At 50.9% G+C, this 67,529-nt stretch overlaps 5 protein-coding genes and 1 non-coding gene across 7 annotated transcripts; 3 read left to right on the top strand and 3 right to left on the bottom strand.

The window, feature by feature from the left end:
* Positions 1-17,816: 17,816 nt before the first annotated feature.
* LOC133221805 (prolactin-releasing peptide receptor-like) lies at positions 17,817-19,688 on the bottom strand. The gene has a single exon (XM_061370982.1). It carries the CDS (start codon positions 19,483-19,485, stop codon positions 18,394-18,396), a length of 1,092 nt encoding a protein of 363 aa, XP_061226966.1. The 5' UTR covers positions 19,486-19,688; the 3' UTR covers positions 17,817-18,393.
* A 3,727-nt stretch (positions 19,689-23,415) lies between these two features.
* CCDC32 (coiled-coil domain containing 32) lies at positions 23,416-28,336 on the bottom strand. The gene is made up of 3 exons (XM_061370984.1): positions 27,894-28,336; positions 26,331-26,487; positions 23,416-23,954 (listed from the first exon to the last, which is right to left on the bottom strand). The coding sequence occupies exons 1-3, from the start codon at positions 28,180-28,182 to the stop codon at positions 23,816-23,818; spliced, it is 585 nt and encodes a 194-aa protein (XP_061226968.1). The 5' UTR covers positions 28,183-28,336; the 3' UTR covers positions 23,416-23,815.
* A 427-nt stretch (positions 28,337-28,763) lies between these two features.
* LOC133221803 (protein-L-isoaspartate(D-aspartate) O-methyltransferase-like) lies at positions 28,764-33,877 on the top strand. The gene is made up of 9 exons (XM_061370978.1): positions 28,764-28,772; positions 29,237-29,370; positions 29,992-30,096; positions 30,390-30,421; positions 30,914-31,018; positions 31,949-32,069; positions 32,672-32,757; positions 32,972-33,141; positions 33,431-33,877. Exons 2-9 carry the CDS (start codon positions 29,256-29,258, stop codon positions 33,441-33,443), a joined length of 747 nt encoding a protein of 248 aa, XP_061226962.1. The 5' UTR covers positions 28,764-28,772; positions 29,237-29,255; the 3' UTR covers positions 33,444-33,877.
* A 394-nt stretch (positions 33,878-34,271) lies between these two features.
* Positions 34,272-38,154, top strand: RPUSD2 (RNA pseudouridine synthase domain containing 2). Its single transcript, XM_061370977.1, has 3 exons — positions 34,272-34,697; positions 35,145-35,441; positions 36,572-38,154. Exons 1-3 carry the CDS (start codon positions 34,311-34,313, stop codon positions 37,379-37,381), a joined length of 1,494 nt encoding a protein of 497 aa, XP_061226961.1. The 5' UTR covers positions 34,272-34,310; the 3' UTR covers positions 37,382-38,154.
* Positions 38,155-40,865: 2,711 nt separating this feature from the next.
* On the bottom strand, positions 40,866-40,947 carry TRNAS-GCU (transfer RNA serine (anticodon GCU)). Its single transcript has one exon. It is a non-coding gene; the product is annotated as a tRNA-Ser (tRNA).
* Positions 40,948-41,365: 418 nt separating this feature from the next.
* On the top strand, positions 41,366-66,997 carry KNL1 (kinetochore scaffold 1). Of its 2 annotated transcripts, XM_061370976.1 has the most exons (26): positions 41,366-41,384; positions 44,073-44,124; positions 44,542-44,581; positions 44,824-44,883; positions 46,424-46,485; positions 46,947-47,002; positions 47,618-47,654; positions 48,831-48,868; positions 49,201-49,253; positions 49,743-54,866; positions 55,567-55,711; positions 56,790-56,857; positions 56,981-57,079; positions 58,572-58,687; positions 59,505-59,595; positions 60,530-60,646; positions 61,256-61,343; positions 61,585-61,659; positions 62,057-62,096; positions 62,213-62,314; positions 63,030-63,130; positions 63,424-63,492; positions 63,617-63,726; positions 64,281-64,399; positions 65,658-65,780; positions 65,889-66,997. In XM_061370976.1, exons 2-26 carry the CDS (start codon positions 44,090-44,092, stop codon positions 66,043-66,045), a joined length of 7,125 nt encoding a protein of 2,374 aa, XP_061226960.1. In that variant the 5' UTR covers positions 41,366-41,384; positions 44,073-44,089; the 3' UTR covers positions 66,046-66,997. The 2 variants fall into 2 exon arrangements, with proteins under 2 accessions (XP_061226960.1, XP_061226958.1); XM_061370974.1 differs by lacking the exons at positions 41,366-41,384; positions 44,073-44,124; positions 44,542-44,581; ... (2 more) ...; positions 46,947-47,002; positions 47,618-47,654 and having other exon boundaries at positions 48,343-48,868; positions 56,709-56,857.
* The last annotated feature ends 532 nt before the right edge of the window (positions 66,998-67,529 follow it).

Below are 67,529 nucleotides of genomic sequence, written 5' to 3'. Positions count from 1 at the left end.
CCCCTTATTGCACACAAAAGGTTTTTGGTTTTCTTTGCCTGCCTCTTACCCCTTTCCTGGGTATCTCTGATCACTTTGTTTCTCCTTAAATAAAAGCAAACGGCTCCCACTTCCTTGTGCCTTCCCAAAAGGAGGGGTTTCATGCAGGGAAACCCCACAAAACCTCATAGCTTGGGCTGCAGTTTGTCCCATACCGGGCAAAGATGGGATAGGGTGGAAAAGTCTCCCAAAGGCTGGAGTGGGGGCATCTTGTCCGGTACCTCTAAACCTTATTTCTCCTACTTGATCAAGGTTACGGACTAGGTTTGATTTTCTTACCTCCCTGCTGCAATGGGATGGCAAATACAAAAATCAGTGTGGTTTCCATTACTGGTGCTATGATTGATGATGGCCAATAATACAGATGCCTGGGAAGCTTTTGGCCCGGTAAGCAGGAGAAGTCGTGTCGCTCAGCAGCTCTGTGGTGTCCTTCTTTTCCCAGGTGTGTATCCGGTGTGGAATAAATCAGGAGTGGATTCCAGAGCTGACAGCAACCGCTGGAGGCAGGAGAGGCCGAGCGGGATGCAGCTCGCTCCGCAGGGACCTGGCCAGGTAATGTCTATGGAAGCAGGGAGGAGAGGGTTTCACAGCAGCTCAAGCACGAACAAGGAGGAAACCTCCAAGGTATGAACTGGTTTGGTTTGGTCAGTCTGATTTACACTGCTGCTTCCTGACTGCTCTGGTTCGGCAGCTCCTTTCCCACCTCTCCATCTCCACCCCTGCGGTCACCCAGTGGCATTAAAGGTGATCTCTTCTCTTTTGAATGACTGCATTTTGTTAGCCCTCAACATCACTGAATGCCCCAGGTGGGTAACAGGAGGGTTTAGCACTGGGGTTTTGTCACTGCATTGCCCTCCTTCTGCCAGAGCATCCGCAGGGATTGAAGGCAGCCTGGGTTATTCTGCTCTGGACCAGGTCTGTCCCAGGGAGGCCATGGGGAGGCACCGGTTACAACACCCTGATTCACCCGTGCTCTGTAAGCCCAGGGCTGCCTCTGCTGCAGCAGAGCTCAATGGGCTGCTGATGGACCTTAGCTTGCCAGGGAGCTTGTTTCAGACCCACAGTGATGGATTTGGTCCCACTTTAGCAATGCCCATCGGGAAAATTAAGGGATGTGTGCACAAAAGGGTGATGCCTGCCAAGCGTTGGAGGTGGCTCCTGGGGAGATTCCAGGGTGTGGAATTAGAGCTGGCTGGCTCAGGGAAAAGTACATGGGGGAGATTCTAGGGTTTGGAAATGGAAAAAAAACCCTTTATGTTGTGCTGTTGTGTCACATCTGGGCAAAAGGCTCTGGCGAAAAGCATCGTAAGAGTGTCCCAAGTGGTATTTTGCCCTCCAAGATGGTGCAAATGGTGTTTCCAGGGAAGTCCCATCTCATGCTTTTCATTTCCCTTCCTATCCAGGGAAATCCCATCTCAGGTTTAGGTGGGAGTCTCCAGCCTCAGTTCTATCCAACCTCCTTCTCCATGCCAGGGAGTTTTCCAGGTCTGGTTTGTTCTTCCCTATCAGATGGGGTGCTTTCCTTTTTGCCTGGGAAAGCACCTTTGGATTTTAAAACTTCCCAGCACCTTTCCCCTTTGCTGACCCAAACCATGTGTTTATAAACCCTGTTTGCTTTGAGCACAGCTTGATGTGATTTAGAGCCAAGAAGCTGGATGGATTCGCTTCAAACCTCTCTGAAGTGCTAATGGGAGCAGCGGAATGCTGGTGGTGCTGCAGGAGAGGCTCAAAGCTAAGCACTGGTGGGTTTATCCAGGAGCTGCAGAGCTCTTCCACAAGGACCAGCGTGGGACAAGCACCACTCAGTGGCTCTCAGGAGCTGGATCACTTTGGTGAGCAATAGTTGCGGATGGGAGCTTGGGCAGTGAAAGGGGAAAAAGGGGACCCTTGGGGCTTCAGTGCATCCTTCTGCGCTCCTGAAAGTGCTTGTTGGGGTATTTCCCCCTTATCCAATGGAGCTGGTGCAGGGCCTGGAGCCCAAGTGTGATGGGGAAGGGCTGAGGGACCTGGGGGGTTCAGTGTGGAGAAGAGAAGGCTCAGGGGGGACCTGATGGCTGCCTCCAACTGCCTGACAGGAGGATGGAGCCAGGAGGGGCTGGGCTCTGCTCCCAAGGAACAAGGGATGGGACAAGAGGAACCGGCCTCAAGCTGCACCAGGGCAGGGTTAGATGGAGCTGAGGAACAATTCCTGCCCCAGAGGGTGCTCAGGCATTGGAACAGGCTGCCCAGAGCAGGGCTGCAGGCACTGGCCCTGCAAGTGCTCACACCCCGTGCAGACGAGGCCTCAGTCCCATGGGTCAGTGGTGGCCTTGGCAGTGCTGGGGTAGGGGTTGGACTGGATGAGCTGGAAGGGTTTTCCCAGCCTTTTTGATTCTGATCCTATGGGGTTGGTGGGTTGGAGTTAAGCTCCCAGCAGCCAGCAGAATCCTGTTTATTGCTGTGTCTCCCCAGCCGGCTCCATGGACTCGCTCCAACAGCTCCACTTTTCTCCACACATTTCCCCCGCATATTCTCTTTTCCCTCCTCACCGCAGGTTTCCCCAACCCACTGCAGCTTTTCCCAGCTTTATGCCTCTTTCCCAGGCCGTTTCCCACGGATGCTGCACACCCCGTCCCTACAGCCCCCATCCCTACAACCCCTCCTTTCAGCTCGGCCCCTCCTGGCTGCAGCCCTGTTTAAAGCGAACACCATCCCCTCCCATCCCATCTCCCAGCATCCTTCTTCCCCAGCCTCGGCGCTCCAGCTGCTCCCTCCACGCACGCATCCCCAGCATCTCCCCACGGGCAGGGCTCGCTGGCAGGCAGCAGGCTGGAGGAGACGGATGGCTCGGAGCCCCTGAACCATTTCAGTGCCAGTAAATGCAGCCCACGTGTAAAGGGTGATGGAGACCCCAAGGCCGCGCTGGCTTCGGTGGGAGGAAGGAGCTGGAGGCCTGAAGCTCCCCCTGGCAAGCGTGGAAATGAACGTTCCTTGTTCCTGCAGGAGGAAGGAGCAGCAGGAAACCTGCCTGGATGCCTCCCGCAGTCACACTCAGGGTGAGCTCCCTGCCAGGGTAAGAAGTGCCTTTGGCTGGGTTTGGGGGTAAACCTTCAAATCTCATCATCCATTTTCCAGCTTAAGCTTCACCCAGGTCCTTGTTGCAGCCTGGTGTTACCATTGCAGTGCCCCTCATTGCTGTGGTTTGGGGGGATAAAGAGCTGGAAGGGTCTTAGTCCAAAACTTAGGACCTTCATCAGCGTCATGTATGTGCTGGCAGCAAACAGACCTCCCCTTCAGAGCCCTGATGAAACCTGCAGCAGCTCTTCATCCCCCACCGACACACTGATGTCTCCCTCGCCTTGTTCTCTTGTGCTGCTCTCTTAAATCCTCCTTTCTCAGGACCTTTAAGAGAGCACTGCCAGTGCTGGGCTCACTGGTGAGCTGACCCCACTGCCTGCCTCAGCAGTGCTGCTCTTGTGTCAATCGTACCCATCTTTTAGGTTACATTTGCCCTGTTTGGGGCTAGCTGCAAGCAAACAACCTCAGTTTGGGCAAGTTTGGCGACTGGCTGCTTTTTGGCCTTGTCTGTGTAACAGGATAGGACTATAAGTGTGGACTCTGTTGTGTGCCCGCATCACCATGTGCAAGACCAGCCTTGTGCACCCCATGGTGTCTACATCCTCGCTCTGGAGGGTGGTTTCATCAGACCTTCACACCCCAAAACCCACCAGGGCTGGGCTGTTCCCTATTTGAGGCATCTTCTCATGTGCTCGAGCCCACATGCCTCAGATTTTCATCGTTTCTCTGAAGTGCATCCCTCCAGCCCATTGATTCCTGATTTCAGGCACACCAGTGCTTAGGAGGGATATTTGCAGCTGGATTATGTGGGGTTTGATCATCAGCAGTGGGAATTTGCAGAGCTGCCCAATCTCATCCAGGTTTTAGCCTCGGATCCAGGGTCTGTGTGGCAGGAGGGCTCTGTGCCCCACATTTTGACCTGATCTTGTCTTTCCCTGATCCATCGCAGGTATCCAGATGCTCCAGTGTGAGACGGTGGAGGTTTTCCCAACCCGTGCACTGGGGTAAGGTGGGATGTTGGCTCCATTGCTGAGCAGAACATTCGCACTCATTGGAATCTCTGGGGCTTCCCAGGGCTCCTGGTCCCTGGGGGTGTTTGCAGGAGCAGGCTCTGCATCAGTGGGATGGGGATGGGGATGGTGCCACGTTTGCAGCAGCACAGCTCTCACCCATGTGAATACATCCCATGGGTGGGACCGAGCTCTGAACACACACAGTCTTTGTATTTCCTGGAACATCGGGATTTCTGTAAAGGTTTCCCTGTAAAGCAGCTTTGTGCTTCATGAGTTTAATTTCAGGTGGGTGTGTGATGATGCAGAGCTGTTTGTCATTAGCCACATCACCCTCGTCTCCTCCCTTAGGCTTTGACCTCCTTTATCACACAGCTTCAGTTTCCTTTTGTTCTGGCTCTGGAGCTCCCAGGAAGGTGCTGGCACCTTGCCGGCTGCAAAGCAGCCAGTGAGGAGGCACCAGCCACCAAATTCACCCTCGGACCCGTCTGTGTGCAGAAGGTGAGTGCTGCATTATACACGTGCTGAAAGCACCCCAAGAAACACACTGGCTTCTTACTGCTCCAGCATCATGTCCATGGAGTGGGGCTTAACAAGCAGTCTGCAGCAGGTTGGTGGGATAACGTGGTCCATGGAAGGGGTCCCTGCCGGTGGCAAAGGGTTGGAATTGGATGAGCTTTAAGGTCCCTTCAACCCAAACCACTCTGGGATCCTCTGAACCCCCGCTGATGCCCCCGACAGAGCCGCCTCGGGCCGGCGATCCGGCTTTTCCATGCGGGGTGCGATGGGTTCCTATGGCAACCGCGGCGCTTCCCGCTGCTTTTGCCTTTATGGCAATCCAAGAGCTGGGGCTCAGTTTGTGCAGCGGGTGCCCATCACCCACGGTGCTGCCTGCGGGTCCTCAGCGGGGTCACATCGAGCATCACCCCCTGCCTCATGGGTGCTGCTGTAGGAGCAACCCAAGTTCATCCTGGCCACAGGCAGCAAATCTCAGGGGGCTCAGGGCCTCGGCTCAGAGGCCTGGGACGGCTCTGGGGTATCCAGGGACAATGGGGTAAGAGGAAGGAGGCAGAGATGGGATAGAGCACCCTGAGGAGCTGGACTTGGGGGGCTGGGTGAGGAGCAGCTCCCAGGACCCAGCTTCAGGGAGTGCTTGAGCCCAGAACCCCCCCGTGTGCTGGGTGCACCCCCAGAGTGTGAGCAGCAGCTCCGGGAGGGGATCCTGCCCCTCTGCTGTGGGAAGGGGAGACCTGAGAGCAGCTCCAGTGCCTAAAGGGGCTGCAGGGAACCTGGAGAGGGGCTTGGGACAAGGGCCTGTAGGGACAGGCCAAGGGGAATGGCTTGAACCTGCCCGAGGGGAGACTGAGCTGAGCTCTTAGGCAGAAGCTCTTCCCTGTGAGGGTGCTGAGGCGCTGGCACAGGGTGCCCAGAGAAGCTGTGGCTGCCCCATCCCTGGCAGTGCTCAAGGCCAGGCTGGACACAGGGGCTTGGAGCAAGCTGCTCCAGTGGAAGGGGTCCCTGCCTGTGGCAGGGGTTGGAGCTGGAGGAGCTTTAAGGTCCCTTCAACCCAAACCAGGCTGGGATTCTATAACCCTTATCACCCCCACAGAGGTGGATATTAAAGCACAGAAAAGCGATGCTTTGCTTGTGGGATATTTTGCAGGGAGCCTCCCAGCCCTGCTCCATCCTTAGCTTGTGGGAGAGCCCTGGGCAGTGGTACCAGTCCAGGAGTGCTTTGGATGATGTGGCTGTAGGTACCAGACACCCTGCCTCTCCCCTCCAGCCTGGGGAGCACCATAGCATTAACATGGCAAATGCTGGGTTTCTCTCTGGAAGGACGTGGTGACCAGTCAGTGTAATGAAGGAGCTTCTCTGCATCTCTTACAGGAGCCCAATGCAGCATCAAGTAATGAATGAAAAGTAACCTGGGGTTTAAGAAATCACCATTAATTTCACTCCAAGGAATTAGGATGTGAGTATAGGGGGCCTATAGGGATGCTGGGGATGGACTCTTCATTAGGGACTGCAGTGACAGGACAAGGGGTAACGGGTTCAAACTGAAACAGGGGAAGTTTAGATTGGATCTAAGGAGGAAATTCTTTCCTGTGAGGGTGCTGAGGCACTGGAATGGGTGCCCAGGGAGGTTGTGAATGCTCCATCCCTGGCAGTGTTCAAGGCCAGGTTGGACAGAGCCTTGGGTGCCATGGGTTAGTGTGAGGTGTCCCTGCCCATGGCAGGGGGTTGGAACTGGACGGTGTTAAGGTCCTTTCCAACCCTGACTGTTCTGTGATTCCATGATTCTATGAAAATGGCCTTATAGCCAGCCGAGGAGGAGGAGGAGATACCAGGGGATGTGGAAGGGGATGGAAACAGGCACATCTGTGAATCGCCTTTGGTGCTTCCCTTAATTCAGCACTGCTGAAGGATGCTGCAGTTCATGGGGGGGTGAGCTGTGTGTGGAGACGCTTGGGTTGCCCGATCCAGGGCATCTCCCCACTGCCCATGTGGTGTGGAGGGCAGTGCTGTTGGAAAGGGCACTAATTCACCTTGCTCTGCTCTTTGTCCCCTCTTACCTCTCATCGTGTTTAAAGGGAGCCTGTTCCTGCTGTGGGGCTACCGCTGGCTCCGCTGTGTCCTTTGCCAGCGCTGGAGGAAGAGGATGGGGCTGAAGGGCTGTGGAGGTGAGCACGGGGCCTTGTGTAGCAGCAAGAAAAGCAATTGCAGCTTTAATGCAGCTGGGGAACGCTCTGCCTGAGCCAGCTTTTGGGCAGGGATTTGTTCCGCTCCTGAAGCCCCAGTTTGCCCCAGCACCAGGTTTGGTGCTGCAGGAAGCAGTGAGGAGCAGGGCCCGTGTGAGAGCTGCTGGGATGCTGCAGGAAAGACCCCAGGGGAACAGGAAAAGGGCATTTAATGACATGCCTGGGCTCCCCCTGGAGACAGGATCCTCTTTCGGGATAGCAGCTCCCTGGAGGAACCTGCGCTGTCAGGGGATGGGTGCTGAGGTGGAAGACACCAAGGGCTTGGCTGATGTGAGCGTTACAAAGGAGGTCTCTGCTCCACATCCCTTTGTCTGGAAGCACCAAGTCCGTCCTTAACGGCTGTCACTGGAGCATCCGGTGATGCTGTGCTGGCAGGTGGGTGCCGCGGGGTGCAGTGAGGCTGCCATCGTGTGCTGTGCAGTAACCTCGGTGGGCTGAGGTAAGTGTGAGGATTCCTGCTCTTGGGAAAGCCAGGCTGCTTTGGGTGGATGGGATGTGCTCTATGTGCCTGTACTCCTTAGCAAAGCCGTTCTCTGGCGTTATTCAGACCCCATCAGGAGGTTTAATTGCTATGAAGGCTTTTTTTAGGTATAAAAAGTGGCCACTGGTACAGAGGTGCCTCCTCTTAAAAGTTTCATAGAATCCCAGCCTGGTTTGGGTTAAAGGGAGCTTAAAGCTCCTCCAGCTCCAACCCCTGCCATGGGCAGGGACCCCTTCCACTGGAGCAGCTTGCTCCAAGCCCCTGTGTCCAACCTGGCCTTGAGCACTGCCAGGGATGGGGCAGCCACAGCTTCTCTGGGCACCCTGTGCCAGCGCCTCAGCACCCTCACAGGGAAGAGCTTCTGCCTAAGAGCTCAGCTCAGTCTCCCCTCGGGCAGGTTCAAGCCATTCCCCTTGGCCTGTCCCTACAGGCCCTTGTCCCAAGCCCCTCTCCAGGTTCCCTGCAGCCCCTTTAGGCACTGGAGCTGCTCTCAGGTCTCTCCTTCAGGAGCCTTCTCTTCCCCAGGCTGCCCCAGCCCAGCTCTCTCAGCCTGGCTCCAGAGCAGAGCTGCTCCATTGCAGCATCCCCATGGCCTCCTTTGGCCTCGCTCCAGCAGCTCCACATTCCCACTCATGCAGTGAGGAACATCCATACGATGCTAAACCCTTTGTGCCAGCAGCACCAGCACCGGTGCCCAGAGGGTTTTATGAACCTCCTGCACCAGCCCCATCCCAGAGCTCCAGCGAGGCTGCAGCAAGCCCCAGGCTGGGTGACTCAGCTGCCTTGGTTAATAGGTGACGGAATAAGGAGCCTGCAGTCCCTGTTTGTTTTGCACAAAGCAAACCCTCAGCCAGGACTGAAATAGCAGCACTTCATGAGAGCAGCTCCCAGTGCTGCTCCTCGGCCTGGCGTGCGCAGCTCCTGCAGCCAGGCCCCCGTGGCTGTGCTGGGAAGAGGCTCCCCATGGTTTGCAGTAGCACAAAAGGAGCAAGAAGTGGTGGTGGTACAGTGAAACCTCTGCCCCCTATGGAATGGGGAGGAAGGAATAAGCCTGGGAACTCCCACACTGAGGTTGCCCAGGTGGGAAACAGCCGTTCTCTTGCCTCTGTCAGATGGGCTTCAGAGTCAGGAACTGGGGCAAACCAGGACATCCCCTCATATTTGTTATTTCCCCTCTCTCTGGTGGGTGCTTTGGCCAAACTCTTCTTCCTCAGTGGCTCCATGCCGAGGCCCCTGCGCATCACCGCTCCCAGCTGCATCCCCATGGCTGCCCCCCTGCAGGAGGACCAACGGGGCACTGGGAGCTTCTCCAAAGCACCAATCCTCAACGCTCCCAATGCCTCACCAGGCACCCGCCTCCATCCACCCCCTGCAGCAGCCTCTCGGGTGAGCTCCTGCTCCCAGTGCTCCCCGCTGCCACCACGTCTCCCACCAGCCTTCACCCAGCCCCCTAAGTCACCACCCAGCCCCAGCCCCAACCCCTCCATCCCTCCCCTGGTGCCTGGAGCACCCAGGAAGACTCAGCTCTTGTTGCCCAGAAATAGGCATCTTCTAAAGCTGTTGGAATAGCTCAAGCTCTTCTCTCTGCCCCCCAGGGCCATGGGGGGTGGTCTCTCCACTACGAGGAGATGCCCCATTGCCTTCTTGCAGTCCTGGGGCCAGCCGTTTTGCACACCCCCTCCTGGTCCTTGGCGCTGGGCAGTGATGGGGTCGCATCTCCCCTCTCTCAGTGGATCTCCGTTAACTGATTCTGGAGGTGGTTTGGTTTTCTCTTCCTGAGCTCCTGGCAGTGTGAGATCCTTTCAGCCGAGCCCCAGTAGGGCTCTGTTCTCTGCGGCTCAGCCACTGGTGCATTATTAACCCAGTGAGGGATAAAGCACTTACTCTGTGTAGTTTCAGCGTGAAGCCTTTTTGTGTGTGAATGGTGCAAACCACGTGCAAACCCAGAGGAAGGAACTATTTCTTCCTACAAATTCCATTGAATCAGTCCCAGCCTCGTTTGGGTTGGAAGGGACCTGAGAGCTCCTCCAGCTCCAACCCCAACCCCTTCCACTGGAGCAGCTTGCTCCAAGCCCCTGTGTCCAACCTGGCCTTGAGCACTGCCAGGGATGGGGCAGCCACAGCTTCTCTGGGCACCCTGTGCCAGCGCCTCAGCACCCTCACAGGGAAGAGCTTCTGCCTTATCTCCAACCTGAACTTCCCTGTTTCAGTCTGAACCCGTCACCCCTTGTCCTATCGCTGCAGTCCCTGATGAGGAGCCCGTCTCCAGCATCCTTGTAGCCCCCTTCAGACACTGGAAGCTGCTCTGAGGTCTCCACGCAGCTTCTCTTCCCCAGTGTCCTCAGGCTGTCAGATGGGACCAGCTGGCTTCTTTAGGGGTGATCTCCAGCCCTTTTACCACCTGCATCTCCCCTCAGAAACTGGGGACTGTAAAGAGAATGGGGGGGAAGGAGAATTGGTTTTCATGGAATCATCATAGAACAGTTTGGGTTGGAAAGGACCTTAAGATCATCCAGTTCCAACCCCCTGCCATGGGCAGGGACACCTCACACTAAACCATGGCACCCAAGGCTCTGTCCAACCTGGCCTTGAACACTGCCAGGGATGGAGCATTCACAACCTCCCTGGGCACCCATTCCAGTGCCTCAGCACCCTCACAGGAAAGAACTTCTTCCTTAGATCCAATCTAAACTCCCCCTGTTTCAGTTTGAACCCGTTACCCCTTGTCCTGTCACTGCAGTCCCTGATGCTCATGAGGCCTTTAAATACCCCCTGTCACAGAAATCCACTGTAGCTGAGACACCTGCAGTGGAGAATTGGTCGGGCATCAGCAACGTGCAGAGACCCCAGGCCTGGAGGTCTTCATCAGTTGTCCCCAGTGAGGAACTGCTGCAGCAGGATGTGAGCTGCAGAGAGCTGCCCACAGAGCCCACAGCAGTTGAACAAACTCCTTCCGCTGCCTCGGTTTTGCCTCATTTAACCCCTCTTTAGCTCCTGGCAACAGGCTCTGGGCAGGTTTGCTGCTGGCAGCAAGAGCAGCTCCAGGCCTGGGTTATCACCTGCGCCCAGCTGAGAGGGTCTGCAAGGAGGGCGGGAGCGTAGGCTCAGTCCCCAGCACGGGTCCTTGTCCCAGAGGATGGTTCAGCAGAATCACCCCTTTTCTCCCCCCGCTCCGGGTACCGGGAGCTCCCCGCAGGCTCCCCAGGGAAGCGCTGCTGCAGAGCTCCCCGCAGGCTCCCCAGGGAAGCGCTGCTGCTGCTGCAGCCGCCGCCGTCCCAGCTGCTTTCATCCCCCGTTTATCCAATTTACTCCCATTACGGAGCCCGGCGGTGCCGCTCTCTCCGCATCCAGGTTCCCCGCAGCGGGGGCAGCCCCGCCGCTCCCCCCTGGCTCGCCCAGGATGCTCCCGGCGCCAGGCTCCCCGCTGCCCGCACGTGGGCAGGGCCCGGCGGGGGGAGGCGTCCCCCGGAGCTCGGTGATCACGGACCCGGGGGCACGGGAGGGGAAACCTCGGGATCCGCAGCTCAGCTCCGCAGCGTTCAGGGCTCGGCGGTTTCAATGGGCCCGCAGGCACCTGCGCTGGTACAGGGGGTGGGGTGGGATCAGTGGGATGGGGTGGGATGGGATGAAATGGGATGGGATGGTGGGACGGGGTGGGGGGGATGGGATGATGGGATGGGATGGGTGGTGAGATGGGATGGGATGGGATGGGATGATGGGATGGGATGGAATAGGATAGGATAGGTGGTGGGATGGGATGGGATGATGGGATGGGATAGGTGATGGGATGGGATGGGATAGGTGATGGGATGGGATGGGATAATGGGATGGGATAGGTGGTGGGATGGGATGGGATGATGGGATGGGATTGGGGGGATGGGATGGGATGATGGGATGGGGTGGAATGGGATGATGGGATGGGATGAGTTGGGATGATGGGATGGGATGGGATGAGATGGGATGATGGGATGGGGAGGGATGGGATAGGATGATGGGTTGGGATGGGATGGGGTAGGTGGTGGAATGGGATTAATGGGATGATGGGATGGGATGAGATGGGATGATGGGATGGAGAGGGATGGGATGGGATGATGGGATGGGGAGGGATGGGATGGGATGATGGAATGGGATGATGGGATGGGGTTGGATGGGATGGGATGGTGGGATGGGATGGGATGGAATAGGATAGGATAGGCGGTGGGATGGGATGGGATGATGGGATGGGATAGGTGATGGGATGAGATGGGATGGGATAGGTGATGGGATGAGATGGGATGGGATAGGTGGTGGGAGCTGTGTTTCAAAGCTTCATTGCATCAGTGCCGCTGAGCCAGAAGCAGGGGAGGAAAGGCCGAGAAGAGCTATTTAGGGCAATTGAAAGGGTTTTAATTACGGGTGAAGTAATAGAGCTTGTGATGGGAGGAAATGAAGAGAGAATCGACAGAGGAGAGCCGTATTTCCTCTGGTGCCAGCGGCTGAAGGAGGACTAATAGCCCAAGGCAAGTACTGAAAATGGGTCCTTTTAGCTCCATTAACACTAAGTGGAGGAAAATGATACTTCCTGCGAGGGAAGGGCCGGATCCTGCCCCTGTTCCTTCCATTCTCTCAGCTCAGGGATGCAAACCCCATCTGCTGCCTGCTCATAGCTCATAGAAACACAGTTGTTACAAAGCTGGGAACTCTGCCCCTTCAGTGGGTGTCTCCCACACAGCCTTGACTTGAGCAGGGGCTTCGCTGACTTCACAACTCCGGGGGTTTTGTGTGTTGGGGAAGTTAAGAAGAAAAGGGAAGGAACCCACCCAGAGGGGCCTCCCCTTTCCATTGTATTGGATCTGCCAGTGCCTAAAGGGGATACAGGGAACCTGGAGAGGGGCTTGGGACAAGGGCCTGTAGGGCCAGGCCAAGGGGAATGGCTTGAACCTGCCTGAGGGGAGACTGAGCTGAGCTCTTAGGCAGAAGCTCTTCCCTGTGAGGGTGCTGAGGCGCTGGCACAGGGTGCCCAGAGAAGCTGTGGCTGCCCCATCCCTGGCAGTGCTCAAGGCCAGGTTGGACACAGGGGCTTGGGTTGGGGCTGGGTGAGCTGAACCAGGCTGGGATTCTATGGTAGGAGCTGACCTTCATTCCTCTCTAGGCTTGCTCCCTCCTTCCATAGGAAATCTCACTTCCTCCCAGGGTTTTGCAGGGCTCTTCCCACCACATCCAGCCCGTGCATCATCATCATCATCATCATCATCTGCTGCTGCTGCTCTTGTCCCTTCTGCTGTTTCTTTTGGGTCGTGTTCAAGAACCATAGAATTGGAAGCGCTGGGCCCAGCTGCATCCCTGTGTCCTTCCAGCGGGATAACAAGAGCCGCAGGTAACCAGGGGCTGAGGCTGGCGGGGGTTCTGGGGCTGAGGTTTCACATTGCAAACACAACTTCTGCCTTTGTTTCCTCTGCGTCTTTAGCCAAAGGTCAAGGTTCTGGCTCAGCTCTTGTTTGCTGCGGGGCTCAGCTGGAGGAGAGCCCAGTGCAGCATCAAGGGCTGTGCAGCAGGGATGTTCTCCATCCCGGAGCAGGGGGGGAATGGTCCATACAAAGCCTGGAAAAGCTTCCTCCTGCCTCAGAGCAACAGCAGGAGCAGGGCAACGTCCACCTGGGGCTGGAGCCTCCTTCGTGCCAGGCTGAGGTTGGCTGGGAGGATCTGCTATGGGTTTGGGGTGCAGGGCCCAAACCTTGACCCCAGCTGCTTCGTTTGCTCATAGGGAAAGCAGGGAAACGGAATCCCTGGATCAGGGGGCACGGTGGGGCTCTGGGCAAGAGCTCGGCACTGGGAGAAGGGGGCAGCAGGCAGAGCCCAGGGGAGAAGATCCTCCCGCAGCGTTCCCATGGCTCTGAATGGGGTGGAAATGGGATTGCAGCCAGAGGGAAGCCTCCTGCCAGCACCCAGGGCAGCTCAGCCCAGTGCAGAGGGGTTTGGTGGGGAAAGGGGAGCCCTGTGCCCCCTGGGGACAGTCCCTGCCATGGGAAACTGCTCCCACTGAGGCCAAGTCTCTTGGGCATTGTTTGAGGTGACCCTGAGCTGCAGGAGAGCCCCCGGTGCTGTGTGTGTGAGGTGAGGGGGCTTTGGGTTCCCCCTGCGCAGGTCAAGGTGAGGATGCACTTGCTTGGGTGGGAGCAGAGGTCCCTGGCACCCATAGGTGACACAGAGGGGATCCAGAGTGCTCCATCCCAGCCCTGCTGCTCCGAAGGGAAGGGGCAGGAAAAGCTGAACCGGAGAGGAGGAAGCGGAACCCACCCTGGTCCCCTCTGCCAGGGGACATCCCCGGGCACCCAGGCCCCCTCAGCACCCAGCAGTGCCCCACAGCGCCTCGGGATGGAACCATCCGGGCTGTTCGAGCCCCACGTCAGCACCCAGCACCCTGGGGTGGGTACCACCCAGTCGGACCCGTGCACCCCGGCCCCTGCCGCAGCAGCGATGGCTCTGGTTCGTTCACAGGCGTTTCCCCCCCCACGTTTCGCAGGGTTCCGTGGGTCTGAGCCTGATGCAGGAGGAAGCTTTCAAACCTGCGGCAAACCCCACAGAACCCCTCAGTGGGGACCCGTGCACAGGAGCTCCAGGGCTCCGCTTAAACAGGAGCTGGAAAGCAGCGGCTGAAGGGGCACGGCCGGGGTCCCGTTGGTGCTGCTGCAGGGCATGGAGGGCACCGGGAAAAGCCGTTCCTCGGTGAAGGAAACCTGGTCCTGTTGAGCTCGGGTTTCGCTGTGGGCTCACAGGCACAGGAGCTGCGACGGCACCGCCCTGGCAGCGAATCCATCCCGGCCCTGCGCCCTCCTCCCCGAGGCAACGCTGCCCACGGGTGCGAACCAGAGCTGAAGGCACCGGGGCTTCACCTGGGACCCGCGGCTCCGGCAGAGGGGATCCTGTCCGCTTTGGAGCGCACGGATCCTGAGCAGCGCTCTGCTGGTTCCTGCCCCGTTCACCATCACCAGGGGCTTCCCCTCTGCTGCACAGCGCAGCTGGAGCTGGGTTGGGAGCACAGGACAAGAGGAACCGGCCTCAAGCTGCACCAGGGCAGGGTTAGATGGAGCTGAGGAACAATTCCTGCCCCAGAGGGTGCTCAGGCATTGGAACAGGCTGCCCAGGGCAGGGCTGCAGGCACCGGCCCTGCAAGTGCTCACAAACCCTATAGACGAGGCCTCAGTGCCATGGGTTAGGGGTGGCCTTGGCACTGCTGGACAATGGTTGGACTGGATGAGCTGGAAGGGGTTTCCCAACCTGGTTGGTTCTTGGGTTCTCTCCTGCTTGATTAAAAGGACTGAGCCACTAAATCACTTTTACCTGTCCTCTTTCCAAGCGAACTAAAGGTGGAAGAAGCATGAGCATGAGCAGGCAGCAAGCTGGCAGTGAGCAGCAGTGAGCAGGCAGCGAACAGCAGTGAGCAGCAGTGTGCAGGCAGTGAGCAGCAGTGTGCAGGCAGTGAGCAGGCAGTGAGCAGCAGTGTGCAGGCAGTGAGCAGCAGTGAGCAGCAGTGTGCAGGCAGTGAGCAGCAGTGTGCAGGCAGTGAGCAGGCAGTGAGCAGCAGTGTGCAGGCAGTGAGCAGCAGTGCACAGGCAGTGAGCAGCAGTGAACAGCAGTGAGCAGCAGTGTGCAGGCAGTGAGCAGCAGTGTGCAGGCAGTGAGCAGCAGTGTGCAGGCAGTGTGCAGGCAGTGAGCAGCAGTGTGCAGGCAGTGAGCAGGCAGTGAGCAGCAGTGTGCAGGCAGTGAGCAGCAGTGCACAGGCAGTGAGCAGCAGTGTACAGGCAGTGAGCAGCAGTGAACAGGCAGTGAGCAGCAGTGTGCAGGCAGTGAGCAGCAGTGTGCAGGCAGTGAGCAGCAGTGTGCAGGCAGTGTGCAGGCAGTGAGCAGCAGTGTGCAGACAGTGTGCAGGCAGTGAGCAGCAGTGTACAGGCAGTGAGCAGCAGGGTGCAGGCAGCCAGCAGCAGTGAGCAGCAGGGTGCAGGCAGTGAGCAGCAGTGAGCAGGCAGTGAGCAGCAGTGAGCTGGCAGTGAGCAGCAGGGTGCAGGCAGCCAGCAGCAGTGAGCAGCAGGGTGCAGGCAGTGAGCAGCAGTGTACAGGCAGTGAGCAGCAGTGAGCAGCAGTGAGCAGCAGTGAGCAGCAGTGTGCAGGCAGTGAGCAGCAGGGTGCAGGCAGTGAGCAGGCAGTGAGCAGGCAGTGAGCAGGCAGTGAGCAGGCAGTGAGCAGTGTACAGGCAGTGAGCAGCAGGGTGCAGGCAGTGAGCAGCAGTGAGCAGCAGGGTGCAGGCAGTGAGCAGTGTACAGGCAGTGAGCAGGCAGTGTGCAGCAGTGTACAGGCAGTGAGCAGTGAGCAGCAGGGTGCAGGCAGTGAGCAGCAGTGAGCAGGCAGTGAGCAGCAGGGTGCAGGCAGTGAGCAGCAGTGAGCAGCAGTGTACAGGCAGTGAGCAGTGAGCAGCAGGGTGCAGGCAGTGAGCAGCAGGGTGCAGGCAGATGCACACCTACAGCGTATCTGTGGCGAGAAGGCCAAGTCACTGAGCGGCTCTGAGCATCCCTCATTCCACAGCTCATGCCCAGCCTCTTCTCCCCAGCCAGAGCTGCCCAAGCCTCCTTTCTCCAGCCCTGACCCCAGGGGTCTGCCTCCAGCAGTGACGGTGGAACACGGCCAAGCCGGTGTCCTCCCGGGCTGTGATCAAGCATCGCTCCAGGGTAGCTCCTGTCTGTGGATTTGAAGCAATGCAGACGCAGCCGGAGCTTTTTAAGCCTTTATTAGAAGGAAGGACAAGCACTGAACCTCCTGTGTTACTGCTCCAGGTCAAGCAACGCAGCCCTCACCCCCAGCACAGCCCTGAGCAGCCAGCAGAGAGCTGCAAGCAGCAGCTCCCTGCTCCACAGGTACCTCCAAGGACACAAGCATCCGGTCCCTTTGCATTCAGGGGTCTCCATCTCTGCTGGTTGCACCACAGGAGGTAACAGAGCCCTGCCAGGACCACAGTAAGGGGCTCAGCAGGAAGGGGAGTGGGCAGCAGCTCCTGCCTGGGCATGAAGAGAGTGGATTAGGGATCCTGTTGGGGTCCAGCACTGGAGGATGCCGAGCTGATCCCTGAAAGCACAAGCGATGGCCAATGCCATGGGCAGTGTTCATGCAGCACCGAGGATGAGCTGCTGTGGGGCTTTAAGGTCCTGTCCCCAGGCAAGAGGAGCAGTGGGTGCTCATCCCCATAGAGCACAGCAGCAGATGGTGAAGCAAAGGGTGGTCAGAAGCGGTTGTGACCCTGCAGCTTGGTGCTGATGGTGGTGCTGGTGCCTGTGGGCTGTCCCGGGAAATCAAGACGTTAACATGGAGCTGGGCATCTGGGTGCATGGAGACGCTGCCTTCTTAGAGTGCAGCTTGCACAGACCCGGCTGATGGGGCACAGATGCACCAGGAACCTGGAGAAACCAACCAGCATCCAGCAAGCAAACCCACCCTTATGGGAGCTCTGGGTTAGAGCAGCCCGTCCCCAGCATCCCCTCCTGCACCCAGGGAGCTCAAGCATGGACGTCCTTAAACTACCCAGGGAGCAGAGACTGAGGCATCTTCCCCAGCAACCCCATCGCTTTCTGCTGCCCCATCCCTTTCAGTCCCACTCGGCTGTGGAGAGCAGTGACAACTGCACTTTGGAGCAGCTGGGGCCTGGTCACAGGGATCCCTTCAAGAGCTCAAGCGTGTTATGAAGCTGTCCCTGTGCTCCCGCACAGCTCCGGGTGGAGAACACGTTTCTGAGTGCCCATTGTCCCTGCACCACGGGCTGCAATTGCAAAGGAGAAATGCAGCAATTCAACGGCTACCGGGAGAGCCGGTGCTCTTCCAGAGGCAGAAAGTGCTGCCCGTTGCTTAGGAACAGCCTTTATCCCACAGGATGAAGAAGGTGTGTTTAGATGCACCCCAGGTGTGTTTGTCTTGCTCAGGCCTGACCCATCTCCAGATAAACCAATAGGGAAGTCTCTGTGCTGCAGGTACAGCACTGGCTGCGTGTGGTACCCAGCCAGCAGCTGGGATCCAGGGTGAGTGTCCCATCCCAGTCTGGAGCTGGGATCCAGGGTGAGTGCCCCAGCCAGGAGCTGGGATCCAGGGTGAGTGCCCCATCCCAGCCCGGAGCTGGGATCCAGGGTGAGTGCCCCATCCCAGCCAGGAGCTGGGATCCAGGGTGAGTGCCCCATCCCATCCCAGAGCTGGGATCCAGGGTGAGTGCCCCATCCCCAGCCAGGAGCTGGGATCCAGGGTGAGTGCCCCATCCCAGCCAGGAGCTGGGATCCAGGGTGAGTGCCCCATCCCAGCCAGGAGCTGGGATCCAGGGTGAGTGCCCCATCCCAGCCAGGAGCTGGGATCCAGGGTGAGTGCCCCATCCCAGCCAGGAGCTGGGATCCAGGGTGAGTGCCTCATCCCAGCCAGGAGCTGGGATCCAGGGTGAGTGCCCCATCCCAGCCAGGAGCTGGGATCCAGGGTGAGTGCCCCATCCCAGTCTGGAGCTGGGATCCAGGGTGAGTGCCCCATCCCAGTCTGGAGCTGGGATCCAGGCTGTGTGCCCCATCCCAGCCAGGGGTGAGATCCCAGGTGTGTGTCCTATCCCAAGCCAAGAGATGGGAAAAGGGCTGTAAAAGCCACATCGGAAACTTGCTCATCCCACTGTTCTGCTGCAGTGAACCAAGCAACTGTTGTTCCACTGACACTCGGGTCTTTCCTGCTGTGTGGGTCAGGGGCAAACCCCTCCTCCTGCCCCAGCATGTCTACATGGGCTGGCAGGTCCGTCCTGCTCCGAACTGCTCTGGAATTAGGCTGCCTTTGCCTGGTTGGGGTGCTTGTTGCTGCACCCGGTTGTGTTCCCAAAGACCAAACCATCCTTGAGCTGCTCCTAATTGCAGCTCCGCCACAAAGCCCATCGGTTCCTTGCCTTGTGGCAGGCACAAGAGACCTGGGAGCAGCAGCATGCCACCACAGCCAGCAACCTGCTCCAGTCTAAAGCACAGTGCACACAGGTCCAAGAGCAAACTGATCTCTCGAGGGCCTTCAGTTAAGACAGTCTGGTTTGCAAAGCGATCTTATCTGAGACCCCAGTAGGAGCATCTGCCAGTGTGGAGCAGGTATTGAAGCGGGAAGCCCTGCAGGACATCATGCTGGAGCCCTTCCTCTTGCGGTAGAAGCAGCTGCTGAGGTGGAACCAGAACTTGTCGTGGAGGGAGGCGTAGATGAAGGGGTTGTAGCAGGCAGAGCTCATGGCAATCAGGTGGCAGGAGACCTGGATGACGTTGACGTACCTCTTGTCCAGGATGGTGAACTCCTCGTCGATGTCTCTGATGAAGTTCACCACCTGGAGGGGCAGCCAGCAGCCAGCAAAGCACACCACGGAGATGGTGAGCACCCGAAAGGTCTTCTGCTTCGTTCTGGTCCATTTCTGTTGGCAGGGGAAGGCAGCGCCCGGGACCTTCCTCCTCCGCAGGTGGTAGGTGATGGCACAGAAGGAGACCGACACCGCCAGCAGCGGGAGCACGTAGGACAGGAGGAGCATCAGGCACGAGTACAGCAGCCGCGCTCTCTCTTGGTGCGTCCAGAACTCCTCACAGATGATCATGTCGTGGCCGATGGTGTTGAGATCCAGGTAGTGCGTGTGCAGCGAGGTGGGAACGGAGGCCACGATGGAGAGCAACCAAATGCAGGCCACAAGGCAGACGCAGGACCTGTGGCTGATCCTCCTGCGGATGGGGTACGCCACCACCACGTAGCGGTCGATGGCGATGGCCGTGAGGGACAGCACGGACACGAAGACGGTGGCAGCCTGCATCAGGGTGACGAAGTAGCACATGAACACCCCGAAGAGCCATCCCCGTGCCTCGAAGGCGTAGGAGGCGGTGAGGGGGACGCAGGCCAGGCACATGATGAAGTCGGCCACCGCCAGGTTCCCGATGAGGAAGTTGGTGGTGCAGTGCAGCTTCTTGGTGAGGGCGATGAGGAGGATGAGGAAGAGGTTCCCGGTGCACGCCACCGCCACCAGCGTGGCATAGAGCGGGATGAAGAGCGGCTTCAGCTCCAGGAGGAGGTCCAGGCCGGTGAAGAGAGGGGCTGAGCCGTTCTGCCAGGAGGCGTTGGGCAGGCGGCTGTGAGCCATGGGGGTCTCCTGCTGCCAGCACTGCTCCTCCACACCTAGAAACCAGGGATGGGAGCGTCAGCCCTCTCCGGGGAGGGTCCTGCTCTGCTTGGGCTTGTGGGCAGAAGAACCTGTCCCCAGGGCCCGTCCAGGTCCTTCTGCCCAGCCCTGTACTGATGCACCAGCGGACTTACAAGATGTGGGACCTTTTAAGAGCAACGCTGCCCGCGGCACTCAGCGGAGCTTCCGTACGGTAAGCCGGGAATGCAGTGGTTAACCAGCAGGGCACGGAGCTGCCGGCTTGGGGCAGCTGGATGGGGATGCTTGGGTCGGGTCGGGATGCCCCCGGGAAGAACCCCTGGAGCTGTGTTCGCCTGAAGCAGAACAAAGGGACTCCTGCAGCATCTTTTGCCTTCCATCTCCCCCCTCACCTCCTCCACGCCGACCTGCCGGCAGAAGGATGCTCTCCATCCCTGTCCCCCCCAGTTCATCCCACCCGCTCCCTCCATCCCCGTTCCCCCCGGTTCATCCCGTCCCACCGCTGTTGTACCTGTCACTTGTTCCCCGGCTGGGTTCGGGGTTCCCCGCGGGGCTCCCTGCAGCCCAGACCCGCTCCCGGCAGCGCAGGCGGCTGATGCCGAGTGTGTTCCGGCAGCAAGCGCAAGGAGATGGAGAATCACCCCAGGACCCCCCCAGCAGCACCTGACCCGGCCCCCTGCGGCGAGGCAAAGCAGCTCTAATTAATGACTCCGTGTCATTAGCGGGGAGGGGTTAGAGAGGAGGGCTGTGCGCTCACCCGCCCGCCCGGGCTCGGTGCCTCCGAGAGCCGGGGCTGTCACCGGCAGCCGCTGGGGTTTGGAGGTTCTTTGTTCCCCCGCTCCCGGCTCTGAGCTCCCCCCCTGCGGGCACCGGACGTTCCCCGCGCAGCGCTCGGTCCTGCAGGGCCGGCCCAGCCCCACGGGGCGCGGCGGAGGTGGGGACCGCAGGCTCGGAGAGAAGGGGGGCGCTGGGGGAACGGGGCGGGCGGGCGCAGGGACCGCGCGGAGCTACCGGGCACCCGCAGCGGCCGCCCCGCCGGGGGTCCCAGCAGGGAGGGGATGAGGGCAGCCATGGGGTGAGGGCAGCCGTGAGGGGTGCTGGTGGCCGAGCTGTGGGGCAAGGGCAGAGTGGCCCAGCCCTGGGTTTCGATGAACACCCAGCCATGGGGTAAGCGCCAGCCCTCGGGGGCCCGTGGTGTGGGGCACAGGCATGGGGTACAGCCTGTTCCCAAAGCCAAGGGGCTGGCAGGGGGGGGACCCGTCACCATGGGGAGGGGTGATAAATGTGTCATTTTGCATGAAAAACCATACACCCCCCCACGGCCGGGATTCCTGCCCCGCTTCCCACCCCGGGGAATTGAGCAGAATGGCCCCAAACACCAACGGGGCTGCAGGTTACTGAGCGTGAATCAGAAGACTCATTCCATGTGCAAGATCTTTTTGTCTTCTCGTTCCCAGCTCACTTAAATCAGGGGAACTCCAAACTCAGCATCACAGGCACTGTGGGAGTGAGAGCCATGGAAACTGTCAGGTCAGCCCTAGAAGTTCGGCAGTTACCTTTGGTGAGCAAAGGCTGCTCGTTTGTCTCATGCTGGTGGATGCGGGTTGGGGTTATTGAAGCTGCTGGGAGCTCACCCCTGCCAAAGCATCAGCAGGAAGAAAATCACCTTTGTCTCCATCTCACAGCCTGGCTGAGAGCTGCTCTGGGTTTTAAAGAGGAGAACAATCAGACAAGGGAAGCAGAAGGCTCTTAAAAGACCATTTGAGATGGGAGATAGACCTGAACATGACAGCAGAGTAATGAGTCGCTGCCACAGGGCACGTCCACCCCACATCCAGCTGCACCATGGCCAGGACAACCAGACAGCAGCACTGGGAGCATCTCCCTCTGCACGTGTTATCCTGGAAAAGCCTTTTCTGACCTATCTTTGCTGCTTCCAGCCTCTGTGGGTAAGTAACTGTTACCCCCAAAGCTCATCTTGCCCCACACAAGGGATGGGTTTGAAAGCTGTGACCCACCTGGTCCATGAGCTTGATGATTGGGATTTTACTGGAAGTCCCTGGATCGGGTGGAAACAGCCAGTGCCTGTTCTCCCTGTGCAGTGACAGGCCTGGCCCCCTGCCACACAGAGGGAAAAGGGCTGGTATCTCTGCTGTGCTTGTATGGCTCCTCCTGCTCAGAGGAGCAGGTATATGGGACAAACCAAGGTACATGGAGCAGATGAGCTTCTCTCCTGTCCCTTGCACAGTCAGGTAGGTGTAACCAGCAGCAAAGGCCCTGTGTGTGTCTATCAATGCAAGTTCAAAGCCCTCAGCTCTTTCTGTATCGTTGTAATTCTTTCCCAGACCCTTTCCTCGTACTTCTGAGCTATTTCTAAAGGGGAAATAGTGAGAGCTACTCTCTGAGGTCCCTTCTCTAGAGGAAATGTTGGGTTATAGGCCCAGAACTGTGTTTCAGTACAGGTGTTTTGAATACATTTCTCATCTCACTTTAATGGGAATAGGCAAAATAACACAAAGCATCTTCACAGTCACTGCTGATGACAAGAACTAAGGAACAGCCTAGGTGCAGACAGAGGCTGCACCCTCTTCTCCTTGTACCAGCCACTGCTGGTGGATGCTCCAAGGCATCTTTGTTCCAGGCTGACCTCAGAGGGGAGAGGTGCTCGCAGCACTGTATCTACAGGAAAGCTGCCTTAATTCTAGAGCTGAAGTAAAAGATGACGAAACCCACCCTCCGACAGGACACGAGACTTGCAAGTCTTGTGTCCCTGATGTTTGGGTGAGTCACCGTTCTCATGTGTTAAAGCCAAGTGTTTGTTCTGACAGAGGATGATGAGCACGACTCCTGCACAGCAGTCACGGGGCTGAAGAAGAACCAGCAGCGCAGCAGCTGCCAGTGAGCGAGGGAACATTGGATGGAGGCCGGAGCCGAGGCAGGGCTGCCAGGAAGCTGCTCTTAAACAGGTATTGTCACCAAGAAACGGCAGGAACATGGTGCGAATCCAACTGTGTGACACCAGAACTGCCCCTCCAACCGCCGAGGTAGGACCTCCGGCTGCAGAAGGGGTGTGCTGCTTCCCTCTACCGACCCTCGGTGTTAGTGCGGGACAGAAAGCCAGGGTTAGGGAAGAACGGGTCTCACACATGTACGTGATTAGAGAGTCTTGGATTAGCAGCGGACAGTGATACCCTGCGGGTTTAAACAGGATGAAACCCAATGAAATAGAAGAATATATTTAAAGACAGGTAATTCTACACAAGTCTGTGATGCAAACAAGGTATTGGCAGCTTCCCTGGTTATCACTTGTGGTTTCTTAATACTGAATCTCACCTGACCCTCTTTTGGAGAGGCTGAAAGAGGTAAAGAACAGGTACAAAACAATCAACAAGAGAAAAAACCCACCCCCCTTCCAATCTGTTCTGCAATACGGAGCTTGGCTGGTAAAAGGGGATGGGGTAGGTGGGGGTTTACATAGAGAGGAATGTTCAACGGGCACAACGTCGATGACACTTTCAATGCAACAATGTCGATGACACTTTCAATGCAACAATGTCGATGACACTTTCAATGCAACAATGTCGATGACAATTTCAGTGCAACAATGTCGATGACACTTTCAATGCAACAATGTCGATGACACTTTCAATGCAACAATGTCGATGACACTTTCAATGCAACAATGTCGATGACAATTTCAGTGCAACAATGTCGATGACACTTTCAATGCAACAATGTCGATAACACTTTCAATGCAACAATAGCTTTCTCTAGGGTTCCAAATTTGTGTAGGTGAAAAGTATCTTGTCTTCCTCCAGGCACAGCTCCAGGCCAATTGAGGCTTAAAGAGTGAAGATCTATGGGAAGCACCACAATGGACTTACAGGGAAGGAAACACAATGCCCAACTGAGTAATTTAAAAGGTACAAGACAAAACAGCTCAGTGGCTTGAGCTATTCTGTTCTGGACCATTATGTTTTCCTATACTTCTGAACAACTGCTTTGCTTTTGTTTAATATTATCTCCTGGTGAATCACAAACAATTCAGACTGGAATGATTCGACTGCTGCAAGCTGGGAGAAGATCAGAGTAAGAAAGAGTTCAGTTCTGTGTACACTGTGGCACAGGCCTCCCACTCCTGTCCATAACAAGGGGCGGTCACTACCTCTGCAGGTCCAGAGTTGGGGTTTGTGTGCTGGGGTTATTTAAATGACTGATAAATGGCACTTTTCCCCCTTCTCCTGTTACCACTACCACTGGGTACAACTTCACCGGGGCAGAGCAGGAGCTCTGTGTGTGGCTGGTGTGTATCTCACTGCTCTGCAGATGGAGGGTCCTCCTCACTCTCCTGCTTCTCCGGCTGCGGCTCTGGAGGGATGAGGTACTGCACCTCCTCCGTGTTGATCGCCACTTTATCAGGCTGCAGCCATCGCTTCAGATGTTCCAGTGTGCTGAGGGGAAGCAAAGGTGCAACGTGAGATGGGAGAGCAACAACACCCCCCAGGCATGTACAACAAGGTGTCGGGAACATCCTGTGCATTTCTTCTGTAGGTATACCTGTCACCACAGCTAAGGCCTGTTGTGACAGATCCATGTGCCAGAGGAGCAAGCAGAACCTTTCTTCCTACAAGGGCATTCTGCTGCAGTTGGGCTTTTTAAACTACAGTTAGAAATGTTTTAGACTGATTTTTCTTTATTAGAAGAATCCTCAGTGGGTACCTCAGCCTGCCCACTCCTGAAGTACCAGTCTGTAGGCAAGACTAGAGCTCGATTTCCAGCTTTCTGGCCTGGAAGTAAAAACCTTTTTTGGAAGTGTTAAAGCAAACTCCACAACTGCCTATTTGTGATGAAGATTAGGAAATGGACAGGGGGAGAACAAAACCAAAGCAGGAAGCACATATAAAAATGTGTGACCATTAGTAGCACTGCAAGATTAGAGAAGAAAGAGGCAGCATGTGTACATTGTAGACTGGTAACCAAATGATGGATTATAGAATCATAGAATAGTTCGGGTTGGAAAGGACCTTAAGATCATCCAGTTCCAACCCCACTGCCATGGGCAGGGACACCTCACACTAAACCATGGCACCCAAGGCTCTGTCCAACCTGGCCTTGAACACTGCCAGGGATGGAGCATTCACAACCTCCCTGGGCACCCATTCCAGTGCCTCAGCACCCTCACAGGAAAGAACTTCTTCCTTAGAGCCAATCTAAACTTCCCCTGTTTCAGTTTTAACCCATTACCCCTTGTCCTGTCACTGCAGTCCCCAGTGAAGAGTACCTCCCCAGCATCCCTATAGGCCCCCTTCAGATACTGGAAGGCTGCTATGGGGTCTCCACGCAGCCTTCTCTTCTCCAGGCTGAACAGCCCCAACTTTCTCAGCCTATCTCCATACAGGAGCTGCTCCAGCCCCTGAGCATCCTCGTGGCCTCCTCTGGACTTGTTCCAACAGTTCCATGTCCTTTTTATGTTGCGGACACCAGAACTGCACACAATGCTCCAGGGGAGGTCTCACAAGAGCAGAGCAGAGGGGCAGGATCACCTCCTTTGACCTGCTGGTCACGCTCCTTTGGATGCAGCCCAGATTATATTTTATATAATACATACCAGTATCTTTACTGTCTTACAGCCTATCACATAATAACTGGTCCAACCAGAACAGATCCACCCCATATTTGATTTAATGTGGCTATAACCCCAAAAGTTTAATGTTATCACTCTTAAATGTACATGTTTGTGTGTATCCTTGTCTTCTAGAAGTGTGATCCAAGCGCTGCCACAGCAAAATGAACTTGCTCTTGCTCTGTCACAAGACCAGGATTTCACCAGCTAATGAAGTTATCTGCGTGTTCAAAAGTGAAGGTCTGCTTATAATTATGTTAATGGGAGAGAATCAAACACTTTGGCATTGGGAGTGACCTCTATCTTCAGCGTCAAATGCTAGGGAAGAAAATCCTTTCACCAATAACATCCCCAGCCTTTAAAAACAGTAGAAAGCCTTTAAAAATAGTAGCAAGTCTACAAAAGCTTGGGTTTAAATATAAATGACGCTGAAGTTAACTGGTCAAAGAAAGAATCTAAAACCTCCTGAATTATTTTTCATACTTAGAACTCCCAAACAGCTTAAGTAGATTTTCTTCAAGAGAGGAAAACAATCCCTTTTCTAGTAGAAGCAATCATGACAAATGCCAGCTCAGAAAGGAGGAATATGGAGACTGTTAGAAGTGACTGGGAATGTGAGATTGCTCAAAGAGCGAGCTCTCATCTTAACTCAGGTGTCATCTGTAAAAGGGTAATGGGTGAGAGCAGAGGCACTGTAAGAGGGGCACAGAAAGGAGGGCTGCTGGAGAAATCTCATCTCAGGACTGGTACTAACCATGTAATGAACTTCACACCCGATTGGTGTCTGAACCAGTGCTTCACTGTGCCTTACAGAGGTGAAGAGAAGGGCCTGGGGCTCACTTTTAAAGGTAAACCTTATAGAAAGTGGTCTGAGATACATTGGTCATCTCCTCCTCTACTCCTTCCCTACCCTAAATGTGACAAGAGGAATGACCAAGTAGGTTACAGTTGTTTCTATGCTGGATCATCTCAGTCTGAGGGATGCAAAAACCAGTGAGCAGCACTGGAAGTTCCAACCCTGTATGCTCTGGGTGTTCCCCCCTAGGATGATGGAAAAGGCAACTATCAGACTGGCTCGGAAATCCCATACAGTGACATGTTCTTTTGTCATAAGTCCTGACTAAACCTTAGATTAGGTTTTAAGAACCCAAGCCTGCTGCCCACATGGTGAGTGGTTATCCCTTCCCAAGTCCTTGCTCATTACCTCTCATCAGAGTCGTGTCCCTCTACATAGAATTCCGACTCAAACTTCTCCTGCAGGAACCTGTCCCAGCATTCCTTCTTAGCCTGGGAGAGAGTGCGCAGCATGTCCTTAGAGGTCACCTCCTGAGACAAGCCTTTGATTCTCATCAGTCTTCGCTCTGTGAGGAAGCAAAGGAGGGGCCTTTGTTATCCTGGTTTGGTGAAAGGGAAGAAAAGAAGTATCTGGACTTCTGGATCAAAGAGTTAAACTAACTTTTCAAGCCCAAGCCCTATTTCAAGTCATTTTCCCTCCTGCATTTCAAGTCTGTGTGACTGTTTCTTGTGTGCATACAGGATGGTATTTTTAGGTGATGTTTCTAAAGGAAATAAACATTATGCAACCAATGAGCTCTGCCCATTTGCGAGCTTTAGTAACTTTCCCACTTACTGCTCAGTTTCTATGAAATCACACAGGGGCTACAGATCATAGAATCCCAGCCTGGTTTGAGCTCGAAGGGACCTTAAAGCACATCTAGTTCCAACCCCTACCATAGGCAGAGACACCTTCCACTAGAGCAGCTTGCTCCAAGCCCCCTCCAACCTGGCCTTGAGCACTGCCAGGGGTGGGGTGTCTCACAGGCATTAAGGTCCCACAGTTTCCACACAAATTGGCATGAAATCACACTAATTACACTGCGAATCCAAATAATGCCCAAACACAAGTTAAAAAATGCGTGTGCAGCAGTATTATTAGTGGGTATCTCACAGCAGAATGTGGTGTTGGGAGCTTCCCAGCCACAGGGGATGATGAAAAGTGCCTCCTGACCTGACACAGGGTAACCCAGCTACAATACACAAAGCCACAAGAAAGTAAATGTCATTAATTCCCCTGGTCACAAATTCTCATTATAATAGTTTCCTCTCTGAATCAGGTCAGGTATTGACTTGTAATCCCACTCCTTACTGAAAAGTGTAGCATCGTTAGTTGAACTGGGCTAGTTCACCTGTCCATGGCTCCCTGTTAAGCTCCCTGGAGTTGTCTTGTGGGACAGAAATGAGCTGTTACCGAAAGGCCCTGGCCCTGGCAGTTCAGATGTGAATTATCTGCCCAAGCACCCAGCCAGAGCTGTAGAGGAGCCAGCATTTCACAACCATTAACCCTGGGCAGGTACAAACACAGAACTGGGTTATTTCTACTGACTTAGCCAGAATATCCAAGAGGAACAAGAGCTAAACACTGCAGCACTCGCTGTGCTGGCATGTCTGCACCAGAATACCTGTATCATCCCTCACATCAAGTGTTTCTATCAGTTGTTACACTGCTCACAGTCAATCTATGGCTTTATAGATAAGCAGGAATTACAAGAAGCAATTGTGCAAAGATGGTCTGTGTGATCTGCCCTCTTAACAGCCAGCTCCCAGCAGGCATGGTTTGGGAAGGCAGTTTTCCCCCTTCTTGCCCACCCAGATGCTGCAACACATCTCACAGCTGTGAGACCTATCACCTCAGCCATTTAATAAGGCCATAGCTGTCACCGGGCACCCAAGCAAACAGAGAACTCAAAGCCTTACCAAAGACACTCACCTAGGGATGCCAGATACACCTCTGAATCCTGCAAGGGTGCCCAGGGCCTCGGGTTCGTTTGGGAAGAGCCATTGGATCCGCTGCCCTGGCTGCCTCCGTTGGGGTAGGAATCCATGAAGGAGTCTGTGAAAGCCTCGCTGGCATCCTTCGGCTCGGGATGGGGCAAGCATGAGCAGATCTCAGCCCAGAGGTCTTCACCCGACCTGGCGACCACGGAGTCAACGCTCTCGATCATCCTCATCGTGAAGGCCTGAGTCGAAGGGAATAAATCATGAACGCCCAGCAGCATCCCCTCACTTCAACCCCGCCTCCCTGTATCTACCCGCACCGCCCAAATCACACCACCAGACCCCTCGGGGACCTCCGATGCCACCGGGGACGCGGGGCCTCCCTCCACACAGCGGTGACAAGCTCCGGTGTGTTGCATTTAAGCCCGGGGCCTGAGGGACGCCGCAGGCCGCACCGCCGCCGCCACGGCACCCCGCTGCCGCCTCCCCCGGAGGCCCCTGCTCCCTGCGGACCGCTCGTGGGGCTGCCCCGGCCCCTCCTGCTGGGACACAGAGCGGACACGGAGGGGCCGCTCCCGCTATCGCCCCAGTCCCGGTCCCCGAACCCGCCTCGGTCGCTGTCACCCGCCCGCACCGCAACAGGGGTAAGCGGCAACGGCTTCGCACCGCGCGTTGATTGGCGTCCAGCTCTGGCCAATCGCCACGCTCCGCCGGCCCCAAGAGGCCGCCTATTCGCCAGCGAAGCAGCGAGGGGCGGGGGATTGGTGGGATGTGTGAGGGAGAGTGAAGCCGAGCGGCGCCATCTTGGTTAAGGGCGGAAGTGTTTCTGTATGGGGCGGGCGGGTTCAGCGGGGCCTGGCGCGGCTGCGTGGTGAGTACCGGGGCCGGTTCGTGGGGGGCGGCTGCGAGCGCGGGGTCTGGCGCGGAGGGGCCGGCCCTTGGTCTGTTCCGGACCCGCGGCCGTGCCTCTGGGAGCCGCCTTCCCGGTGCTGCCGAGCCGGGCAGAAGCCGGGGGTGGGAAGGGGTCTTGGGGCTCCGGCGCTCCTGTTGCGCTCCCGCCACCGGCATCTTAGTCCTCTCCGGCTCTGGCCACCCCGTCCCTGTACCCTCCTCCGGGCGCTCGCCCGTGTTACCGGGAGCCGGACCTGGGGGGCTTCGGCGTTGTGAATGTGGGGCCGGTTGCGCCTCACAGCCCTTGGCGGAGGCGGCGCAACCGGTTCTGGGGCTGACCCGCAGTAACGGGCCGGCTGTGGTGTGTCTCGGTCGGTGCACGGAGCTCCGGCTGCGCTGCGGTGCGGGGCGGTTCCGGTGCGTTGCAGCTCCCTGTCTCCTCAGGCCTCTCGGTCTCCGTGGGATGCGCTGCCGGCCGCCCCGCGCCGCGCTTGCGCTCATGGGGCTGCTCTTCGCCAGGACGATGGCCTGGACGTCCAGCGGGAAGACGCACCCCGAGCTCGTCAACAACCTCTACAGTGAGTAAGGAGCGGGGTCCCGCCGGCAGCGCGGCCGGTGGGGTCAGGCAGGGCTCCGGTGTGAGGGTGCGCGGTGCTCCGCAGGGTGCGCTGCACAGCCTGGAGTGTGGTGGGGTGTTGGGATCAGTGCCGGGATCAGTGCTTGCCCCGTCCGTTTGTGATGGGAAACGAGGTGTTGTGCCAGGAGTTTGCACCCGGGGGACCTGGGCAGGATGGAGAGGTGGGGCTGTGCAAACCTCCTGAAGTTCAAGCTCAAAGTCCTGCCCCTGGGTCAGGGCAATCCTGCAACAAACACAGGCTGGGGGAGATGGCATGGAGCAGCCTGAGGAAAAGGACTTGGGGTGCTGGGGGAGGAAAAGCTTTCTGTGACCCTGGCATTTCCCTGCTGCCTGAAGTGGCCATTTTCCCCCCGGGAGTCCCCTCGGGATGAGGTGTGCAGGGCTGGTGACGGTTTCCTCAGTCATGGCTCTTAACAGTAGTTTGCTCCTGGAAACCTGAACCAGGGTCTCCGCTTTCAGCAGTGCAGGTGGGAGTCTGTATGTGTCTGGTTACACTGCGCAGTCCCAGAGCCCAGGAGTGCTGGGGGTGTAAGTCACCGTACCGCTTTCCTTCTTCTCCCAGAAAAAGGGATAATTAAATCCCAGCGAGTCTTCGATGTGCTGCTGGCTACTGACAGAGGTCACTACATCAAGTATTACCCATACATGGATTCTCCTCAATCTATTGGTGAGTAACTTGGGGCAGAGTTACAGTGTGCGTCACCCTGGCTGTGCCTGGTCACCCCAAGTTCTGCATGGAGGTGACCTGGAGCACATGGGGGCGCAGTGCTGTGCAGCCATCTCATGCCCCTTAGTTTTTCCAGAGGAGGTTTAAAGTCGATGAAGTGCTTTCACACAGCAAAAGAGACGAGTAGTTTTCTATTGTCAAGGGAAAGGGGGGGGGGGGGAGAATAAAGGTGATTTGATTTAATTTAATCATAATTTCTTCATCACATACTTTTGTCACTGGTTTCCTTTCAGGATACAAGGCTACAATCAGTGCACCTCACATGGTAAGATGGAACTTTTCACTTCTAACCAAAATGGGGGAAATTGGTTGTTTGCCATTTCTCCTTTTATTTTTTCTTAAACACTCAAGTAGAAGCAGATCCCATGGATGTGGTTATCATGGTTGTTTCTTTAAGCACTGTACATGTGAAGCTTTTTCTTTCTTGAGTTTGCCCCATGCTCTTTAAATTGCTTTAACTATACATCTGATAGGAATTCAGTGCAACTGAGCCTAACCACTGATGGTGCCCATTTTTTGCACAAGGTCTCTTTTCCTGCTGCTTTTTCCCTCTTGCTTTCCTTCCGCATCTTATTCCTGGGCCTCTTCCTAAATGCTGATTTGCAAATGGATCTTTCCAATGAAACACTTGACGTTCACTCTGTCAGACACGATGCTGGGTGTGCTGTGTTTAAACTGGAGAAGAACAAGGGAAAGCTTTAGGGGATGAAACCCAAGTGGGCTGTCTCCTTCCTTCCCACACTTGTCATCCATGCAGCATGCCCATGCACTGGAGCTGCTGAAGGATCAGCTCGTGGAAGGCGCAAAAGCTCTGGATGTTGGGTCTGGAAGTGGATACCTCACAGCCTGCTTTGCCAGGATGGTAAGTTCCCTGGCTCGGTTTTTGGGATGGCAGCTTGGCATAGCTGGCCCATGCTTTCTGTGGGGAGAGGAGGAGGTGGGAGGAAGGGGTAGACTTAGAATCCCAGGCTGGATTGAAGCGACCTTAAAGCTCATCGAGTTCCAACCCCTGCCATGGGCAGGGACCCCTTCCACCAGAGCAGCTTGCTCCAAGCCCCTGTGTCCAACCTGGCCTTGAGCACTGCCAGGGATGGGGCAGCCACAGTTTCTCTGGGCACCCTGTGCCAGTGCCTCAGCACCCTCACAGGGAAGAACTTTCTCCTTGTAGCTAACCTGAACTTCCCCTGTTTCAATTTAAAGCCATTCCCCTTATCTTGTTACTACAGTCCCCAGACCAGCAGGTAGTAAAACTGAAGACTGTCATTTTTGTAATCTTAATGGATAGGGTATCTGTTGTGAGATGTTTTGTATGTTAACCCAGTTCAGATGGAGAGGGGGTGTTAATCTACTGAATAAATTCACTGCAGGTAGTGTTTAGTTCACTCTGAAGTAGTCACACTCTGCTTCTTTGTCTGCTAAGCCCCTCAAGTGACTTTCTGTGCAGTGTCAGAAAGCTGGAGGAGTACCTGTTCTCAGAAGGTTGGTTAATGAAGAACTGGCCCTGCCATGAAAGCTGCTACTCCTATGGAATAATCACTTGGAAGTCACTTCACTTGGAAGTGAAGGACTGCTAGATATCTCCATAGGGAGAGTCTGTGTATCGCTCAAATAGCTACTATAACTGGGATTATTCCACCTTAAAACCAAGGAGCAGAGTGTTTGAATCTCCTGTTCAGAAACTGCTCTCAAGCTTCCTCCTGGGATTTCTCCAACCCCCCTGTAACTTGCCCTGTAAAATACATCTCTGCCATACAGGAGGCATTAGGTTTTTGTCTGCTCTTCCTCTTCGCAGATAGGCCCAACAGGCAAAGCTGTGGGCATTGAGCACATTCAAGAGCTGGTACATGAATCCATCAGGAATGTCCAGGAGGATGATCCGACTTTGCTCAGCTCTGGCCGTGTAAAGCTTGTGGGTGAGCTCCCTGCTTCTCTCCCTGAGTGCACTCAGCCTGCCTGCAGAGTTTGTCCAGTTTGTGTTGTGCTCACCACGGTGTTGACAGAAAGTGCTGGCTAAGTAAGCACCGTGCCCTGTGGACCTGAACACTGTGGTGTAAATGAGTAGTATTCAATGTTACAGGTAGTCTTACCCCTTCATTCTAAGTGTGTGGTGACTGTCTTGATTTAGGAAGAGATGCTCTTCAGAAGAGAGTAGCTCTACCACGTCTGGGTTTTAGTCTATCTGAATGGGTCCCCGTGTTCTGTTGTGGGTTTTTCTGGGGTAACTTAAGTCAGCTTCTCCTGTATCTAGAATCTCAAGCTTGCACAAAGCCCCTGGGTTACTAAAAGACCCTCCTGGCTTTGACTGTCCCTTATTCGAGCATGGCTCACTTCTAGAAATCTCTTTCCTGTTTAAACCAACACTGTATTTTAAGCAGACAGGTCAGTGCTCTGATTTGGGAATTCAAATTGCCATCACAACCTCTTTATGACGTTTCCCTCATGAGATTTCAGCTGAAAGGACAGAGGAAGGATTACTTCTGCAAACGTCTTTCCTGCTTGCTTTTCCCTCCTGCAGTTGGCGATGGCAGGCAGGGATACCCCGAAGAAGCTCCTTATGATGCCATTCATGTTGGAGCAGCAGCTGCCACTGTACCAAAGGAGGTAGGATTGATGCTTGTGTTTCTTGCTGTGGGCTGCTTCCATCAGCATCAGCTGTGGAAAACAGAGTAATTGGGAACTACTGGATGTTTTTCTGTGCACTTGCTATGGAGCTGGCAGTATTGCACCTTTCAGGGTGCCCACCTCCACAGCGTGGCTGGTTCCTGTTGTGTGTGCCTGGCTTTGGCTCTGCTGATTGTGATTTCTCTGCTTGCAGTTGCTGAATGAGCTGAAGCCAGGCGGGCGGTTAATATTGCCCATTGGTCCCGAGGGGGCAAACCAAGTTCTGATGCAGTACGACAAGACCAGCGACGGGCAGATCATCGAAACGCAGTTGATGGGGGTGATCTACGTCCCTCTCACAGATAAGGAAAAGCAGTGGCCTCGGTAAAGATTTGCTCTCCTTTGAGGACCGTTTCTTCCCTCCTGTGAGCTTGCTCTCCTTGGCTGCTGGCTTTACTGACAGTCCTGGATCCCTAGCAGGTGCTGCTTGTAGAAAAGGAAAGGAAGAGGCTTGGTACAGCAGGAGAGTGGGGTGTATTTTCTGTTAGATGGGGCTTGCAGACTGCGGACTCGAGCTTCCCTTACTTCTGCTTTCTGGAGCCTCAACTCCACGTCCGTGTTGATCCTTAACCCAAGGCCACCATGAGTAACCGCTGGTTTTTCTTTGCCTCAGGGATGAATTCTGACAGCCGGATGGATATCTCTGACGTGACCTCAGAGCTCACGAGCGGCACCCGGGCCTGTGGGTGCTCGAGGTGGTTTTGCTTTCGGAACAAAGCGGGGTCAGTGGAGGTGCTTGTGGAGGCAGGTTCTCAGGGGCGGAGGGAAGGGGTTCTCCAGCGGCAGGACCAAGGGAGGCCCTCGGGGGCTGTCTGCTTCCAGCAGTGCATCGGATAACTCGGCTCTCCTCCCTGATAAGCTGTAAATAACATCTGCTCCCAGGGAATTCCGAATGCAGAAGAGAATACTTAAACCTGCACTAAAAACACTGTTTAATATTAGCTACTCTGCCTAATGCTTGAAGAAAACAAGGCATTATTACTGCTTCAGAGCAGCGACATACCCTGACTTGTCCGAGTTTAATGAGTTGTCAACGTTTAATCATGATTTGTCAAAGGTTAATTACAAGAGTGTGTTCTCACCCCTGTCCTGCCTAAAGCCATTTCAGCTGTGGTCACAACACTGGTGATTTGGGGTTAAGCAAAAGCCCGCTCTCCTGGTTTTTCCCTCTCCTCCCGCGGACCGGCGGCGGGGCTGCGATGTGCCCTGGGGCCGGTCCTGGGCCGCTCACCGAGGGCTCCAGGCGGGGCTGCCCCGGTGAACGAGCGCGGTCCCGCCCGGGCCCCGCCTGAGGTAACGGGAAAGGCGGGAAGGGATGAAGCGACCAAGGGCCACCGCAGCGGGGCGTGGCCTGGCGGCGATTGGCTGCGCTGCCAGGTGCGTCACGGCGTGCGCCGCGCGTCATGCGGCGTGCCCTCGTGGTGTGGGCAGCGCGGTTGGGGCCGGTGGCGCGGTGCGGAGCTGTTTCGCCGTTCCCTCCGCACGGCACCGGCATGGCGGAACCGGAACCGGGCCCCGGCCAGGAGCAGCAGCCGAGCCCCGCGGGCAAGGAGGAAGCGGCGCCGGCCCCTAAGAAGCGGCGGCTGGCGGCCGGGGAGCGGTACGTGCCGCCGCCGCGGAAGCTGAGCACGGGGGTGAGCTTCAGCGCCGCGCACTTCGCTGAGACCTCTTACTACTTCGAGGGGGGGCTGCGCAAGGTGCGGCCCTACTACTTCGACTTCTGCACCTACTGCAAGGGCCGCTGGGTGGGCCGCAGCCTCCTGCACGTCTTCAGCACCGAGTTCCGCGCTCAGCCCCTCGCCTACTACCGCGCCGCCGCCCGCGCCGGCCGCCTGCGCCTCAACGAGGAGCCCGTGCGGGACCTGGACGTTGTGCTCAAGGTGGGCACCCCCGTTTGGTGTTGGAGGTAACCCCCCCCCCCCGCCCTTGGGGCTGGGGCACCCCCCGGAGGCATCCCGGGGGTGAGCGTGGTCTGCCTGGCAATGAGCATCGCCCCAAGCAGAGCTGTGGAATAACCCCACGGTGGTGCTGAGTGCTAAGGTGTTTTGGGGGAATCGGGTCTCCCAGGGAATCCCTACCCCAGTGGGGTCATGAGCAAGCTGTCCAGTGGTGCCCCACGGCTCCCTGCTCAGACCCACAGGCACAGACCTAATGCTTAGGGTGGGTTATTGAACTCCGGTAGCGATGAGCACAATTGTGGTGCCAAGTTCTGTGGTTCAGGACAAAGGGGCTTTCGTTCTCCCCACCATAGCGAGCCCCTATTGCATGTGGCCAGCTGGAATGGCTGTACCAGCTGCATTGACACTAATTGCCCCTCTGTTCTACAGAATAACGACTTCCTCAGGAATACCGTCCATCGCCATGAGCCACCGGTCACTGCCCAGCCCATCCACATCCTGGCTGAGGACCAGGAGGTGGTGGTTGTGGACAAACCCTCCTCCCTGCCGGTACACCCCTGCGGCAGGTTCCGTCACAACACGGTCATCTTCATCCTGGGCAAGGAGCACGGGCTGCAGGAGTTGCACACCATCCACCGCCTGGACCGCATGACCTCGGGAGTGCTCATGTTTGCCAAGACTGTGGAGGTGTCCAAGAGGATTGATGAGCAGGTTCGGGAGAGGCAGGTGAGGACAAAAAGCTGTGGAAGATTTTGGGGTCTCCACACAGTATTTTCTCGAAAGAGGTTAGGTCCAAAGACATTTGGTCAAAACAAGCGCAAGTTCCCAGAAGAGCTTGTGGTCACGTTGCTGTTCTTATTGTGTTAAGCATGAGAAAAAGATGGAGCAAGAATCGATTTGAGTAGTATTAGGTTGAAAGGGATTTCCTTCCTGAGGGAATGTGCAGGGTCAGTACCCAAACAAATCCCCAGACTGACTGGGCTGGTGCAGAGCAGTTTGATTTGTAAGTGGGAGTGTGGCACTCACCCAACAGTTGTTCAATTTTAAATGTTTTGGAAGTTTTTCATTACTTTTCCAGTGGCTTCTGGCCCAAATAGAATTGTAACTGTACTGGCTCCCAGGATCTGCATCCAGGTTGTAAACTGATGGCCACAGGGAGATACTCTTGAATTTAATATGAGGAAAAACAGAATCAGGGAACGGGTTGTGTTGGAAGGGACCTTAAAGCTCCTCCAGCTCCAACCCCTGCCAGGGCAGGGACCCCTTCCACTGGAGCAGCTTGCTCCAAGCCCCTGTGTCCAACCTGCCCTTGAGCACTGCCAGGGATGGGGCAGCCACAGCTTCTCTGGGCACCCTGTGCCAGCGCCTCAGCACCCTCACAGGGAAGAGCTTCTGCCTAAGAGCTCAGCTCAGTCTCCCCTCGGGCAGGTTCAAGCCATTCCCCTTGGCCTGGCCCTACAGGCCCTTGTCCCAAGCCCCTCGCCAGGTTTCTTATAGCCCCTTTAGGCACCCGTGCTGCTCTAAAGTCTCCCCTTCACATAGCAGAAGGGGAGAATCCTTTCCCTGGACCTCCTACCCATGCTGTGGGGATGCAGCCCAGCACACAGGGGGGTCAGTAGACCAGGCCCTTGTGTTGTTTGTTTCCCAACTGGTTGTGGAAAGTGAGAGGGATTTTGGCTTTAAATAACTGATTTTTTTTTTTCCCTTTCCTGTTGAATTGTAATAAAATGTTGGCAATGTGCTGCCTACAAATGTGTTTCACTGAAGAGAAAGGGAGGAGCAGCTGGGGTGGGACTCGGGGGGCTTATTGGGGTAGAGGTGGTTCCTGTTCTGTGAGTTCCTCTGTGTCCCTGCAGCTCGAGAAGGAGTACGTTTGCCGTGTGGTGGGGGAGTTCCCAGAGCACGAAGTGGTCTGCGAGGAGCCCATCCTCGTGGTGTCTTACAAAGTGGGAGTGTGTCGTGTGGACCCCAAAGGGAAATTCTGCAAAACCATCTTCCAGAGGCTCAGCTACAATGGGAAGAGCAGCGTGGTCAAGTGTCTGCCCCACACTGGCCGCACGCACCAGATCCGGGTCCATCTGCAGTTCTTGGGGCACCCTATAGTCAATGACCCCATCTACAACATGGAAGCCTGGGGCCCTGACAGGGGCAAGGGCGGCAAGATAGATAAAACAGATGAAGAGCTCCTCAAAGCACTGGTAGAGGAGCATCGTTCCAAACAGAGCCTGGATATCTTGGGTATCATGGAGGAGGACTTGAACTCTGGTGCTGAAAGTAAAGACTGTGGTGATTCAAGTGACTGCACAAAGCCTGTGCAGGCTGATCCCAGCAGTGAGAATTCCTGCCCTGCTGAGGATGCTCAGGATGCCGGGAGGGATGCTCGGGATCCTGGGAGAAATGACACAGCAGGTTGTCCACTGAGCTCCGATGCCAACCTGGAAACACCTGAAAGTAAAGAACTGAATTCATGTGAAAATCAGGATGGGGAAGTGGGAGAAAAGGGTTCAGGAGAGAAGGACCCTTTGTGTGTGGAGTGTAAGATGATAAGGCGGGACCCATCTCCCAAGGAGCTGGTGATGTATCTACATGCCCTGCGCTACAAGGGTGTGGGGTTTGAGTACTGCTCCAGGATGCCCGAGTGGGCAGCGGAAGACTGGGAGGAATGAGTGAGGATGTGGGATCTCTATTGATGTTTCTAGCATGGAAAACATCTTGTAAAGACCTCAGATCTGCTTTCCCAGTGTTGGTTGAGGTGAACAAGCTGCTTGTGGCTTGAGGCAGGGTGGGAAGGGCTACTGGGGTGGAGAGCTGTCCTCATGCTGGAGAGGATGAGCAGAAGATGGAGCTACAACACACTTCTGGGTTTATGTTGCCTGTTGGTGAGCCAGCACTTCAGGGTAACACACACTGCTTGGCACAGGCAGCTTTGCCTTTCACCTCCACATAACCTGAGGCTGCTGCTGATCATCCACACGGATATTAGTGCATGCACTGAACATCAGCAGGGATTGTTCTTCTGGCCTCCTGTGTTCTTGTAGCTGACACCACGAGCTGTTGGGCTGTTGTTTGCTGTGCTGGATGTCATACACGACACTACTGATGCTGTATTTTATTGTCAGACCGATTGTGAAACTCAAACCTTATCACTGAGAACATCCTGAGCTAAAAGCAAAGCACTGTGAAGCTGATCCATCTGGTGCTGTTTGCCACCAAGGCGGAGTTGGCATTGGAATTGCTCTTTCTGTACCCTTTTAGATAATTACTCCAAGTTAACTCTAGAGATGGAGCTCTTTATATTTGGCCTGGTTTTGGAGGTGCTAATCCCCAGATTTGTCCTTAATAAGGAGACTGGTTAAGATGATTTTTGCCTTTCTGCTACCTCCCCTGTGACCTGTCTCCTGCATTCTCAAACATGTGGCTTCTCTTGAGAACTTGTCCCTCACTGCAAGCATACTTGAGCAGCAATCCAAAGCAGGGCTCATGCTGCCGACTTCTATTTATCCTGATTATGTTTTATTTTAAGGTACTACAGGCAGGAGGTGGGGAATTTTTAATGTCACTTCAATGTGACAGCTTTCAAGAAAAACAAAAGCTGGTTTATGAAGCAGAAGACTTTTTAATATACATTTTGTAATAATATGTGTCCAAGATGACAAATACCACTGTAGCTGTTACTTTCCTCAGTGTTTATATGGTTTCTTCTTGGCTTCTGGGGGATTATGATGATAATTCTGCTGTCTCAGGTGCTTTTGAATCTTTTTCCCCTCTTTTCCATGTGTCACTGGGGTGATACCAGCTCCAGTGGGTGCTGTAGACAATCAGAGCCTTTACTGTGTTGTTCCAGGACTGTGTGCAGGCTGATTGCTAGCCCCATCTCTCTGTATCCACCTCTCCACCTATACCTGGGGCGCAAGCGTCTTGTTCTATGCTTCTAAAATGTTAAAAGGAACCTCTTGAAAGGTGAAGAAAGGAATCCAGAGGAACTGATGCTGTTCAGCAATATTGCAGGTATAAACTGCAACGTGGCCCAGTCTTGGATGACCTTTGAAGTCCCCAGGATCAGGATTTGTGTACCAAACCAGAATAAACCCCTTCATACCTCTTCCAATAGCTCAAAGACACCAAGTGGTTTATTTGTCTCCTGGACCATCCAGCTGATGTGTTGAGTATTCCCATCTGGGTTCACTCAGGCTTGAGCTTTGCTCTTCCGCATCCCACCGCTGCTCTCTTGTCATTGAAAGTTAACCACAGCTACTATTCTACTCCTGCCATTGTGTGTTAAGGTCTAGTGCAGAGCTACAGGAGCTCATTAAGCAAAAGGATAAAAAGCCCCCTGTGTTTGAGAGATGACACCAATAACTCATCCAGCTTTTTCATGCACTGAAATACGTATTTCAGGTATCTGTAAATGAAACTTGGGCACCTTCAGTGCATAAATCAGGGTGTCTGCTGTTGTTACAGCTGTAGACAAAGGGGACAGGTAGTAAATGTAGGGGCAGCAGTTTTAAATGAGGCTTTGAGGTGCCCCAGGTTCTGTTATCTGGGGGTTTTGAGGGTGTTCCCATCCCTAAGAAGTAAGCACCTGCAAGGGATTTTCCTGACTTGTGGCAGCAGATGGAGCTGGGATGGCTGAAGGCCTGGAGCTGTGTTCCCTTGCTCTAGGTATGCATAATGACTGCAGGAGCAGCTTTTAAGCACCACACCTCGACGGTAAAGAAACCCCGGGGCTTCAATCTGCAGGATAACCTTGGACAGTGGCAGTTTAAGGTTGATTTCCACACTGACTGCATCCACCTCATCTTACATCAGTTCAGAGCTGGTGCCCACCCTGCAAACGTGCACAGGAAGCGAGCAGTTGCTGATAGGGAAGGTGTGACCATTAGAGGTGACTTGTGGGAAATTCCCTTCCAAGGTAAATTCCATGCCCTGGTTGTGGGGTGGGCATAAAGTTACCTGTATAAAGCATGGGGTTATCTGTACACTAAGGATAGGTCTCAATCCCTTCCTCTAGTACAGTTCTATTTTGGTCTTTTCATGCTACAGCAAAGGCCTAGGAGAGTGTGGCTCTCACCAGGAGCCAAAGCACCCATACACATCAACCCTCCCAGCAAGCCCTGCTGGGGATTGTAATGAGCCTTGCCGGCTGGTTGGGTAGGATGGACTTGCAATTGTGCCCTAAAATATCACCAAGATGCCCATCTTCCATGTAATAACTCTCTTCCAGCTCTTCTAACTGGTCTGTTATGGGTGCTGTTTGTGAGGCTGTAGGGTCATGATCTGGCCATTGTTTGCATGGGATTTAGACTAATTTCCACAAGGATTTTGGAGTAATTAACATAATTATATAACATAAGATTTATTAACATAAGTTTTATTACCTAAGTAATAAGAACCTAATACCTATAGGGGCTACAAGAAACTTGCAGAGGGTCTTTGGACAAGGGCCTGTAGGGACAGGCCAAGGGGAATGGCTTGAACCTGCCCGAGGGGAGACTGAGATGAGATCCACCCCTAACCCATGGCACCGAGGCCTCGTCTCCACGGGGTGTGAGCACTTGCAGGGCCGGTGGCTGCAGCCCTGCCCTGGGCAGCCTGTTCCAATGCCTGAGCACCCTCTGGGGCAGGAATTGTTCCTCAGCTCCATCTAACCCTGCCCTGGTGCAGCTTGAGGCCGGTTCCTCTTGTCCCATCCCTTGTTCCTTGGGAGCAGAGCCCAGCCCCTCCTGGCTCCATCCTCCTGTCAGGCAGTTGGAGGCAGCCATCAGGTCCCCCCTGAGCCTTCTCTTCTCCACACTGAACCCCCCAGGTCCCTCAGCCCTTCCCCATCACACTTGTGCTGCAGGAGAGCACTTCTGAGAGGGGGAAAAGAGCCCACCCCCAGGCACGGCTGAGCTCTGGCAGCTCCACCAGCACCTCAGGGACCCAGACACCCCAGTTATGATCCCTAAATCCCCCGGGACACTGCCCTGGCCACGCATGGAGGTTTCCCCTCAGGAGTGGGCCTGCCTGTAGCCCCTGTCTACCCTCAGCCCCACGGAACGGGGCGCTTGGGAGGGCTGGAGCTCGCCGGGGGCGGCGGGCGATGAACAGCGTGAGCCCGTGAGGGGTTGGGGGGAAAACGAAACAATGAAGGAAAAAATAATTGCCTCCCGACGAGGATGGGATTCGAACCCACGCGTGCAGAGCACAATGGATTAGCAGTCCATCGCCTTAACCACTCGGCCACCTCGTCACGACAGCCTCTCTCCCAACCCAACCTATAAGGAAATACTCCCACCGCCTCTGGCATCTTCTCCCGCCCGCCCCTCCCTCCCTGAGATGGCGCCGGTTGCGCGATCCCTCGTCCGCACAACGCGGAGCGAAGCCTTCGCCCAGGGATTGAGCATTCCCACGCGACCCGGCCGCTGTCGCACCGGCCCCATCGCTGCGATTGCGGGGCGCGCTGCTGAGGGGAAGTGCTGAAATGACTGGCAGCGTGCTGGCTGCTGGGGGCCGCCATGTTGTACGGAGCGGTTGGCGGCGCCATACTGTACGGCAGGCGCCGCTGTGTGTCGTCACGACGGCGATTTGGCGCGAGGCGCAGGCGCGGCGGTTGGGTTTGAACGGCGGAGCGGCGGCCCGGGTGGCGGGAGCGGTTCGGGGCCGCGAGGGCCGCGGCAGCAGCGCCAGGTAAGAGCGGGCGAGGCCGGGCCCGGGCAGCGCCTGAAGCCGCGGTCGGTGTCTGACGGCGAGCGGCGACGGGAGCGCGCGCGGACTAAAAGGCGGGAGGAGCGGGCGGGTCCCGGTGCGTCTGAGGAGAGGGTCGGGCCGGGGCCTGAGGAGGGCTCATTGAGGGAGCGGGAGGCGTGAGGAGAATCGCCGCGTAGAGAAGGGTGAATGCAGGGGCGATCAGCGCAGAGGGATTCCCGTGTGGGAAAACAGCGCTGGAAGTGACAATGAGATTTAAATGAGCGGTTTAGGGGTCGTTCGGGAATGGTACGTGAGGGAAGCGGCTCGAGAGCGAAAAGAGATCGTAAAAAGGGAATAAAGAGATTCTTACTTACTCTTAAAAAGGGGGAAAGACCGAGGAGGGCTTGGATGGTGAAGGAACTGAAAAAATCATGGAGTGATTCTTTGTGTTCACATTGTGGAGTTAGATGTCAAATAGAAGAATCAAAAGAAGTGCTTTTTCATCAACAGAGTAACAAAGCGTCTCGGCTCGCTGCCATATGCCCGTATGCTGTAGGTCAAAGATATGTAAAGTTGTAAAGATACTGGAGTGAGTGCAGAGGAGGCCACTGAGCCACTGTGAGGGCTGGAGCAGCTCTGCTCTGGAGCCAGGCTGAGAGAGCTGGGCTGGGGCAGCCTGGAGAAGAGAAGGCTCCTGAAGGGGAGACCTGAGAGCAGCTCCCAGGCACAGGGGTTGCTGTCCTGTGAGCAGGGATGACTGCATGACCCCTGGGGTCCTGCAAACCTGGAGCTCGTGACTGTGAAATGCAAAAGCTGAGCAGGTCTGCGCAGAGCTCTCTCTTCCCACTTGTCAAACTTCATTGTCAGTTTTACAGATCACTTAATCCCAGACTGGTTTGGGTTGGAAGGGACCTTAAAGCTCCTCCAGCTCCAACCCCAGCCCCTTCCACTGGAGCAGCTTGCTCCAAGCCCCTGTGTCCAACCTGGCCTTGAGCACTGCCAGGGATGGGGCAGCCACAGCTTCTCTGGGCACCCTGTGCCAGCGCCTCAGCACCCTCACAGGGAAGAGCTTCTGCCTAAGAGCTCAGCTCAGTCTCCCCTCGGGCAGGTTCAAGCCATTCCCCTTGGCCTGTCCCTACAGGCCCTTGTCCCAAGCCCCTCTCCAGGTTCCCTGCAGCCCCTTTAGGCACTGGAGCTGCTCTCAGGTCTCCCCTTCAGGAGCCTTCTCTTCTCCAGGCTGAACCAGTCCAGCTCTCTCAGCCTGGCTTCAGAGGAGAAGGTGACCAGCGTTTCTCTTACAGTGTTGCTTGCTGACGTTTAGCAAGGAGAGAATAAAGTGACATGATAAACTCTGTCAGATTGCTTAGAGCTCTGCTGTAAGTGTGCTTGGTGGAGTTCTTGATGGAGGGATGTATGTAGATAAAGATCGTCACTAACATCTATGATATTCTACGATTCTATTCTATCTAGGAAATGACACACATAGTTTCATCTATTGGTCTTGTAGTGTTGATTCTGTGGTATATAGAATCATAGAACGGTTAGGGTTGGAAAGGACCTTAAGATCATCCAGTTCCAACCCCCCTGCCATGGGCAGGGACACCTCACACTAAACCATGGCACCCAAGGCTCTGTCCAACCTGGCCTTGAACACTGCCAGGGATGGAGCATTCACAGCCTCTCTGCGCAACCCATTCCAGTGCCTCACCACCCTAACAGGAAAGAATTTCTTCCTTAGATCCAATCTAAACTTCCCCTGTTTCAGTTTGAACCCATTACCCCTTGTCCTGTCACTACAGTCCCTAATGAAGAGTCCCTCCCCAGCATCCCTATAGCCTCCTTTCAGATACTGGAAGCTGCCCTGAGGTCTCCACGCAGCTTCTCTTCTCCAGGCTGAACAGCCCCAACTTTCTCAGCCTGTCTCCATACAGGAGGTGCTTCAGCCCCTGACCATCCTTGTGCCCTCTTCTGGATTTGTTCCAACAGTTCCATGTTCTTTTTATGTTGAGGACACCAGAACTGCACAGAATGCTCCAGGTGAGGTCTCATCAGAGTAGAGGGGCACCTCCTTTGACCTGCTGGTCACACTCCTCTTGATGCAGCCCAGGATATGGTTGGTTTCTGGGCTGCGAGTGCACACTGCTGGCTTATGTTCATCTTCTCAAATATAGTTTTGGTGGTGTTTGTCAGGTCCATGAGAGACCGAATTGCAAGGAATATTAACCTGGTATTCAAAGCCCTGAGTTAGCTGTATTTTACAAGAAACAAAGCAATATAAAGTCTGTATCCTGTCAGTGTGGGTTAATTTAACTTGATCCCCTTACAAACCATACAATAAGCTGTGTGGTTTTCTGTGCTAGTGGGAGTTATTGGTATTCACATAGAATATTTCTTGTGTGAGGGAAGGATTGACTCAAAAATTGTGTTGTGTAAGATTTGATTTCCAACAGTTACTGCAATCTTCACTTTAAAGAGAAGGACACCTCACAATAAAACTTGAACTGTGAGCACAGCTCTTTTACGGCATGGTATATAAAAATAAAACATGGACTTGAGGCTTATTCTACTCCAGTGCATTTCTGTGACTGGAGAAAGATGGAGAGAAGAATGACAGCATCAAAGGCTCGTATCTACTTGTGGGTTTATGCAGTTTTCTCACTGAGGTTTGTTAATGTTTTTGGATTGCAGTACCACATTCTTCAGAAATGGAGAAGGCTTACACAGACCCTAACTTGGAAATGTAAGTTGAAACCTTGGAAGTATTTTATTGTGGTGTAAATATCGTTGAGAAGCAAAAGTTTTCTTAATCCCTGTGTGCATTTCAGTATCTCTCAAATGAAATGTGGGTGGTTTCCACAGTGAAGAAGAGGAACAGGGGGTTTATTTGATCATGTGTAGGAAAGCACAGAGGGAGCTTCATAGCAGCAGATTGTCTGGGCAATGTCTGACCCTGGCGTTCATCTGCTGAGTTTTCCAAATCTTGTTTTTGGGAACTACTGCTGGGATGAATGATCTGTTCTAAACAAGCTTCTTTATTTAACAAGCCCACTTGTAAAAAGAATGGAGTGATCAATTTCTTAACCTTAAATACTGTCCAAGAGATACATCGTGGTTCAGGATTATGCTCTAACATCCTTTTCCCTTTCTTCCCTTGCAGTGACAACACAGAGAGCATCCGAGGCAAGCGGCTGTCCTCTGTGAGTAACCTAAGGCATTTGTCAAAAGAAAACCACATGAGTGACCGAAGGAAAGAAAGGGAAGCTGCAAAGAGGAGCTGGTTTTTTCCTCACAGCTGAAGTAAAGCATCCCAAAAGCAAAGAGAGAGCCTGCTAGATTGATAAGGCCGACTAGGGCACTGGTGGCTCTCAGAAACTCTCCAGCCAAGTCATCAGTCCTTGTAGTTGGAGCTGATCTTCTCAACTGTTGTATTTTCTTTTAGATTTTAAAGGTTCCACGAAATCCTCTGGATGATCTGGGAAATGGGAATGAATTAACACAGGTAGGTCTGTTATGTCCTTTCTCACTGATGCTCTTCACACCTTCACTTTGCTTCTCAACTTGTTACTGATTGAACCGTGTCACTAGAATAATGCAGGTGTACAAACCCTTGTAATAACTGCTTGGGAGGATAATGTTTGGAATTCTAAATATTACAAGGAAACCATGGAGTTTTTCTTATACTTCTGTTTTACACCTGAATATTTGTTCAATCAAGAAAAGAGGAATAAAAAGAGATCATCAGGTGTAGCTTGCTCTTGCTGTAGCCTTACTTGGATCCACCAGTTACAAACTGGTATAGTCAGTAAGAGGGATTTTAGATCTGAAAAATAATCAGCCTGCCAACTTATTTCAAGTAAAAGCTAAAAAGTGAACATTTTCTTCCAGAAATACAAAGGGAATACATTTCATGCTTATAGATGTTTCTTAGGAATTGTAATTATAGGCCTGTTTGGTTTGGATTTCTTTCTAAATGCCATTTCTACCAGGGCATGTTCTATGGACTGAGGTTCCAATTGCATCACACATTTATATGCTTTATCTGCTGCTGGTTACAGAACCTGAAAAGTCATTTTTTAGCATATAAGGCTTTCAGTGAAAAAGCCTCCCATAATTTCTCTAGATTGTGCAATGTGAGCCTGAAGTATTTGTGCACAACACATCGATTTCATACCTTGGTTGAGAATACAGAGCAACTCACAGTCTTCATCTCAGCCTTAATGCCTGTTAACAGTGATGGGCAGTTCTGCTAAGGAGCAACAGGAGACTGTCATTGACATCACTCAGAACTGCTTGTGGAGCTAGCATCCTTTTAAAGGAAATAAAGTGTTTTACAAGCTTTATTCACATGGATATAACAATGTCAGTACTTTGTCTTCTTAAACAAGTGTTCCACTGTGCTGAGACTGAGCTATGTAGTTAGGGAAGCTTATTGCAGACAACTGCACAGCAGTGGTATGACAGATTAGCTTTCCAGCACATGTAATATTGCATCTTTACATCCCTTGCAACAATGCGTTACTATGGCTACGTAGTCAGTGACACCATTTAAACATTTCTGTAGGAAAATGGTGACATTCTTTCAGAAATCCTTCCATTTCTCCCATAAAGGCAACCATTATTGGTCTGGGGGTTTTTTCTTCAGTTCTTGTAATGGAAAGCTAAAGGAAAAACCCCCACAATTCTCTTGCTAAACAACTGCATCTGTTTTCCCGTGGATGGCAGATGATATGCCAGATAAAAATCCTATGACTGGTGTTCTGCTTCTTGCATGTGGAACCAGGCAGTTCTCAGAAAGAGCTCTTTAGATGTTAATTCTTATGCAGTGGGTGCCAGGAGGAGCTGGAGAACTATAAAGCAGTTTAAGAAGCTGCTTAAAGTAGTTAAAGGATACTAGTATGATCTGTTGTATGTGTGGGACTTAGATTGTTGGGTTTTGGGGGTGGGTTTATTTTGTTGTGTTTATTTTGTTGCTATGCTTATTGTGGCTTAGAGTCAGACCAGTCTTATGGGCATCGAACTGTTGTGTTCTTTATTGTCAGGAGATCAACACAGAGAGACGCAGGAGGAACTCCCGCCGTGTCAGCTTTGCCAACACCATAAAGTAAGTCTGAGCTGAAGGATGCAGATCTGCAGTCTTTATTGAAGCATAAACTGCAGGCTGTATCCTGGCATCCCCTAGACTGCCTGCACTGAGAATTCCCAAATGTATGAAAGCAGCAGACGGGTGACTTTTGTTACACTAGTTGATTTTGAGACTTAAGAGAGGAGGCCTTCTGATTTTCTCTTCCTAGCTGGAAAGAAACAGTTCAGTGAATTTAATATAATCAGGAATTTTTATATCCCATTAAGTTTTTTAGTTATTTCCATCTTACTGATGGTAATGGCATCTTCTCACTAGAAAATACAGTTAAGTTCAATACAATTCTGGTTTTTGATACCGCGTTTCAGAACATACTACGTGGAAAAGCTTTAAGTTAGGGCTGGTTTGTTTTGGATTGGTTTAACTTGCTTTGAAACAGATGGGTTTGTACTTTCAAAAACTGGTGCTGTTTTTGTTCTTAGCTGCAGAGTCTTCCAGCCAGATCTTAAGAATAACACGGCAGAGAGACAAAATACAGGTAAATCTCCTTCTCCTCCTGACAGGATTCACAGGCTATTAGCAACAGGATTTTAGCTTGAATTTAAGAAGTCAGGCCTGTCAGTCCCGAGAAAACAGCAGTATGCTCAGATGCTTGTCCTGGATGGGCTGAAAACCTGGTAGTTACTGGTTCTGTGGACCTTGTGGCTCAGAAAAAGACTTATTTTTTTCAGACAAAATTCATTTCCATCAACACAAGACTGAGCAGAATGTTCTATTCATTCTATCAAAAGATTGCCCAGCAAGAGTCTGAAAAGCTAATGTATTTTTCAAGTACTTGGCTTCTCTGGGGTTTTGCCACGATAAGAAGGCACTTAAGAGTGAGAACTTCAGAACACTCTGTTCTGTGCAGTTTACTCTTGTCTCTGGATGTCTTATACAATCATGTAAGTTAGAAAAGACCTTGAAGATCATCAAGTGCCAGGTTGGACGGGGCTTGGCGCAAGCTGCTCTAGTGGAGGGTGTCCCTTCCTGCGGCAGGGTGTTGGAACTGGATGAGCTTTAAGGTCCCTTCCAACCCAAACCATTCCATGATCTCTGCCCAGGCATGATCATGCTTCTCATTGTAATGTTGTCATTCGCTTGTTTTTTTTAGAGTGTGCAGAAGATACAGAGAATGATGCCTTGAATGAGTAAGTTAAAAAGAATTCCCATGACTAATGAGCTCTGTCCTGCAAATACATTTCTTCACATGATATGCAAAATATTACCTCTCAAGGAAATGTGGTGTGTGTTTGTAGATGGAAAACTGCTGAGTGCTGTTGGTAAAAGAAGGGATGCAGGGCAGAAAAAGGATTCAGCTGTGTTGTCACTTACAGAAAGATGTTAATTTCTGAAAAATCAAACAGTTATTCCTTGAAACTGTTTCCTTTGAAAGCTGATTGCTTGGGAATGTTTCCCAGGAGAAACCTGTTTCCGTACCTGCCCGACAGAGTCTTTGCTATTTCTTACCAGGACTTTTTCCCTCAGGGGCAGATGAAGTGTTAGTCTAGCCTCAAAGTTCTTATCTAAATAAAACTTGATGGGATTTTAAAAATCAAGAGGTAAGTGAAGGAACAGATTTATCAGAGAATTTTATCATCTTGTGATAAATCTGATTTAAACAGGTTGAGACACTGTCTATGGGTGAAGAATTCCATGGGGGATTTCTTATGCTTGAAATACATAGCAAGGAAACAGCTATAGTTAACTCATGTTTTTAATAGTATCAACCCAAGATAGTAACACATATATGTGTGTGTGTACATGCATATATCTATATAAACATAAATCTATATAATATGTATAAACAAAAATAAACCCCAGTACTCTAGCTAAGGTTTCTTGGTCTTGAAAGAGCAATCGATACAGCAGTGGAGAGCAGACTGCATTGTAAGTTAGACAGAAAACCACACAAGCTGGACACTGTATCTGGCTTTTTGTTTTACAGCAAAATGATTCCAGGCTTTAGGAACACAGCTTCAATTTCCCAAAGAGAAAAGGAATAACTAAAAGTGGAAGGTCTGAGTTAAAAATAAAGAATTCATCTCTGCTCTTTTTTCACTTGTCACTGAGGAATTGAAATGCCACCTGCATGTTGACCAATGGCTGAGATAAGAGAAACTCTGGGGAAAATAAGATTTCAGCTCACAAGTGGTGTTGGTGTCTGCTGCCAGCCCTGTCTGAGCTGTGCAGCAGAATTCTCTGCTTGTCAGTATGTTGCTGAAGGTTTCTGGTGGTAAATCCTGGGGTCACAGAATGAGTGGGGGTTGGAAGGGGCCTTAAAGAAAATCCTCTAACAAACTGTTTACCTCCCCTGCCTTTTGTAGAAATGAAGAACCTGAGGCTGTTCCCTGTGAGATCACTGGTGAGTTTGGAGATAGATTTAATAACAAAATTAATGTCTTTAGTTAAAAGTCTTGACTCTGAATAATTTCATCATCTCTGACTGAGGTGATGGTTGCATGAGCAGGCTTTGTCCCATGAAGGTGTTGCCAACATTGTACTGTAGGAGTCTGGGTGGCTCTTCACACACTGCAAGGAGTACTGCAAATATAACTTTTCAGGATACATTTGGGCTTAACTGTACTTACGTAGTGGTACTTGTAAAATGAGTGCCCAGCTCTTCAGCTCAGTGGATAAAATAATAACAAAATAGTAAGAAAACAACAAATGAAGTATTCCCTTTTCTTTGAACAGGGATGAACACACTGCTTCATGCCCCTATCCAGGCACTGGTGCAGCAGACTGAGGTACGTGAAGAGTTTTATTTGGCTTTGGTGCTGAAAATATCACTGTCCAAAATATATTCCAATAATTTGTGTAGTAAAGATGAAAAATGTAACTCAAGTGCATGAGAAGCTGGGCAAGGTTTTCACCTGCAGTTAGAGGGGGGAAAGGTGGAAACCACAAGATCCATAAGACTGATCCCTGTGACTGTAATTGCTCCATGCTTACTAAGACATGTCTAGATATGAAGTCATTGCCCAAGAGTAGAACTAAGACATATTCTTTCCAAAAAAGCCATTTAAATATGGTATGCTCTAAGAATTAAGTTGTCTTTCCTTGAATGTGTTCTCGCTTATCAAGGAGGACCCAAACCAATTGTTCTTTTCCCAAAAAGATATAAAGCTTAAGCTCTAACCTTAGTACTGCATCAATTGACTGTTGTTTTAAAGAGAATAAACCATTGTATCACTGGGTTTAAGTGTCTTGTTTGTTTTTGGTTGGGTTTTTTCCAGTGGTATGATGCAGACAATGCCGCTCAAAGACAAAACAGGCACAACACCACCTTCATCTTTTCAGAGGAGAATGAAATGGATATGACAGCCAGTCACACCGCTGTCATCACACGTAACCTGAAGAACAACCAGGCTGACAACACTGAGAAAATAGATATCAAATCCTTTCTGGCAGGGTTAAACTCTAACAGTGGGAACGCAGAAGGGAGCAAAGAATTGCAGTGCTTCTCTGATCCTACAAGCCATTTGTGTCCATCTTCAGAACAGAAAGAAGATGATGCTACTGTAAAAAAAATAGACTTCAATGAATTTTTGATGAGCCTGAAGTCAAACGAGAAGACACTCACCCCTGTGGAGGGCCCTGAGAAAGAGAATGTTTTCTTTATCCCTTCTCAAGTCCCAGAAGCTGTGGCACCATCATCAGTGGAATTTGCATATTCCCATGAGCCACTGGACACCTGCAACGTGACCAAAGTCTTTAGAGAGGAACATGATGGGATGGAAGTGACCAAATGCCAAGGATCTTTTGTCAAAGCCATGTTTTCTTCTCAAGCTCCACCACAGCAATTACAGTGTGAGGATGTCACCAGGGCCTTTGCAGATGATGGGATGGATATGACAACCAGTCACACTGCAAAGGTGTCTTTTCCCTCCTCCAGTGTTGGGAATCAAAGTCCAAACTTCCAAAAGGATTTCCCATCCACAGGGTTGGACAATTCCACGTTAGAGAGACCATCTCATCAGAACTTAATTGTTCAGCAGGACGCTCAGCTTTGCACAGACAGAAAACCACTTCAAGACAGGCGAGATCCCACTGTGCTGCGAGCTGCTAAACAAGAGGCCAGAGCAGTGGGCACCATCCCAGGAACTGTTTCTTCTGAGACTGTCTTCCGAGGTGATAAAACCGTTGATGTGTCTAAATGTGAGGACATCGAAATAACTAGGAATTACACAGATGTCATCTGTAGTGACAGTACCAAAGAAATGAACAGTTCACATCTTAAAGCTTTTGAAAAGCCAGTTAATGCAAACACTGTGCTGGCAGAACACAGCCATGTGGCACGTGATGGTAAGGACATTGCAAAGAGCCTGACAGCTTCAGATCATGGAGCTCCTGTGTTGTATAAAGCCAGCGCACTTGAAGTGCCCTCAGGCTCGGATGAACTAATAAAGAAAGTGTCCCAGGATCATGGGAATGCTGCAGCAAATGCTGGCTTTGATTCCTGTACAAATCCAGCATCCTGTGGGGTTCCCAAGAGCAGACTCCAGCACAGGCTAGGGAACTCGCAGCTTGTTTCCCTGCCAGGTGAGAAGACAGTGATATTCTCAGGAGAAGACATGGACCTGACCAAGGCTTGTGTTGTCAAGGATGGAGAGAATGCTGAAAGCGAACGTCCCACTGGAGTGTTCACCTCTGTCCCCTGCAAACCTCATTTTCTTGGTAACAAATCTACATGTCCCAGTTCAGATGAGCAGGAAGAAATGGAAATAACCAAGTGCCATGCTGTTGTCATTGATGATCACGGCAAGAAGATAACTGCAGAAGCAGAACAAATGCATTGTAAAATAATTCCAAGAAAGAACCAGAACACAAATGTCAGTGAAGGTGCAAATTATTCAGATACGGACAAGGAAAATCGTGAGGTGATCAGTACCAATGGGAATGTTAAAAGAAGCCAGGCTGGGAAATTGAATACTATGGATCTTGAGATGGCTGAGAAGCAGCTTGGAAAACCAAACTTTCAAGCAAGTGGTGCAGGTTCCTGTGCAAAGACTGCATGTCCATTGCAGCAGCAAAAGAGAGAAGTCCCTGAGAACAGTATCGCCAAATCCTGTGCATTTGTGTCTTTGCAAAGTCAAAAAGTTATGGCACAACCTTTGGGAAAAAGCCTTCTAAATGCTTCAGTTTCCAGCACAAATGACAGAACAGGCACATTTTCAGGTGAACAAAACAGCAACATGGCCAAAACTCATCCTCCTGCCTTTGCTGCTGCTCCTGTGAATGCAGTACAAGAACATGGGAATAATCATAACAACAGTAAAGTGTTATCCCAGCCGCAGCAGAACCAGACCTCCCAGTGCTCCACCAGTCCTGGTGTAGAGGTCATGAGTCAGACAGCACCAGCAGAACGTGTGGCTTTGAAAATGAACACCAATAATCAAACTGTTACTCCTTTGGCTCCAAATGGTTCATTTATTCCCAGTAATGAGCCTGCTCCCTCTGGAATGAAAGGGAATGAACAGCGTGGAACAGCATTAGGACTAAATGCGAGTGGCCAAAGCTCAGGCAAGCAGGAGAAAGATTCTAGGAGAGGTTTTGCAGTGGGTAAAACAGTTTCTTCTGAGGAGGCTTTTAAAAGTCCCCATGGAGCTGGTGGCCTGTGCTTGAGGGGTGCTGAGGAGCCAGTTGAGGCCCCTGCCTCTGAGCCACACATGGGACATGCCCAAGTGCCTTCGTTCTTTGGGAAGCCAGTTGTGTTTCCCTCTGGTGAAAACATGGACTTGACAGGAAACATCACTGCTGCTTTATCAGCAGGAAAAGCAGTACCTGGATTCAGTGTCCAGGATGAAAACAAAATAATGTCCTTAAGTAAAGGGGTCACAATGACAGTGAATCCTCAGGAGCAGCCTGTGTGTGATGTGCACTCCTTGGCAGCTGGCAAGAAAACATTAACCATGGGTGGTTTAAAACATCTGCCTCTTCCAGATGAGACCATATTCTCAGAAGATGCTGACATGGACATCACCAGGAGCCACACAGTGTCAGCAGACAACAAAGTAACTGTGCAGCTTAGAAGTTCCAATGATGACCTATCCTTAATTGCTGGAGATCAAACTTGTGTTTTTACCTACAATAATGATATGGAAATAAGTAGACTGGCTACTGCTACAATTGCTAAACCTATGGAAAAGGCTGGGTCTCTAGGAATACTTAAAACAGCTAAAAGGGCTGGAAGGAAAAGCTTGACGGGAACAGCAGGGGAAAAGACTGTTTTGTTTTCACTGAATGATGACAATAATGACATGGAGATCACAGAGAGCCATACAGCTGCCATAGGCCATGAAATGGTCTTGCAGAATGAGGCAGGGCCTCAATCCCTCTCTTCAGCTCATCCCATTAAAACTGCTGTGTTCACATGCAGTCAGGCTGACACGGACACTATCAGGTCTTGCTCTGCTGATAAAATTGCTGTAAAAGTTGCATGTGATGATAAACCAAAGTGGGATAAGGTGGCTGGAGACCAAGTGCTTTCAAATGGTGAAGCTACTGTGTTTGCTCTGGATGATATGGACGTCACCAGAACCCATCATGTACCTGTGGAAGAGGATCCCTTGCCAGGTAGGCAGCTCTGTGGGGCTGCTCCTGTGACTCCCACAGTGATGTTCACAAGTAACCAGGCTGAGATGGAAAAAACTGAGTCTCACCCTGTTGATCAAAGTGTTGCAAGAGGCTTTTGTGAGGACAGACTGAAAATGGCCCAACAGCTTGGACAGGAGGTAGGTTCCAGAACTGTCATTTTCACTTCGGCTGAGGACATGGAGTTTACTAAAGCTCAGACAGCGGTGATGCATGGTGAGATGGTGCTGTACAGGGAGCCCATCCCAGCCAGGTCTGCAGCTCCTGCTGATAAAACCATTGTGTACACCCACAACCAGGATGATATGGAAATAACTGCATCCCACACTGTTGCTGTTAATAACAATATCAGTGGATTGGACCAGGAGGCATCAGAGAAGAGCACTCAGCAAGCAGACTTGCATTGTGGCTTGTCTTCTTGCAGAGATGAAACAGATTCCTCACATCCAGGAGACCTGAATGGTGAGTGTCATCCAAAATCTGAGGATGAGCCCACCATTTCCTCTTCTGCCTCATCAGCCTCAGTGTTCCCGAGCAAGAAAGGAGCTATCCCAGTCCCCAGTGACACACCAGCAAATCCTGTGTGTTCTGTCTCACCTCCAGAAGAGACCATGGGTGTGGGGGCACCACAGGATGTGAACCTTCCCACGGATAATTCTGTCCCTGTGAGCAGGGAGCAGGATCTCATTCCACCAGAAACCCTGAACTTAAAGCGAAAATCTTCCAAACTTCCAAGTGAGGGTCCCACGGATTGTGGGGAGGGAAGTGGTGATCTGGCATCCCATGTTTCACTTCCCAGTCCAGCAGCGAAACGTTCTCCAGATGCATGTAGTTCACAGGGAAACCAAGCACTAGAAGAGGACTCATGTAGAGGTGAAGATTTAGCTACAGACTTGGGCTTGGCTGGAGCAAATCTTGTTACTGTCTCTAACAAGGAGTCAAAGGAAAACCAGGGGCTGTCAGCTGAAGGGGAGACACCACCAAAAGACTTTCACATCAACTCTGACCAAACAAAGCAACTTGTGGTCAGTGACGGTCCAAGAAACCGAGCAGGCCCCACTCGTGCCTCTGACTTCTCAGGTATCTTAAATATTTGTTCAAAACTGAGGAATATTAGAAGGAAATCTGCAGTTTTCCCTCTTTCTGAAACTGCTCTTTCTGTCCAGTTGCCCAGTTCCTCAGCTCAGCCAGAGGATACTCTGAGGGTAGGGAAAAATACTGTAAATGAACCAAGTAACACCAAAGAGCAGGAGGACACATGCCTTGAATCTGGAGCTGCTCCCACAGGTGCACATTTAGGTGTGGCCTTAAAGGGTCCATACCAAGGAATAAATGTCCCTCTGGGTATCTTCCAGCCTAAGTTACCCAACAGAAGGAACCCTTCTGTTTCTAGTGACCAAGACACAAATACAAAGTCCTCAGACAAAAGAGAAGCACCAGTTGCAGAAGTAACCACTGGTGAAACCCCACATAACAAGAAGCCTGTGTGGCAGAACTTCAGCCCCTCTCAGTTTATAGCAGAAGAATTTCTTCCTGTCTGCCTGGAAGAAATGGATTCAAATGAATCTGAAAGCTCTATGCTCGTGGAAAATAAGTGCAATGAGATAAGCAAAACCCCAGTCTCCCATGATGAAAAGAATCAAACTGAGGAGACAAAACCTTGCAACACAAAAAGAGCTTTGGAACAAGATGAGGAGCACCCTCAAAGTCCAAAGAAGACCAAGAGGGATGAAAACTTGCATGGTGAGGCCTCTCAACACCTGCAGGTGAGTTGAATCACTCATTGTAAGGGTACAGTGGGCACTAAGAGGGCTTTTGTTACACCCAAAAGTTGAAACATCTGTTGGTAAGTTTCCTTTTTCTCTTAACCTCCCATTTGCTGTCATTTTGCAATGTCATCCCTGTATTATTTATAAGGGAGATATCAATTTTAAACCATTCTCCATAGCATCCTTTTGATCCTTTCCTGGCTAAATACTCCACATCCTCTGACCTAAACTATTTACTAGTTGTCACTTTGCTATAGTGATAGTGATATATAGAGTGACTTAGATACAGTGGTGGAGTAATTGAAGCAACTATTTAGCATCCAAAGATGGATATTGAGTTTAAATCAGCTTTTTTAGACAGCACAAATAGGGATTCAATCCAGAAAATATGTGCAAACATGGAATATTGATCTGAAACATTCATCTGACCTTATAAATAAGTTTTTCATCATCAGTAGAAACTTTCTAGTTCTGAAAGCTGGAGGAGCCTTCTTGGACTCCAAAATGAAGGAAGGATTTGGCAGCTTTACTTCCTAAATGTTATTGTAGGAAATAACTTGTCTGCCATGATGATTAGATATCAGATGTACCCATGCTAAAAATGAAACAATTATGAATGTCAGGAAATATCTACAATAAACTCCTGCTCAGCTTCTATTTTATATAACTTTGTTTCTTTTAAACTTGCTGGCATTAGGTGACTCTTGGTGCTGTGTCTCAAAGCCAAGCAGAAGTTGCTGAAGGTGAAGATCCTCCAAACCTCTCAGCTAAAAGCCCTGATTGTACCCATGCCAGCACCAGCAGCTCTCTGGATTCTGTTAAGGCTGACACAGAACTAACAAGTAAGATTCCCTTTGTGGTACCAGTCCCAAACCTTGTGTTGTTCATGCTTCAGGAAGGAAGAGCCCCACCAGTAGTACATGTTTTAATCCCAGGTTGGATGGGGCTTGGAGCAAGCTGCTCTAGTGGAAGGTGTCCCTGCCGTGGCAGGGGGTTGGAACTGGATGAGCTTTAAGGTCCCTTCTAACCCAGACCAGTCTGGGATTCTATAATTCAATTTGGGAATGCCCATGGCACAGCTGCCAGCCAGGTACCATGCCTTTTTGTTCTGGCTGAGAATCCAAGCTGTTCAAGGAGAACCAAGATGGGAAGAAAAAGGAGCAGAATTTAGGTCCAGCTTTGATTTCAAAGGCCAGTTGGGCTGATGAGACTGTTCTGTTTCCTTAGCAAAGCCCCAGCTCAAACTGCTGGCCCAAAGATGATTTTAAGCTGGTTCCATGCAGAATGAGTCTGCACCCCTTGGTGCTATACTCTTGGAAAGACTCCTCAGAGTGCATTGCAGGGGCAGGCTCTAAGCATATTCACCTCCAGGTTTAATTACCTGATACCCAACAGTGAGGCAGAAATCTGTTGGTCATTTGATAAGGGATATTTCACCTCTGCTTTCAAAACCAATCTGATTTTGGACTCATGCAGCCTTATCCAGCAGAAGTTGGGCTCTTTCCTTTGAATGAGAAATGAGCCCTGTGAATTAGAGTGCAATGGTTTCAACCTTGAGAGCTGCTGGCAGCTCAGATGCTCTTTGGTCTCTGGCTGCACAGGATTCCCTCTGTGAACAGTTGCAGTCTCCTTCTCAGCCTTAGTAGTCTTTAGTATGTCACATTTGGCTTTCCTCTCACAGAAGGTGAGCTGTTATTTCACTGCCACTGTGACACAGATTTTATGTTACCAGACCTCCTTATGTGTCCCAAGTAGTTGTTTCCTCAGGTACTTCATTCAGCACTGGAAACACACACATAAAGGTCAAAACTGTACATTAATATTGCTTTTTTTCCCTAGAGTTAATGAGCCTAGGTTCATATTTCTATAGGAACATTATTAACCCAAGCAATGTGCCCCCTCTCTTTGTTTCTTGGTTAGTCCAACGGAGCAGTAAGATGGAGTCTCAGCTTTTCAATGACAGCATCTGTGAGGATAACTTACGGGAGGTATGTAAATAGCTGAACGATGCCAACTTCTTGTCCTAACAGGAAAAAACGTGTGTGTATGTGCAAATAAGTGTTCTTGCTTGGAAAACGTGCTCATCTATAGGTTTTCCCTAATCTTTACAGAAATTTCGGAGTGGTGTTATCACAGTTGGGGAGTTCTTTACACTGATTCAAGTCCACGTTCCAATTCAGAAGCCTCGGCGGAGCCATATTCCAGCCAGTGTGAGTATCCATTGATATCCATCACATCACTGACCTTAAAGGCACCTTATTTCATATAAGCTTTCTTAAGATGAGTGTTTCAGAGGTGTGCATTTGTGCACATTTTGCAGCCAAATCAATTTCCAGTGGGATGCTGGGGTTGGTCTCTGGTGTCTGGCAAATGTAATGCGAAATGGGAAATGTGGTGTGAATGAGCTCCTTAGTTTTCTTTCTATAAAGAAAAAAGTTTCCCATTTCTCAACCAGAGGGAGTTTGTTAGAAAGACTGCAGTGTTTAGCTTTCATATACATAGGGATTTAGTTCAAATCCTTCCATTTCCTGCTGCCTCCTACAGTTTCTACCAGCACAGTGAAGGATGCACTGGGGCATGGAAACGCACTGAGGCATTTTGACACTGGTTTGGGAGTTTCTTCTATGCCAGAACTTTATTCTGGAGTGCTGAGAACTTTTCAACAGTCTGTTCAAAGTTCTGTTGAGATTTGGTCTTCCTTCTGCCGAATGGGTGGTGTGACACCCCTTTTGATAGGAATTGTTAATACGTCTTTATGATAAGAAGTGTGAGAGTGAGGTAATTACTATATATGAAGAGGTGTGGTCAAGATCATATTCTTCACATGGACAGTGGAATATCTGTGAAAATTCATACTTGTGGAATTCATTCTAGGACTCAGACTAGTAGAACACTGGCTCCTGTATAACCAAGTCTTACTGCTGTAAGATGTCACATTGTCAGGGCAAACACGTCAGTAGAATATTCAGATTAGAAATGAAGATGTCTTTTGGGAACTAAGGACTGCAGCTGTGGGCCTTGTTTTGTTAGTCTGCAGAAAGCCAGAGCACACAGCTGATTATGGGGGGGGGGGGGGCTCACACACAGCAGTGGGGTGTTCTGCCTTGCTTCACGCAAGAGACTTCATCAGGGACTGTAGCGAGAGGGCGATGGGTGATGGGTTCAAACTGAAGCACAAACTGTAACAGGGGAAGCTCAGGTTAGATTAAGGCAGAAGCTCTTCCCTGTGAGGGTGCTGAGGCGCTGGCACAGGGTGCCCTGAGAAGCTGTGGCTGCCCCATCCCTGGCAGTGCTCAAGGCCAGGTTGGACACGGGCTTGGAGCAAGCTGCTCCAGTGGAAGGGGTCCCTGCCCTGGCAGGGGTTGGAGCTGGAGGAGCTTTAACTTCCCTTCCAGCACAAACCACTCTGAGGTTCTATGCCAACTGAATAAAATGCCTGTGTGTCAGCTTAGGAAATGCTGTGAAGTAAAAAGTATCTGTTTTAGAGTTCTTTAAAACTGTCACAATGAAAGAAAAAATGATTTAAAAGAATCACAACAAAATTAATATCATTTGTATTGACTAAATTGCCTTTTTTCCCCCTCTTGCACAAAAGTAAGGATTCCAGACCTTTTGCTGCTTTCTGTGCATGAATTGGAAGTTACTGTTTCTGACAAATACACATCTCTTTTTCGTTTATTCACACTTCTCTGTTCCCCTCAGGTTGCAGTCAGTGCAGCTCCTACCCCACAAGACCTCATGTACAGCCAGTATGTGCATCGCCCCAAACTGCGTATTTATGAAGAAGATTGCCAGTCCCTTTCTCAGCTGATAAAGGAGTAAGTGGGGTTTTAGTCATAAAGTATATTAGCCATTTTATTTTATCAGCTCTGCTTGCATGCAGAGTGGCCTGAAGAAAGCTAATGCATTATATACAGGAGAAAGAAAGAATGCTACGTGACCTTGCTTTGTGCTGGTAGGCAGTTTATTGCAGGTTTAGGGGGCACAGGGCTAATCCTGGGGAGGAGCTGTGGTTGTGGAGATGCTGAAGGTTGTGGTTTTCCTCAAGTAATTGATCTTTCAATAATAGAGTGTTTCAGTTACATGTCAGAAGAGTTAAACTTGTAAAATTGTATCCAAAATGATCAAACATAGAAAGCAGAATAATAACGGGTCACAATCTGTTGTTAGTTCCAATATTCCAGTGTTTATTAGATTGAAATAGTGTTATCACGATTTATTTCCTTATCTGAAGGACGCTTCTGGTTCATTCTGCCTTTTGCAATTTCTATACAAAATCAAGTTTTATGATAGAATTTAAAATTAGTACTAAGATTTTTGATTGTTCAGAACCTCTTTGGCACCACTTCCTTGTTCTTTGGCTCCCCACCTCCTGTTCAGACTTGCCCTCAACCAAAAGACTATAGGAAATGGACTTTGAGTTATGTGCCAGAGTTTATCAAGCATGACCCCCATTTAATCAAGGCTTTTGAGGGTCTCTCCAAGCTGTGAAACCCAACTAAATTATATTATTTACATGTCCATGTTTTAATTAGAACAGGGGAATTCATTGTACAAATACCAATGTGCTGCTTTATGTGCTCAGTGCAGTTGCATCAAGACTTTATTTCAGCTGTGGTTTTCCCCATATTTCAGGTTAAAACCATGTGCAAATGTCCAGGATCAGCTCCTGGTGAATGTGAATAAGACTTTGTGGGAAGTAATGAGAACCTGCTCTGATGAACAGGTAATGCTGCATGAAGAGATAATGTTGTTTCTTCCATGCTGAAGAAATAAGGTCAATTTTTATGGACTCAAATAAACTAAGAACCAGAATGGTCACAGAATAACAGTAGGCAGGTAGGTGATACATGGCAAAGTATTTTCTGAATGGAAAACTGCTATGAGGACTTCCAGTAGGTCAGAAGAGTGCAAGGTTATGTGCCCTTTGAAATATATTAAAGGGAATACGCTAGTATAAAACAATGAAACTTGGTAATGCAAATAGATAATTCAGGTTAGGTAAGGGCAGAACAGAGAAGATAGAGTTTAGATGGGCTTAAGTGCCATTTGGGAAGGAAAGAATGAAGTGCTGTCATTGTAGAGACTCTGTTACTCCACTAGTGGAGCAGAATAATCTATTAATTACTTATTTAGTTCAGAAAGACACCTGATGTTGTAGGATATATAAGGAACAGGAAAAATGTGTCATTACAGAAAAGAAAAATCACATTCAGGTTTTGGAGTGCAACAATGGTGTCTCATGCCAAAACAAAAGGTGAGGCCAGAGGGTGTGTAGAGGAGAATGGTAATGACTGTGGGCACAAGCACCCAAAGAAACCTCTCAAACAGCCGGGTGAGAGACACCCAGTGTATGTAGTGAAGGTGCTCTGGCTCTGGGTGCAAGCATCTCTTTAGTTGTTTGGCTCCCTCTTTGAGTAAAGATCTTGCTGGATCTTTGCAAAAAGAATCAATTACTTTCGGAGACAATTGTACTTGAACTAACAGGGAGTGTCCAGGCTTCAGTCTGATTTAATTTGCAAGTGTCAAGTCATACTGCTTCTGGAGAAACAGGAAAATTGGGAGGAGCAGAGAAAGGAAAGAGTGTAAAGGGTTGATGGAGTAATCTTTTGTGGCACATTCCCATTCACTTTCTCTTCTGTATTTCCCATTTATTGCAGCTGAAGAACTTTGGAGCAGAAATGAACAAAATGAAATCCTACTTCACCAAGGAGAGCAAAATCTTGGGTCACAACCAGAAGGTGACTTTGTACAGCAAATTGCTTCAGAGTGCACAGGTAATATGTGTTCAGCTTTAAAGAAAGGAACCTCTACCATATTTTATCTGTCTTTGGCAAGTGTAGGAGCCAGATTATTGTATGTAACTGCACTGTTGTGAAAGTTTCCTTATTAAACACGCTTCCTTTTTATTTATGTGCAAATATGAAGCACAAAGGGAGAGTGACTTTCTTGCACTTAGACTGTAGGAACCTTCTGCCCAAGGGTTTTGGCAATTAAAGTAACAGTGAAAAATGTGAGTGTTCGAGGAAATGGCACCAAAAGTTAGCTCTGTATACTGTAGTCATGCCAGTATTAGTAACTAACAAAGCAAAGCAGAAGTAATGCACTGTGGTATTGGAAATTTGCATGTGTTAAAAGCTCTAGGAATGTATTTACTTCCATGTCTTATCCCTCATAACCAAAGTCATGAGAAAGATGCAGTGTTGAGTATCTACTGCTACCATTGCTACTGCCTTAGTTTTTGTTGGGCTGCCTCTTCCTTCTAACAGCAGGATATGTTAGCTTCTTTAATTAGTTTCATAGCAAGCAAAGATCCACATGGTGGTCCCATAAGACAATTCAGCTTTTTAAATGTGATTGATTTGAGCACAATTATCCCATCTTAGGAACAACGTGGGAAGCTCCAGTCCAGAATAGAGCAGGTGGATGGATTGCTGAAGGAGGCAGAGAGCTGTCTTGTTGCTCTGGGAGCAGGTATGTGTTTGCAGTCCCTGCCCCATGTGCTGGGGTCTGGTTTTCTTCAGAGCTGCTCTTTCAGTGGTCACCTCTGTTCACACAAGCTGCAGTCAGTCCTTGGCACTGGTGCATAAGGATGCTCTGAGTATTTTCACTTCTTTTCTTCCAGCTGAATTTTCTTCCAATGCCTTAACTAGAAATCAACAAATAAAATGGAATCTAAATATTGATCTGGCAGTTCTGATACTTCTTCCCACAGATTCTAACTGGGATGAAGGGGAAGCAGGCTGTGATGGCAGAGATGAAAGGGCAGAAGGGAAAAACCTGCAGGAAGGTAATGGTACCAGCAGATGGCACTTTCTGGTTTGGTTTATAACTCTGGAGGGGGTGAAACTCAATCCCCACATGATATATTAACTCTGATATGGATGCAAACGCTACTGCTTCCTTTTCTGCACTGGATATAGCTCATTACATAGATGCTGAAGTATGAAAACGACTGTTTTTCCCTGGAAAAACAGAGTTTAGAACTTGCTATAGTGTAATTTGAATAGTGTGTGCTGACCATCACATTCAGCGCTTCAGTTGTTGAATAACTACTAGCCTTTGTTGACCACACATCTGTATCCAGGAGTAACAGCCATCAAGTTGAGATCTTTCATGTTAAGGACAGTGACTGCACAGCAAGTGTTTGTGGCTCTTCTCTCAGAGTTTTTTCCCCTTTCTCTTAGAACTGGAAAACCTCAAGGCCCAAGAAGAACAACTTCAAAGGTAAAATGTCAAAGAGGAGCTAGAGACCTCAAAAAACATGTCCACATTCAGGGTTTAGAGGGTTAGTGGTTTTCAACTGATGTGCTACTTCTCACGTGGTTGGTTTGTCTGTGCAGAGAACTGTCAGAACTGGAGACTGAGAATAAGCAAATGGTGGCTGAGATGAACCAGTTAAAGAAGAAAGAAAAAAGCTGTCAGGAAATCCTGGAAAGATATGAGTAAGGAAAAGACCTTTGGGGTTTACTTTTATCAGATAGCTCTGGGGTCTCATATTTGTGTATAAATGGGTTTGGGTTTGGTTTTCCTTGTTACTTGATTTGGGAATCTCTGGATGCACACGTACTTGCAGCAGTAAAGCCTTGGTGAACTCCAGGGTGTGCTGCACTGGCTTTCTAGTCACGACTCTGCAGTCATACTCTACGTTTAGTCTTTCTATATCTGACTCTCCTCATCTTTCATAAAGAGCATTTATGTAAAATGGACAATGTTGTGTTCCTCACAGAATCCTACATTGTGTTGGAAAATGAAGATTTTGTTGGTATATCAACAATATACCTATAGAGAGAGAGAGATGCCAGACGGGAGACTGAGCTGAGCTCTTAGGCAGAAGCTCTTCCCTGTGAGGGTGCTGAGGCGCTGGCACTGGGTGCCCAGAGAAGCTGTGGCTGCCCCATCCCTGGCAGTGCTCAAGGCCAGGTTGGACACAGGGGCTTGGAGCAAGCTGCTCCAGTGGAAGGGGTCCCTGCCCATGGCAGGAGCTGGAACTGGATGAGCTTTAAGGTCCTTTCCAACACAAACCACTCTGGGATTCTATGATATTAGGTGATCAAAGCTGCAAGTGGGCTTAATACTCTGATCTTTGTCCTTCAGATAATTGTGCTGGCTGGTTGGTTGACACTCAGGGTGATGGTGTTTTCTTCCTCTTCTTTTTAGCTTCACCGAGTGGCAGGTAACGGAGTGGTGTGAACAACGTGCAGTCTTTAGTTTTCTTTATGATTCTATTGAACTCACAGTGGTGTTTGGAACCCCCACAGGTAAGTCCCAACATTGCCAGGCTTCAGGCTTATAAATCTGAACGGTTCAATAGTTTTAAACAACAGAAAGCTCAAGTTTCTGTATTTGAGAAGATCTGCTGAAAGGAAAGAAAACCTGCTACAGCAGGACTCTGTGAGCTAGGGGGAGTGGCTTTGAATATGTTTATCCGTGGTTTCTATGTGAATTCAGAAAGCACAAAATGAATGGCTGTTTCTGAAGAGGAAGGGCTGTAACTCCACCAGAACTAAGTATGGAAATGACTGCTATTTGGGTTTTATCCTTTCCTTCTCAGATGGTGATGTTTTTGGTGAAGATCCCTCCAGAAAGATAGTTAGCCTGAACTTTGAATCCTTCTTGGATGGTAAGATTCTGTTGAGTAGCTTCAATGTAGCTGCCTTGATAATCTCTGAATCTGTGGTGTATCTGCTCATGCATTACTGCATGGCTTTTAAAGGTCTCTGCCAATGTGTTTTGCTTTTTCACAGAGGAAAAAGCACCACCTCCCTCGTGTTTAGTCCGAAGGCTTATCTTCCAGTTCATTGAAAGTCGGGGCTGCTGGCAGGAGAAGTGTCCCACACTGTACTACTTGCCCCAGGTAATGCTCCTGCAAAGAAATTTTCCAGTAAGACTGGAAAAACCTTAACTCCTTCCTGCCATGGAGAATAGGGCTGATACTGAGAACCAAAACCTCTTCTTGAATGCTTAATCCATGCAAATCAAAATCTGGTTCATGAGATACGAGGGGAAGTACCTGTGAAGGCAAGAGCCGTAAAAGCTGTGGTTGCTTCCTTGTTTGCTGCAGTGATGCCTGCTTGTCTTGGTGACTTCTTAAAATCCTTTTCTCCTGCTGGTAGAAAAGAAAGAATTGAGCTGAATGCCATTCTGCTCCCTAAGAATGAATGGTTGGAAGTGCCAAGCCAAATCCTGCATGTCTGTATATCCCTGTTGGCAAAGACTGAAGGGAGAAACTTAACTTAAGGCGAAGAATGTGTATTTGTTGTTATGCTTGAGCCATTTCACCTTCCCATCCAAACTGAGAGAGCAGTTAAACTACTACTAGGGTATGCTTTTTGGGATAAACCATGTTTAAGCGTTACACAGACCACCAGCCTGAGTGCAATGTGATTGCTTTTCTGATTGCCCACTTAGGCTCTCCATGACATCTCTTTGGTGGTGAATCGTTGCAAGATCTTGGGAGAGGAGATGGAATATCTGGAGAGATGGGGTGGAAAGTTCAATCTTCTGAAGACAGAGATCAGTGACACAAAGTGAGTAACTTCAGATGCACCTCACCTTCAGAGAGTGCTTCTAGATAATCAGAAACAAAACACTGAACTACTTTCAATGGGTTTTCTTGAAGCTGAGGTTTTATGCAACTGGTTTTAAAACCAATCTAATATATTTTAATACAATTACACTATAATATCCAAACACATGGAAATTAAGATGTTCTTGGATTCAGCCACTTTGTTACCATTGTGTATCCTCTCCTTCCTTGCCATTTCCCTGTTTGACTTGGCTCTGTCATGTAATCTCTAGGCCAGAGTGTAGCAATGCAAAGGAACCAGAGGCACAAGTGTATTAGTGCTTTGCTTCTTTTAATCTGTTTGCTTCATCCGAGCAGAATCAATCACTGGAGGATGGCTGCCCCTAAACTCAAGTTTATTTTCTTTAGTCTTCATTTTCTTGTACTGTTTCCTAATTCTGTGGCATGTCCTGGTGGAACAAGATAAATACTGCTTCACCTTATCTATCTACTACTGGTGTATTTCCCTAAGTAAGAAGTGACTTGTTTGCCGTGCTCTGCATACCTCGATGCTGCCCCCCTTGGTTATTCTAGTTTGGTGGTATCCTTTGCAAAAGCAGTGCTCTAAATGCCACAAACCCCATTAAAGCTCTTAGTTAAGACAAAAAACAGGTACCAGGGCAGCCTGTGCCCAGAGAGTTGCAAACTGTGGGAGATGTACCTGGGAAGGACGTTTGTTCTGCTTGTAGTTTATCCCAGAGCATCTGCTTCCTGAGCATTGTGTCCTTGGCCATGGTCTTACTCATATTCATAATAAACTTCAACTCTGGCCTTCCTGCATGTTGTCACAGACAGGAGGACTGTGCTAGGCAGAAATCTGGGCTGATTTAAATGGGTTGGATTCATGAAACCATCTTACAATTATGGAATTGGAGGCAAAACAGTCCTACTGCAAACTGCAGGAAACTTTTTAGCTACCTGGGAATGTTTTATGTTAACTAGAAAGCATATTTGTTATTATTACTCTATATTCTCCCATCATTTTTGAAAGGTTCTGTGGATGATGTATTAGCCTTTTCTGTGAGCTTAGCTGTGTGCTAAGGAGTGCTGATACTATTAGAGTGGAAAGGTTCTTTTAACCTTATTTATGAAGTTACTGTTGGTCTGTTCTAGATCTCTTTAGAAGTTACTGAGCTTGTTGCATTAGTTACAACATCTGTTTTCACTTCTGGAACCTAATTCTTGGGTATTTAATCCTGATCTTTGTGTTTCTTTTGCAGGGTGAAGCTTTTGTTCTCTGCTTCAAAAGTTTTTGCCAAGTTTGGGTTGACCCTGTCTCTATCTGCCACCTACCCCTCTGCTCCACTGCCTTTTACTGTCCAAACCCACGTTGGAAATATTGGGTGAGTTGCACAGAAGGAACCAACCCACATGACTTCACTGTCAAAGCTGGGGAAGGGGATTAAATGCTCCATGTCCTCTCAAACATGTGGTATTCTTATCTTTCTCAGGGAGGAAGAGATTTCTGCTGTTGTCTCCAAGGTACCAGTTGGTTATCACTATCTGCGGAGAATAGTCAGCTCCATTCACCAGAGCTTGCTCCAGGACCCCAGGCGATTCCCTGGATCCACTGGCAGGACTGAGGAAGTCAGACTGGATGTTCTTTGATTTCAGTGTTGGGAGTTCAAGTTGTCTCCCTAGAACAAGAGTGCTGTTAGCTGTACCTGCTCAGCTCTTAACTACTCTTGTTGACATCCAGGGTGCTTGGTGTAGGGTACACGTTTTATCGAAGCAGAGGACTCTAAAGAGGAGAAAGGAATTTCTCATGTCTTGGGTAAACCCAACCTGCTTTTTACCTTCTTTCAGTTACCAGTGGTCTTGGCTTCCTTATATAGTCCACCCTAGTATGGATGTTTGCCTGACATAGGATGTTAATTTTGTTATGGGTTGATTTACAAAGCACTTGTTTAAACCAATTATGAGTATTTTCTAAATTACTATGGCTGGAATTTCCATTATCATTCTTCACTCTGGTGTGGCCGTTCAACAGAGCCCATCATGTTTGACTTCTATTCATTCCCTGGATTTCCTCCCAAAAGACAGCAACTGCAGTCCTGCTTCTGATTAACAAATACATGACCAGGTAGCCAAAGGCAGAAATACTCTTGGCATGAAGACTAAAGACCCTTAGGCTTTACCATGGACTTGGTGGTGCACCAGACTGGAAGCCACTGGGGTCCATCCGCATCTTGGATGCTTGTTCTGATGCTCTTTGTCCAGCACAGTCTCTATGGGTTCCAGTATGTTGTCTGAGTTTGGAATGTGTTCGTTTTAGTGTGGAGATGGAGCTGTTTAAGTTCAGGTGGATCTAACACCATGTGCAGCCTCCAGTTCTGCTGTATATATTTTGTATATTGTGTAGGAATGGATCTGACCCTAAGGGAGTGTATTGTGTAGAAGTGCCTCCAGTTCTCAGCTGCCCCTTCTGGAGGCAGGAGCAAATCTTGGTGTCTGTAAAATACGTTCTTGTGTGTTTGTGTTTATCTATTTTTGCCTTCTTTTACAGATTTTCCTTCCATTTGGAAGGTTGAAGTTCATTAAATGTTTGAATTATTGCTCATCCTTGTGATTCGTGGCTTCTCTAAACCTGTGGCTGAAAATTTGCCTGTTCCTAGTGCAATAGTTTTGTTGGCTATTTGTGAGGACTTAATATAACTTGACTTTTATTTGATTGGGGTTTTGGGGGTTTGGTTTTGTTTCCTTTGCCTTTCCTAGTGTTGGCTTATCTATGGTGTGTCTTTTGCAGAACAATTTGCTTTTTTTAACTAGAAAAATAGTGCTGAAGCTGCAAATAACTTGAGAATTATACCTGGACTTTTCCATTTCCTAAGGTCGTTGTAACCAGGAGAGGGTGCTGCAGCAGCATGTCATGAGCACGGTTCATTTGGGCTTTTCTGTTCCTCTGGTTTCGTTTTCTTTCAGCATCTCCACAGGCCAAAGGAGCTGATAGTGATGAAGACTGAGGTGAGGTTTTGGTGGAATTTATTGACTCAATGGAGCAGGTGAAACAAAGCCAAGCCAAGTGTTTGCAGGAGAAAAAGGGGATCAGGCAGAAAGGGAGCAATCCCAGACTTAGATTTAATTTGCATTTG

The sequence above is a fragment of the Neopsephotus bourkii genome, unplaced genomic scaffold, assembly GCF_033783945.1.
Source record: "Neopsephotus bourkii isolate Nb327-2 ecotype Australia unplaced genomic scaffold, CSIRO-AGI_Nbou_v1 NB_1557, whole genome shotgun sequence".
NCBI classification, from domain to species: Eukaryota; Metazoa; Chordata; class Aves; order Psittaciformes; family Psittacidae; genus Neopsephotus; species Neopsephotus bourkii.
The sequence above is the reverse complement of the archived record's forward strand: the minus strand, read 5'-3'. Positions and strand labels throughout refer to the sequence as shown.

Bases quoted from the DNA above. Each gene is read 5' to 3' on its own strand.
- LOC133221803 (XM_061370978.1), top strand. From the start codon at position 29,256: ATGCGCTGCCGGCCGCCCCGCGCCGCGCTTGCGCTCATGGGGCTGCTC. The intron at 30,097-30,389 runs GTGAGTAACTTG...GTTTCCTTTCAG, and splicing joins GGATTCTCCTCAATCTATTG to GATACAAGGCTACAATCAGT. The intron at 32,070-32,671 runs GTGAGCTCCCTG...TCCCTCCTGCAG, and splicing joins TGGCCGTGTAAAGCTTGTGG to TTGGCGATGGCAGGCAGGGA.
- CCDC32 (XM_061370984.1), bottom strand. From the start codon at position 28,182: ATGCTGCTGGGCGTTCATGATTTATTCCCTTCGACTCAGGCCTTCACG. The intron at 26,488-27,893 runs GTGAGTGTCTTT...GCTTCCTCACAG, and splicing joins GGTGTATCTGGCATCCCTAG to AGCGAAGACTGATGAGAATC. The intron at 23,955-26,330 runs GTAATGAGCAAG...GCTTCCCCTCAG, and splicing joins GGACACGACTCTGATGAGAG to CACACTGGAACATCTGAAGC.
- KNL1 (XM_061370976.1), top strand. From the start codon at position 44,090: ATGGAGAAGGCTTACACAGACCCTAACTTGGAAAT. The intron at 62,097-62,212 runs GTAAAATGTCAA...TTGTCTGTGCAG, and splicing joins CAAGAAGAACAACTTCAAAG to AGAACTGTCAGAACTGGAGA. The intron at 64,400-65,657 runs GTGAGTAACTTC...TTTCTTTTGCAG, and splicing joins ACAGAGATCAGTGACACAAA to GGTGAAGCTTTTGTTCTCTG.
- LOC133221805 (XM_061370982.1), bottom strand. From the start codon at position 19,485: ATGGCTCACAGCCGCCTGCCCAACGCCTCCTGGCAGAACGGCTCAGCC.
- RPUSD2 (XM_061370977.1), top strand. From the start codon at position 34,311: ATGGCGGAACCGGAACCGGGCCCCGGCCAGGAGCAGCAGCCGAGCCCC. The intron at 34,698-35,144 runs GTGGGCACCCCC...TCTGTTCTACAG, and splicing joins ACCTGGACGTTGTGCTCAAG to AATAACGACTTCCTCAGGAA. The intron at 35,442-36,571 runs GTGAGGACAAAA...GTGTCCCTGCAG, and splicing joins AGCAGGTTCGGGAGAGGCAG to CTCGAGAAGGAGTACGTTTG.